The sequence below is a fragment of the Ranitomeya imitator genome, chromosome 1, assembly GCF_032444005.1.
Source record: "Ranitomeya imitator isolate aRanImi1 chromosome 1, aRanImi1.pri, whole genome shotgun sequence".
Classification (NCBI taxonomy): Eukaryota; Metazoa; Chordata; class Amphibia; order Anura; family Dendrobatidae; genus Ranitomeya; species Ranitomeya imitator.
This window is the reverse complement of record NC_091282.1, coordinates 270,082,612-270,154,700: the sequence shown is the minus strand read 5'-3', so window position 1 is coordinate 270,154,700 and position 72,089 is coordinate 270,082,612. Positions and strand designations below refer to the sequence as shown.

Here is a 72,089-nt window from a genome sequence, read left to right as displayed (position 1 = left end):
GATTGCAGAGCCCCTGATGTACCTAAACTGTAGTAACCCCCCACAAGTGACCCCATTTTGGAAACTAGACCCCCGAAGGAACTTATCTAGATGTGTGGTGAGAACTTTGAATGCCCAAGTGCTTCACAGAAGTTTAGAATGCAGAGTCGTGAAAATAAAAAATATTTTTTTTTCCACAAAAAAGATATTGTAGCCCCCAAGTTTTTATTTTCACAAGGGTAACAGGAGAAATTGGACTGTAATAGTTGTTGTCCAATTTATCCCGAGTACGCTGATGCACCATATGTGGGGGTAAACCACTGTTTAGGCGCATGGCAGAGCTCGGAAGGGAAGGAGCGCCTTTTTGGAATGCAGACTTTGATAGAATGGTCTGTGGGCATTATGTTGCGATTGCAGAGCCCCTGATGTACCTAAACTGTAGTAACCCCCCACAAGTGACCCCATTTTGGAAACTAGACCCCCGAAGGAACTTATCTAGATGTGTGGTGAGAACTTTGAATGCCCAAGTGCTTCACAGAAGTTTAGAATGCAGAGTCGTGAAAATAAAAAATATTTTTTTTTCCACAAAAAAGATATTGTAGCCCCCAAGTTTTTATTTTCACAAGGGTAACAGGAGAAATTGGACTGCAATAGTTGTTGTCCAATTTATCCCGAGTACGCTGATGCACCATATGTGGGGGTAAACCACTGTTTGGGCGCACGGCAGAGCTCGGAAGGGAAGGAGTGCCTTTTTGGAATGCAGACTTTGATAGAATGGTCTGTGGGCATTATGTTGCGATTGCAGAGCCCCTGATGTACCTAAACTGTAGTAACCCCCGACAAGTGACCCCATTTTGGAAACTAGACCCCCCAAGGAACTTATCTAGATGTGTGGTGAGAACTTTGAATGCCCAAGTGCTTCACAGAAGTTTAGAATGCAGAGTCGTGAAAATAAAAAATATTTTTTTTTCCACAAAAAAGATATTGTAGCCCCCAAGTTTTAATTTTCACAAGGGTAACAGGAGAAATTGGACTGCAATAGTTGTTGTCCAATTTATCCCGAGTACGCTGATGTGCCATATGTGGGGGTAAACCACTGTTTGGGCGCACGGCAGAGCTCGGAAGGGAAGGAGCGCCTTTTTGGAATGCAGACTTTGATAGAATGGTCTGTGGGCATTATGTTGCGATTGCAGAGCCCCTGATGTACCTAAACTGTAGTAACCCCCCACAAGTGACCCCATTTTGGAAACTAGACCCCCCAAGGAACTTATCTAGATGTGTGGTGAGAACTTTGAATGCCAAAGTGCTTCACAGAAGTTTAGAATGCAGAGTCGTGAAAATAAAAAATGTTTTTTTTTCACAAAAAAGATATTGTAGCCCCCAAGTTTTTATTTTCACAAGGGTAACAAGAGAAATTGGACTGCAATAGTTGTTGTCCAATTTATCCCGAGTACGCTGATGCCCCATATGTGGGGGTAACCCACTGTTTGGGCGCACGGCAGAGCTCAGAAGGGAGGGAGCACCATTTGACTTTTTGAGCGCAAAATTGGCTGTCGTGTTTGGAGACCCCCTGATGTACCTAAACAGTGGAAACCCCCCAATTCTAGCTCCAACCCTAACCCCAACACACCCCTAACCCTAATCCCAACCTGATCCATAATCCTAATGACTAACCCTAACGATAATCCCAACCCTTACCCCTAAATAACCCTAATGTCAACCCTAACCATAACCCTAATCAAAACCCTAAATCCAACACACCCCTAATCCTAATCTCAACACTAACCTCAAACCTAACCCTAATCCAAATACACCCCTAATCACAACCCTAACCTTAACCCTAATCCCAAACCTAACCCTAATCCCAAGCGTAACCCTAATGCCAACCCTAACCCTAATACCAACCCTAATCCAAATCCTAACCCTAATCCCAGCTCTAACCCTAACTTTAGCTCCAACCCTAGCCCTAACTTTAGCCCCAACCCTAACCCTAGCCCTAAGGCTACTTTCACACTTGCGTCGTTTGGCATCCGTCGCAATCCGTCATTTTGGACAAGAAACGGATCCTGCAAATGTGCCCGCAGGATGCGTTTTTTGCCCATAGACTTGTATTGCCGACGGATCGTGACGGATGGCCACACGTCGCGTCCGTCGTGCACTGGATCAGTTGTGTTTTGGCGGACCGTCGACACAAAAAAACGTTCAATGAAACTTTTTTTGTACGCCGCATCCGCCATTTTTGACCGCGCATGCGTGGCCGTAACTCCGCCCCCTCCTCCCCAGGACATAGATTGGGCAGCAGATGCGTTGAAAAACTACAGCTGCTGCCCACGTTGTGCACAATTTTCACAACGTGCGTCGGTATGTCGGGCCGACGCATTGCGACGGCCCCGTACCGACGTAAGTGTGAAAGAAGCCTAACCCTAAATTTAGCCCCAACCCTAACCCTAAATTTAGCCCCAACCCTAGCCCTAACTCTAGCCCTAACCCTACCCCTAACCCTACCCTTACCCCTACCCCTAACCCTACCCCTAACCCTACCCCTAACCCTAACCCTACCCCTAACCCTACCCCTACCCCTAATCCTAACCCTACCCCTACCCCTAACCCTACCCCTAACCCTACCCCTAACCCTAACCCTACCCCTAACCCTAACCCTACCCCTAACCCTACCCCTAACCCTAACCCTAATTTTAGCCCCAACTGCTGTTCTCCTGCCGGCCGGCAGATGGAGACAGATGGCGGGCGCACTGCGCATGCGCCCACCATTTTCTTCTGCCGGCGGCCAGGAGGAGCAGCAAGAGGATCCAGGGACACAGGTGAGTATTGTAGGGTCCCCGAATCCCCCTATTTCTCTGTCCTCTGATGTGCGATCACATCAGAGGACAGAGAATTACACTTTACTTTTTTTTTTGCGGTCGCCGGTAAACAGTTAATTACCGGCGATCGCAAAACAGGGGTCGGTAAAACCGACCCCGATCATGCTCTTTGGGGTCTCGGCTACCCCCGGCAGCCGAGACCCCAAAGATTCTCGCGGGGCCGGCCGGCGGGCGCACTGCGCATGCGCCCGCCATTTTTAAGATGGCGGCGCCCACCGGGAGCCACGAGGAGCATCGGGGGAGCTAGGTGAGTATTGGGGGGCCACCTGGGACCCCTTTTCTCTGTCCTCCGATGTGCGATCACATCGGAGGACAGAGAAATTAAAAAGAGATCGCGTTTTTTTGTTTTTTTTTTGCGATCACCGGTAAACGGTTAATTACCGGCGATCGCAAATGCGGGGTGGGTTAAAAACCCCCCGAATCATGTTCTCTGGGGTCTCGGCTACCCCCGGCAGCCGAGACCCCGGAGAAAATCGGCCTCAGGGGGGCGCTATTCACTTTTTCCACAGCGCCGTTAATTAACGGCGCTGTGGTTTAAGTACCCTTAGCGGCCGCCGTTAAAAGGCGTATCGGCGGTCGCTAAGGGGTTAATAGTCTTTATGCGAACACTTACACATATAATTATTAATTATTAATATATTTTTTTATTTAGTTGATACTGTATGAGTGTTGCATGCTATCTATGTTAGCATTTTCTGGATAGTTTTGTTTGTCACATGTAGCAAATAGTATAAATATATATAATCCTTTTTATATCACAATGCATACGTGTATATATTGTTATAGAGGTATTTATTTCTGTATAGAATTTATATTTAACCTTCCTCTAATGTTAGCTTTCTGTTACTCTTTCTTATGTTAACGGGTCGGTTTTGACCCGTGTCTTAAATCACCCCTAGGATACCCTAAAAACAGTCATTTATGATCCAATTTGTTTCTTACCTATTAGTTACCTTGTTAGGGTTTCTCATCCATGGAAGGACTGATTTTAATATTTTTGTTGTGGCCCCCTGGGCCTTTCATTTGAGAGCATACCCTTCATTTTCAATATAAAAATATTGTCAAATAAACCTCAAGAGAATAATATAAACTATACTCTGCAAAGTACCAACTCTAAGCTGATTTGGCCATACATGCCTGGACACGTCCCTAATAGGGTTGAGCGAAATGGGTCGTTCATTTTCAAAAGTCGCCGACTTTTGGCAAAGTCGGGTTTCATGAAACCCGACCCGACCCCTGTGCGGGGTCGGCCATGCGGTACGCGACTTTCGCGCCAAAGTCGCGTTTCAATGACGCGAAAAGCGCCATTTCTCAGCCAATGAAGGTAAACGCAGAGTGTGGGCAGCGTGATGACATAGGTCCTGGTCCCCACCATCTTAGAGAAGGGCATTGCAGTGATTGGCTTGCTGTCTGCGGCGTCACAGGGGCTATAAAGGGGCGTTCCCGCCGACCGCCATCTTACTGCTGCTGATCTGAGCTTAGGGAGAGGTTGCTGCCGCTTCGTCAGAAGCAGGGATAGCGTTAGGCAGGGTCCATTAACCCCCAAACCGCTTGTGCTGTAGCGATTTCCACTGTCCAACACCACCTTCGGTGTGCAGGGATAGTGGAAGCTACATTTTTTTTTTCTCAGCGCTGTAGCTCATTGGGCTGCCCTAGAAGGCTCCCTGATAGGTGCATTGCTGTGTGTACGCCGCTGTGCAAACCAACTGCATTTTTCAAAGCACAAATCCTCTTGTTCCTTCCTTTCTGCACAGCTATCTTTTTTGTTTGTCCACACTTTTTATTTAATTTGTGCATCAGTCCACTCCATATTGCTGCCTGCCATATCTGGCTGAGATTACTGCAGGGAGATAGTAATTGTAGGACAGTCCCTGTTTTTTTTTTTTTTTTTTTTGTGGGAGAGTAAGATTGGCATTTCTGCTAGAGTGCCATCCCTGTGTGTGCCATCTCTCACTCAGTGGGCCATAGAAAGCCTATTTATTTTTTTGGTTGATTTGGGTTCTCAATTCTACCTGAAAAAATCAATAAATCAATCAGTGGGAGATAAATATTGGCCTCTGGGCTTGTGTGCCACTCCTGACTCCTGTGTGTGCCATCTCTCACTCAGTGGGCCATAGAAAGCCTATTTATTTTTTTGGTTGATTTGGGTTCTAAATTCTACCTGAAAAAATCACTAAATCAATCAGTGAGAGATAAATATTGGCCTCTGGGCTTGTGTGCCACTCCTGACTCCTGTGTGTGCCATCTCTCACTCAGTGGGCCATAGAAAGCCTATTTATTTTTTTGGTTGATTTGGGTTCTAAATTCTACCTGAAAAAATCACTAAATCAATCAGTGGGAGATAAATATTGGCCTCTGGGCTTGTGTGCCACTCCTGACTCCTGTGTGTGCCATCTCTCACTCAGTGGGCCATAGAAAGCCTATTTATTTTTTTTGGTTGATTTGGGTTCTAAATTCTACCTGAAAAAATCACTAAATCAATCAGTGGGAGATAAATATTGGCCTCTGGGCTTGTGTGCCACTCCTGACTCCTGTGTGTGCCATCTCTCACTCAGTGGGCCATAGAAAGCCTATTTATTTTTTTGGTTGATTTGGGTTCTAAATTCTACCTGAAAAAATCACTAAATCAATCAGTGGGAGATAAATATTGGCCTCTGGGCTTGTGTGCCACTCCTGACTCCTGTGTGTGCCATCTCTCACTCAGTGGGCCATAGAAAGCCTATTTATTTTTTTGGTTGATTTGCGTTCTAAATTCTACCTGAAAAAATCAATAAATCAATCAGTGGGAGATAAATATTGGCCTCTGGGCTTGTGTGCCACTCCTGACTCCTGTGTGTGCCATCTCTCACTCAGTGGGCCATAGAAAGCCTATTTTTTTTTTATTTGGTTTCTAAATTCTCCCTGGAAAAATCATTTTATTTTATTTGGTTTCTAAATTCTTCCTGAAAAAATCATTTTATTTCATTTTGTTTCTAAAGTCTCCCTGAAAAAAAAAAAAATCAGTGGGAGATTAATATTGCCCTTTCTGCATGTGTGCCAGTCTTGACTCCTGGGTGTGCCATCTCTCTCTCTCAGATAGTGGGCCATAGAAAGCCTATTTATTTTTTTGGTTGATTTGGGTTCTAAATTCTACCTGAAAAAATCAATAAATCAATCAGTGGGAGATAAATATTGGCCTCTGGGCTTGTGTGCCACTCCTGACTCCTGTGTGCGCCATCTCTCACTCAGTGGGCCATAGAAAGCCTATTTTTTTTTTTTAATTTGGTTTCTAAATTCTCCCTGAAAAAATCATTTTATTTTATTTGGTTTCTAAATTCTTCCTGAAAAAATCATTTTATTTTATTTTGTTTCTAAAGTCTCCCTGAAAAAAAAAAAAAAAATCAGTGGGAGATTAATATTGCCCTTTCTGCTTGTGTGCCAGTCTTGACTCCTGGGTGTGCCATCTCTCTCTCTCTCAGATAGTGGGCCATAGAAAGCCTATTTATTTTTTTGGTTGATTTGGGTTCTAAATTCTACCTAAAAAAATCAATAAATCAATCAGTGGGAGATAAATATTGGCCTCTTGGCTTGTGTGCCACTCCTGACTCCTGTGTGCGCCATCTCTCACTCAGTGGGCCATAGAAAGCCTATTTTTTTTTTTTTATTTGGTTTCTAAATTCTCCCTGAAAAAATCATTTTATTTTATTTGGTTTCTAAATTCTTCCTGAAAAAATCATTTTATTTTATTTTGTTTCTAAAGTCTCCCTGAAAAAAAAAAATAAAAATCAGTGGGAGATTAATATTGCCCTTTCTGCTTGTGTGCCAGTCTTGACTCCTGGGTGTGCCATCTCTCTCTCTCTCAGATAGTGGGCCATAGAAAGCCTATTTATTTTTTTGGTTGATTTGCGTTCTAAATTCTACCTGAAAAAATCAATAAATCAATCAGTGGGAGATAAATATTGGCCTCTTGGCTTGTGTGCCACTCCTGACTCCTGTGTGCGCCATCTCTCACTCAGTGGGCAATAGAAAGCCTATTTTTTTTTTATTTGGTTTCTAAATTCTCCCTGAAAAAATCATTTTATTTTATTTGGTTTCTAAATTCTTCCTGAAAAAATCATTTTATTTTATTTTGTTTCTAAAGTCTCCCTGAAAAAAAAAAAAAAAAAAAAAAATCAGTGGGACATTAATATTGCCCTTTCTGCTTGTGTGCCAGTCTTGACTCCTGGGTGTGCCATCTCTCTCTCTCAGATAGTGGGCCATAGAAAGCCTATTTATTTTTTTGGTTGATTTGGGTTCTAAATTCTACCTGAAAAAATCAATAAATCAATCAGTGGGAGATAAATATTGGCCTCTGGGCTTGTGTGCCACTCCTGACTCCTGTGTGCGCCATCTCTCACTCAGTGGGCCATAGAAAGCCTATTTATTTTTTTGGTTGATTTGGGTTCTAAATTCTACCTGAAAAAATCACTAAATCAATCAGTGGGAGATAAATATTGGCCTCTTGGCTTGTGTGCCACTCCTGACTCCTGTGTGTGCCATCTCTCACTCAGTGGGCCATAGAAAGCCTATTTATTTTTTGGTTGATTTGGGTTCTAAATTCTACCTGAAAAAATCACTAAATCAATCAGTGGGAGATAAATATTTGCCTCTGGACTTGTGTGCCACTCCTGACTCCTGTGTGTGCCATCTCTCACTCAGTGGGCCATAGAAAGCCTATTTATTTTTTTGGTTGATTTGGGCTCTAAATTCTACCTGAAAAAATCAATAAATCAATCAGTGGGAGATAAATATTGGCCTCTGGGCTTGTGTGCCACTCCTGACTCCTGTGTGTGCCATCTCTCACTCAGTGGGCCATAGAAAGCCTATTTATTTTTTTGGTTGATTTGGGTTCTAAATTCTACCTGAAAAAATCACTAAATCAATCAGTGGGAGATAAATATTGGCCTCTGGGCTTGTGTGCCACTCCTGACTCCTGTGTGTGCCATCTCTCACTCAGTGGGCCATAGAAAGCCTATTTATTTTTTTGGTTGATTTGGGTTCTAAATTCTACCTGAAAAAATCAATAAATCAATCAGTGGGAGATAAATATTGGCCTCTGGGCTTGTGTGCCACTCCTGACTCCTGTGTGTGCCATCTCACACTCAGTGGGCCATAGAAAGCCTATTTTTTTTTATTTGGTTTCTAAATTCTCCCTGGAAAAATCATTTTATTTTATTTGGTTTCTAAATTCTTCCTGAAAAAATCATTTTATTTCATTTTGTTTCTAAAGTCTCCCTGAAAAAAAAAAAAAATCAGTGGGAGATTAATATTGCCCTTTCTGCTTGTGTGCCAGTCTTGACTCCTGGGTGTGCCATCTCTCTCTCTCAGATAGTGGGCCATAGAAAGCCTATTTATTTTTTTGGTTGATTTGGGTTCTAAATTCTACCTGAAAAAATCAATAAATCAATCAGTGGGAGATAAATATTGGCCTCTGGGCTTGTGTGCCACTCCTGACTCCTGTGTGCGCCATCTCTCACTCAGTGGGCCATAGAAAGCCTATTTTTTTTTTTTTAATTTGGTTTCTAAATTCTCCCTGAAAAAATCATTTTATTTTATTTGGTTTCTAAATTCTTCCTGAAAAAATCATTTTATTTTATTTTGTTTCTAAAGTCTCCCTGAAAAAAAAAAAAAAAAAAAATGGGAGATTAATATTGACATTTGTGCTTGAGTGACAGTCCTGCGTGTGTGGCATCTCTGTGATTTGGTGCCACAGAAAACAGAGTGTGTAACATTGTGCCTGATTTTCCTTGCGGTCTCACCAACCTGTAAAGGGATATCGAAATCATACTGAAGTTATAGCTCACCGTGTAAGTTGTTTGACAGCAACAAATAAAGTTACTTTGGTTAAGTTTTTAAAACAATGAGGAAGTCTGGTGCAAGAGGTCGTGGCCGTGGGCGTTCATTGTCAGCTGGTAATGATGGTAGTGGTAGTGGAGCATCAGGTGGTCGTGGGAAAAAAAATATTCCACCTAAGTCTGGAGCTGTGGAGCCAGGTTCGTCGTCTGGCTACACAAGGCCTCGAACGCTCTCTTTTCTGGGAGTAGGAAAACCGCTTTTAAAGCCGGAGCAGCAACAGCAAGTTTTGGCTTACCTTGCTGACTCAGCCTCTAGCTCTTTTGCCTCCTCTTCTGAAACTGGTAAATGTAAAAGCAGCGCGTCGTTTGTGGATGTTCACGGTCAGGGACAAGCCGCTTCCTTGTCCTCTTCAGCAAAAACAACAACAAGAGAGAAGGATGCAGCAGGCGACACAACGGGTTACTCCATGGAGCTCTTTACACATACCGTCCCTGGCTTAGAAAGTGAAACAGTTAACAGGCCATGCCCATTACAAGTAGATTCTGACATGGAGTGCACTGATGCACAGCCACAGCCAGACTACTATGCTGGTCCTTTGACTCAGACCACAACATTGCCCTCTCAGGGTACTGATCCACAATCAGACCCTGATGAGACTATGTTGCCCCGTCACGAACGCTATACCACCGACCGACACGGTGACACAGACGAAGTTGCACACGAGCTAGAAGAGGAGGTTATAGATGACCCAGTTGTTGACCCCGATTGGCAGCCATTGGGGGAACAGGGTGCAGGCGGCAGTAGTTCTGAAGCGGAGGTGGAGGAGGGGCCGCAGCAGGCATCAACATCGCAACAGGTTCCATCTGCCGGGCCCGTATCTGGCCCAAAACGCGTGGCAAAGCCAAAACCTGTTGGAGGACAGCGTGGCCATCCGGTTACAGCTCAGTCTGCAATTCCTGAAAAGGGATCCGATGCTAGGAAGAGTGCAGTCTGGCATTTTTTTAAACAACATCCAATTGATCAGCGCAAAGTCATCTGTCAAAAATGTTCAACTAGCTTAAGCAGAGGTCAGAATCTGAAAAGTCTCAATACAAGTTGCATGCATAGACATTTAACCACCATGCATTTGCAAGCCTGGACTAACTACCAAACGTCCCTTAAGGTTGTAGCACCCTCGGCCAATGAAGCTAGTCAGCAACGCAACATCCCTTCCGTCACTGTAAGGCCACCATTTTCCGCACCACCGGCAGTATCTGTGCAGGTTTCTTTGCCAGCCCAAAGCAGTCAAGGTCAGGGAATCACCAGTTTTGTAGGAGGAAATACTGCATCTAGGGCACCGGCGGAAACAATACCGTCTCCAACCGTCTCTCAGTCTGCCATGTCCACCGGCACACCCGCTAGTTCCACGATCTCCAGCTCTCCAGTCCAGCTCACCCTACATGAGACTCTGGTTAGAAAAAGGAAGTACTTATCCTCGCATCCGCATACACAGGGTTTTAACGCCCACATAGCTAGACTAATCTCGTTAGAGATGATGCCCTACCGGTTAGTTGAAAGCGAAGCTTTCAAAGCCCTGATGGAGTACGCTGAACCACGCTACGAGCTACCCAGTTGACACTTCTTTTCCAAAAAAGCCATCCCAGCCCTGCACCAGCATGTTAAACAGCGCATGCACTCAGGCAATCTGTGAGTACAAAGGTGCACCTGACTACAGATGCATGGACCAGTAGGCATGGCCAGGGATGTTACGTGTCCATCACGGCACACTGGGTGAATGTGGTGGATGCAGGGTCCACAGGGGACATCAATTTCGGGACAGTTGTGCCTAGCCCACGGTCTAGGAAACAGTTGGCTGTAGGCGTTCGCACCCCCTCCTCCTCCTCGTCCTCCTGCAGAAGCGAGAGCTCTTCCACAGACCGCAGTCGCCCAACCACTCCATCGGCAGCTGACACTGTTGCACACCAGTTTTCCCATTATGGGCCAGCTACTGGCAAGCGTCAGCAGGCTGTATTGGCTATGAAGTGTTTGGGCGACAACAGACACACCGCGGAAGTTCTGTCCGAGTTCTTGCAGCAAGAAACGCAGTCGTGGCTGGGCACAGTAGATCTTGAGGCAGGCAAGGTAGTGAGTGATAACGGAAGGAATTTCATGGCTGCCATCTCCCTTTCCCAACTGAAACACATTCCTTGCCTGGCTCACACCTTAAACCTGGTGGTGCAGTGCTTCCTGAAAAGTTATCCGGGGTTATCCGACCTGCTCCTCAAAGTGCGTGGACTTTGCTCACATATCCGCCGTTCGCCTGTACACTCCAGCCGTATGCAGACCTATCAGCGGTCTTTGAACCTTCCCCAGCATCACCTAATCATAGACGTTGCAACAAGGTGGAACTCAACACTGCACATGCTTCAGAGACTGTGCGAACAGAGGCGGGCTGTTATGTTTTTGTGGGAGGATACACATACACGGGCAGGCAGTAGGATGGCAGACATGGAGTTGTCAGGTGTGCAGTGGTCGAAGATACAAGACATGTGTCAAGTCCTTCAGTGTTTTGAGGAATGCACACGGCTGGTTAGTGCAGACAACGCCATAATAAGCATGAGCATCCCCCTAATGTGTCTGCTGATGCAAAGTTTGACGCACATAAAGGACCAGGCGTCTGCACCAGAGGAAGAGGAAAGCCTTGATGACAGTCAGCCATTGTCTGGTCAGGGCAGTGTACAGGAGAGTTAGCGGGCGAAGAGGAGGTGGAGGACGAGGAGGATGATGGGGATGAGTATATTTTTAATGAGGAAGCTTTCCCGGGGGCACTGGAAATTGGTTGCGTGGCAAGGCCGGGTTCTGGTTTTTTGAGGGACAAGTGACGTAGATTTGCCTGAAACTGCCCCTCAACCAATCACAACCGCAGATTTGACAACTGGAACTTTGGCCCACATGGCGGATTATGCCTTACGTATCCTCAAAAGGGACACACGCATTACTAAAATGATGAACGATGACGATTACTGGTTGGCCTGCCTCCTTGATCCTCGCTATAATGGCAAATTGCAAAATATTATGCCACATGAGAACTTGGAACTAATATTAGCAACCAAACAATCAACTCTTGTTGACCGTTTGCTTCAGGCATTCCCAGCACACAGCGCCCGTGATCGTTCTCACACGAGCTCCAGGGGGCAGCAGACCAGGAGTGTTAGGGGTGCACACATCAGAAGTGGCGTTGGACAGAGGGGTTTTCTGACCAGGTTGTGGAGTGATTTTGCTATGACCGCAGACAGGACAGGTACTGCTGCATCAATTGAAAGTGACAGGAGACAACATTTGTCCAGTATGGTTACAAACTATTTTTCATCCCTTATCGATGTTCTCCCTCAACCGTCATTCCCATTTGATTACTGGGCATCAAAATTAGACACCTGGCCAGAATTGGCAGAATATGCATTGCAGGAGCTTGCTTGCCCGGCAGCTAGTGTCCTATCAGAAAGAGTATTCAGTGCTGCAGGTTCAATATTAACCGAAAAAAGGACTCGTCTGGCTACCCAAAATGTTGATGATCTAACATTCATTAAAATGAACCACAACTGGATTTCGAATTCTTTTGCCCCACCTTGCCCGGCCGACACCTAGCTTTCCTATGAAAAGCTCTTGCTTGTGGACTACTGTGAATTACTTTTCTAATGTCTAATTTACTGCAGCTGATTGTCCAACATACGACATGTTTACACCTCCCTAAATGGCCAAACTCCCCACATGGGGCCGTGGTATCGCGACTTGGCGCAAGCACCCGTGAGAGTGCTGTTTGTCTGAAGAGGTGGGTGTGCCCGCTTTTGGTCGACAGCACTGCCACTGGGTCCCTCATAGTACAATAAAGTGTCTCTGGCGGTGGTGGTGCGCACCCAACGTCAGACACACTGTTGTAACATGAGGGGCCCTGGGCCTGTACCGCAGGCCACAAGAGAGTTCACCCACCCCAGGTCAAACATTGCTCTACCATTTCCACAGTTATCTCTCACACTTCCACCAATGTTTAGTCTATGCGCTGACATCCTTCCATTCCTGCCACTGACAATACCATTGTGTTGACATGTGTGATGGTACTTAACATAGTCAGGGGCAGTGTCCTCTATTTACCACAGTAAATACTTTGCGCTAAATTAGTAGGTCTGAAACTACGCAGAGGATCCCACCCCTGTACCTAATGATTGCACGCTTTAGTGTTTTCATTTTGTTTTAATGCGAGACATTCACATTTATTTATTGTTTTGGACTACTAACTGGCAGACACTCATTACAATCGGCCTCCGCTGACCAGACCACTGCTGCCCGTGTACCCCTGGAACCAACTATAAAGTGCCTACAGCCTGTCCAATTTTATTATGTTAGGCCTTCGAAGCCTGTCTGCGGTCCCTCCTTCCACTAGGCCTCCACTGACCAGACCACTGCTGCCCGTGTACCCCTGGAACCAATTATAAAGTGCCTACAGCCTGTCCAATTTTATTATGTTAGGCCTTCGAAGCCTGTCTGCGGTCCCTCCTTCCACTAGGCCTCCACTGACCAGACCACTGCTGCCCGTGTACCCCTGGAATCAATTATAAAGTGCCTACAGCCTGTCCAATTTTATTATGTTAGGCCTTCGAAGCCTGTCTGCGGTCCCTCCTTCCACTAGGCCTCCACTGACCTGTCTACTGCTGCCCGTGTACCCCTGGAACCAATTATAAAGTGCCTACAGCCTGTCCAATTTTATTATGTTAGGCCTTTGAAGCCTGTCTGCGGTCCCTCCTTCCACTAGGCCTCCACTGACCAGACCACTGCTGCCCGTGTACCCCTGGAACCAATTATAAAGTGCCTACAGCCTGTCCAATTTTATTATGTTAGGCCTTCGAAGCTTGTCTGCGGTCCGTCCTTCCACTAGGCCTCCACTGACCAGACCACTGCTGCCCGTGTACCCCTGGAACCAATTTTAAATTGCCTACAGCCAGCCAAATTTATTATGTTAGGCCTTCGAAGCCTGTCTCCGGTCCCTCCTTCCACTAGGCCTCCACTGACCAGACCACTGCTGCCCGTGTACCCCTGGAACCAATTATAAAGTGCCTACAGCCTGTCCAATTTTATTATGTTAGGCCTTCGAAGCCTGTCTGCGGTCCCTCCTTCCACTAGGCCTCCACTGACCTGTCTACTGCTGCTCGTGTACCCCTGGAACCAATTATAAAGTGCCTACAGCCTGTCCAATTTTATTATGTTAGGCCTTCGAAGCCTGTCTGCGGTCCCTCCTTCCACTAGGCCTCCACTGACCAGACCACTGCTGCCCGTGTACCCCTGGAACCAATTATAAAGTGCCTACAGCCTGTCCAATTTTATTATGTTAGGCCTTCGAAGTTTGTCTGCGGTCCATCCTTCCACTAGGCCTCCACTGACCAGACCACTGCTGCCCGTGTACCCCTGGAACCAATTTTAAATTGCCTACAGCCAGCCAAATTTATTATGTTAGGCCTTCGAAGCCTGTCTCCGGTCCCTCCTTCCACTAGGCCTCCACTGACCTGTCTACTGCTGCCCGTGTACCCCTGGAATCAATTATAAAGTGCCTACAGCCTGTCCAATTTTATTATGTTAGGCCTTCGAAGCCTGTCTGCGGCCCGTTCTTTCTACTACTCCTACACTGACCAGATCACTGCTGCCTGTGTACCCCTGGAACCTATTTAAAAGTGCCTACAACCCAATTTTTTTTATGTTAGGCCTTTGAAGCCTGTCTGCGGCCCGTTCTTTCTACTACTACTACACTGACCAGTCTACTGCTGCCCGTGTACCCCTGGAACCAATGTTAAAGTGCCTACAGCCCAATATTTATTTATGTTAGGCCTTCGAAGCCTGTCTGCGGCCCGTTCTTTCTACTACTACTACACTGACCAGTCTACTGCTGCCCGTGTACCCCTGGAACCTATTTAAAAGTGCCTACAGCCCAATATTTTTTTATGTTAGGCCTTCGAAGCCTGTCTGCGGCCCGTTCTTTCTACTACTACTACACTGAACAGTCTACTGCTGCCCGTGTACCCCTGGAACCAATGTTAAAGTGCCTACAGCCCATTATATGTTTATATGTTAGGCCTTTGAAGCCTGTCTGCGGCCCGTTCTTTCTACTACTCCTACACTGACCAGACCACTGCTGCCCGTGTACCCCTGGAACCTATTTAAAAGTGCCTACAGCCCAATATTTTTTTATGTTAGGCCTTCGAAGCCTGTCTGCGGCCCGTTCTTTCTACTACTACTACACTGACCAGTCTACTGCTGCCCGTGTACCCCTGGAACCTATTTAAAAGTGCCTACAGCCCAATATTTTTTTATGTTAGGCCTTCGAAGCCTGTCTGCGGCCCGTTCTTTCTACTACTACTACACTGACAAGTCTACTGCTGCCCGTGTACCCCTGGAACCTATTTAAAAGTGCCTACAGCCCAATATTTTTTTATGTTAGGCCTTCGAAGCCTGTCTGCGGCCCGTTCTTTCTACTACTACTACACTGACCAGTCTACTGCTGCCCGTGTACCCCTGGAACCAATGTTAAAGTGCCTACAGCCCAATATTTTTTTATGTTAGGCCTTCGAAGCCTGTCTGCGGCCCGTTCTTTCTACTACTACTACACTGACCAGTCTACTGCTGCCCGTGTACCCCTGGAACCAATGTTAAAGTGCCTACAGCCCAATATTTTTTTATGTTAGGCCTTCGAAGCCTGTCTGCGGCCCATTCTTTCTACTACTCCTACACTGACCAGACCACTGCTGCCCGTGTACCCCTGGAAACTATTTAAAAGTGCCTACAGCCCAATATTTTTTTATGTTAGGCCTTCGAAGCCTGTCTGCGGCCCGTTCTTTCTACTACTACTACACTGACCAGTCTACTGCTGCCCATGTACCCCTGGAACCTATTTAAAAGTGCCTACAGCCCAATATTTTTTAATGTTAGGCCTTCGAAGCCTGTCTGCGGCCCGTTCTTTCTACTACTACTACACTGACCAGTCTACTGCTGCCCGTGTACCCCTGGAACCTACTTAAAAGTGCCTACAGCCCAATATTTTTTTATGTTAGGCCTTCGAAGCCTGTCTGCGGCCCGTTCTTTCTACTACTACTACACTGACCAGTCTACTGCTGCCCGTGTACCCCTGGAACCTATTTAAAAGTGCCTACAGCCCAAAATTTTTTTATGTTAGGCATTCGAAGCCTGTCTGCGGCCCGTTCTTTCTACTACTACTACACTGACCAGTCTACTGCTGCCCGTGTACTCCTGGAACCAATGTTAAAGTGCCTACAGCCCAATATTTTTTTATGTTAGGCCTTCGAAGCCTGTCTGCGGCCCGTTCTTTCTACTACTACACTGACCAGTCTACTGCTGCCCGTGTACCCCTGGAACCAATGTTAAAGTGCCTACAGCCCAATATTTTATTATGTTAGGCCTTCGAAGCCTGTCTGCGGCCCGTTCTTTCTACTACTCCTACACTGACCAGACCACTGCTGCCCGTGTATCCCTGTAACCTATTTAAAAGTGCCTACAGCCCAATATTTTTTTATGTTAGGCCTTCGAAGCCTGTCTGCGGCCCGTTCTTTCTACTACTCCTACACTGACCAGACCACTGCTGCCCGTGTACCCCTGGAACCTATTTAAAAGTGCCTACAGCCCAATATTTTTTTATGTTAGGCCTTAGAAGCCTGTCTGCGGCCCGTTCTTTCTACTACTCCTACACTGACCAGACCACTGCTGCCCGTGTACCCCTGGAAACTATTTAAAAGTGCCTACAGCCCAATATTTTTTTATGTTAGGCCTTCGAAGCCTGTCTGCGGCCCGTTCTTTCTACTACTACTACACTGACCAGTCTACTGCTGCCCGTGTACCCCTGGAACCTATTTAAAAGTGCCTACAGCCCAATATTTTTTTAAGTTAGGCCTTCGAAGCCTGTCTGCGGCCCGTTCTTTCTACTACTACTACACTGACCAGTCTACTGCTGCCCGTGTACCCCTGCAACCTATTTAAAAGTGCCTACAGCCCAATATTTTTTTATGTTAGGCCTTCGAAGCCTGTCTGCGGCCCGTTCTTTCTACTAATACTACACTGACCAGTCTACTGCTGCCCGTGTACCCCTGGAACCTATTTAAAAGTGCCTACAGCCCAATATTTTTTTATGTTAGGCCTTCGAAGCCTGTCTGCGGCCCGTTCTTTCTACTACTCCTACACTGACCAGACCACTGCTGCCCGTGTACCCCTGGAACCAATGTTAAAGTGCCTACAGCCCAATATCTTTTTATGTTAGGCCTTAGAAGCCTGTCTGCGGCCCGTTCTTTCTACTACTCCTCCACTGACCAGACCACTGCTGCCCGTGTACCCCTGGAACCTATTTTTAATTGCATAGAGCATCCTTTTTTTAATAGTAGGCGTACAAAGTCTGTCTGCGGTCCACTATTGAAATTGTCCTCCACTGCCCAGAGCAATGCTGCCTGTGTACCCCTGTAACCTTTTTTAAGCTGCAGTGAGCCACATTTTTGGTTTAAGGCCTACTAACTGTGTCTGTCTGCGCCACTCAATACAGCTGTGTTCCTTTGAAAAAAGCTGAGCGTCAATAGTCTTGTTTTCAGCCTCTAGGAATTTTAAAACTGCATTGGGGCTACAACTTTGGTAGGGCCTACTAACGGTGCCTGCCGCCCCAAGGTGTGCCCCAGGTTTCGTCCACATTGCTTCGATCTTCCTACTCTCGTTTAGTAGTTGTTGCAAACTACACTGCATTAGGCCTACAAATTGGGTATGGGGTGTAGAGACGGTGTGTTCCACTCCAAGGTGTTCCCCAGGTTTCCTCTCCATTGCTTCAATCTTAATGCTCTCGTTTAGTAGTTGTTGGAAACTACACTGCATTAGGCCTACAAATTGGGTATGGGGTGTAGAGAGACGGTGTGTTACACTCCAAGGTGTTCCCCAGGTTTCGTCCACATTGCTTCAATCTTAATGCTCTCGTTTAGTAGTTGTTGGAAACTACACTGCATTAGGCCTACAAATTGGGTATGGGGTGTAGAGACGGTGTGTTCCACTCCAAGGTGTTCCCCAGGTTTCCTCTCCATTGCTACAATCTTAATGCTCTCATTTAGTAGTTGTTGGAAACTACACTGCATTAGGCCTACAAATTGGGTATGGGGTGTAGAGAGACGGTGTGTTACACTCCAAGGTGTTCCCCAGGTTTCGTCCACATTGCTTCGATCTTCCTACTCTCGTTTAGTAGTTGGTGAAAACTACACTGCATTAGGCCTACAAATTGGGTATGGGGTGTAGAGAGACGGTGTGTTACACTCCAAGGTGTTCCCCAGGTTTCCTCTCCATTGCTTCAATCTTAATGCTCTCGTTTAGTAGTTGTTGGAAACTACACTGCATTAGGCCTACAAATTGGGTATGGGGTGTGGAGACGGTGTCTTCCACTCCAAGGTGTTCTCCAGGTTGCCTTTCCTGAGCTTCTATCTTCAGGCTCTTGTTAAATAGTGGTTAAATGGAACAACTGCATTTGGCGTACTAGTTGGTTTGGGGCCTACTAACAGTGTCTGCCGCTCCTTGCTGTTCTCCTGGTTTCCTGTCCTGAAATTCCATTTTCAGGCTCTCGTTAAGTAGTTGTTAATGTTAGACTGCATTTGGCCTACTAGTTGGGTTGGGGCCTACTATCGGTGTCTGCCACTCCTTGCTGTTCTCCTCCACTGAACAAAGCTGTGCCGCCTGTTTACTACGGTTGCCAATTTTGAACTGCATTTCAACTACTTACTGATTTGGGCCTACTCTCTGTGTCAGCCTCTCATTCCAGTTGTCCTCCACTGCAATGCCCCCTGGTTAGTCCTGTGTTACCAATTTTGAACTGCATTTAGCCAACTTTATTCTTTGGGACTATATCTGTGTTTCCTCCTCATCCTGCCCATTGCCCAGCCAGTGATAGATGAGTCTGCTGGTACATTGACCCATAACGCAACATTCCCCGTGCACGCTACACAACAAGATTGTGACCCTGCTGAAAGTCAGGTTCCTCTTCCCGCATACCATACCACCTTACACGGGGACAAAGAGGAAGGTGCAGATGAAAGTGCAGGTTCCTTCATCAGGTGGGGGAGGAATACTAGTTGGCGACGTCACTGGCACAGGGCCTCTCATAGTACGCAAAAGTGTTGCTGCCGGTGGGAGGCGCCCCCGCCGTGCAAACACACCGCTGTACTTTGAGGGGCCCTGTGCCAGTGCCAATGCCAACGAGTGGGCCCCCCCTGCTTGCTCAGGATCACAGCACTTGCAAAGTTGAAATACTTACCTCTCCCTGCTCCACAGCCGTGACGTGGTCCAGATTTCCTGGGCCCACTAATTACTTGAACCAGCCCTACCCCCCACAACTTTAGCCAAATGACCCCCAATTTCAAATGCCTTCCAATTATTATAAGGTAAATTACGATTGACAAGCTTCTGTAACAAGAATGGATGTTTTTGCCATTAAAATGGGCAGTGTAGGTGTTTTCCTGGCCTCCACTCACTGCCGACTATACTCTCCCATTGACTTGCATTGGGTTTCGTGTTTCGGTCTATACCCGACTTTTCGCGATAATCGGCCGATTCCACTCGACTCGACTTCTAAGATAGTCGGGTTTCGCGAAACACGGCTCGACTCTAAAAAGGTCAAGGTCGCTCAACCCTAGTCCCTAACTCAAGTTGTTGGAGGTAGAGCTGGGTGTGGGCTGTTGGTTTATATTGTGTTTATGAGTTCAGTTTTGGGACTTATTATTGTTTTTTTACTCTTATATTAGACCGGGGTCGAAATTGACCCCAACAACACAAATGTTATAATTTTAATAAGAGCATTTTACAATTTAGTAAAATATTTTTTTTTATTGTATTTTGTTTAACAATAAGTTCCTGAAAAAGTCAAAAAGTCTTGATGCAATAAACAAATGTATGTAGAATTTGTATGCATTTAAAACTTAAAACAGGTCGGTCACGACCCTAACACTAGAGGAAGGTTTTAATGCAATTTAGCTTATGCACATTTCACTTTAGTTTTAATTGTACTTACATTAGTATAGATTGTACACTAATTGTACCTTCAGGTATCTATGTGATCCAGATAATCTATTTGCACACATTACATTTGCACTTCTGATGCACTGTTCACTTTACGATTGCTTGAGATCCCCTATGTTAGGCGGTCTCTATTCCCCTAGGTCCCAGCCGTGTTTATCTTCTGCGGTGAGCGCTCGCAGATACTTCCGGCATCGGATTGCTGTGGTGACGCGTCTCTATTGTGGCTGACTCCGCCCCCTATCCTGACGCGTTGGGTAGGGGAGTGGACAGGCGCCATGTGATGCTGACCGGCAGTGATGTCCAAGCCGGCGTGTTGAAGCGAGCGCCATTACAAACCGCTGCAACCACTGTATACATCCGCTATATAAACCCTTACATGGCCACTGTTGTTGTGACTATCCCCCTGGACGAAGCATCATGCGTAACGCGCGTCGGGGTCCATCTACTAATCTGCATTCTTAGGTAAATACACCCTTGCCTCTCCATATGCCTTGCACTTTAGCACTACACGCACTTTCTAGCTACTGCACATTTGTGCTGACTGGTCCATTATAGGACCACAAGGACCTTAATACAGCACCTTAGGCAGTTTTTTGCCATATACTTTATTACCATATAGGCCACCTTGTATTTTTTGCTAGAGTTAAGGCGTACTATTGCTTTCTACATACCCTAGGTACCCACATATCCTAGATACTATGGCGTTTGTTATACAATATACATTCATCTATCTGTCCACTGTGACATTCTATAGGTTGATCTAAATTGTATGTATATCTTCATTATGCACTATGAATGTGCCTTAATCTATTAGCTGCTGTGTCTAATTGATATAGGTTGGCCTCTGTATACTACACTACGTCACCTTATGTTTATTCAGGCATGTCTTTGTTGAATTTGTGTAAGCAATCTCTAGGATCATTTGATTGTCTATAGGCTTGCTATGGTATATCTACCTTATGCAGACAGTATATTCTGTCACATGTACCTCCACTGACTGCTACTGGGCTTGATAAAAGATTTTATGTATTTATAATTAATAAAATATAAGTGTTTTTATTGGCAAAAAGCTTCCGCTTTCTCTTTTTTGATATATTGTGCCTCTTACTTAGGCCTTTATTGGGATATGTACAATCTAAGTAGTTTGGCACTTGAACATGTGGGAGTACAGTTTTCACACTAATGGATGACTAAACACATTTCTTAGGCCGACAAAAGGCTAACTGATGACACATTGGAGTCAAAGGAGGAAAGTATGGAAAGCAATAGATAATGATAGGGCTGATGCCAACGAAAAGGCACTACTTGCAGGTGCTTTTCAGAAAGATGATCAAGAGGAGAAGGACAGCTTGAGCTTTTATTCAAATGTTGACATTTTGTCTTGCTTTCCTCACATGAGCAGGTTATGCTGTTTTATATGATGATGCTGTAGTCTAGTTCCTGGTAAAAGTGTGTGCCAGGGTATACACAGCTTATTTTTCAATAGCAAAGCTTGTACACTAAAGATTGGTCCACCGGCAACACAGAAAGAATTCCCACTGATGAAATGCCCACAAATAGGAATCGTTGCCACCATAACCACAACCACCGCTTTCAGACATTGTTGGGTCTCCTACACTCATGTCACTCATCACATCACCTGCTCTAAAGCTTAGCACAGAAAGAGCAGATATTCCTCAGAAGATCTTTTGGCAAAATATCGACTCATCGCTTAGAAACTTACTTTATCCTCTCCTTCTTTGCTGACATTACCTCCACGTCACACCTATTTGGGTCTCAATCATCATCAGTATTATCCATGATTTGGATTACAGATTCTTCTTTGTGGAAAATTACCTGAATCCCACCTTGAGATTGCTATAATGCAAAGTGCTACTACCAATGACAGTGCCCCTACAATCATGGCTCGCAATGCCAGCAATACAGTTTGACATTAGATTCATGTCCTTCATCTCTTGCATCCCCAAGTTATTTGTGTAGAAAGGCTAACTGTTCATACAGTATCTTTTAATAAATCGGGAAGAAGTTATTCTGATTAAGTATCTTACTTAACCCATGGAAGAGGAGCTGGCACTTTGCAATTATTGTGCAATAGATGCCCATGCCCCCTATAAAAGACAAAAAATAATAAAACATCATATTCCTTACTTGTGTGATAAGAACAAAATCCATATCTGTCCCACAATGATCCGGATGATTTGGAGAGCAGTCATATCAGTGATTCAACAGCTCTCCAAGCCAGCTAGAACACACTGAGACAGGAGCATGAGAAGTGCAACCTGCCTGTGATCAGCAGTGGTGTCATTGAGGTTACCGATGATCACAGGCAGAGCTTCTCATGCTCTGCTCAGTGTGTTCTAGCTGGCGCAGAGAGCAGTCACATCACTGATGTGACTGCTCTCCAAATAATCCGGATTGTTGTGGGACAGATATGGATATCTTCTCATTTAATAAGTTCACAGGTTATTGATTATGGGAGGACTTAATGTAATTTTATTGAGAGGTCTCCCCTATAATGACCAGTAAAGGCTATTAATTATATTATTAGCCTGAGAATCATTAGGGCTATTGGCCCATTCACAGAATATTAGTCCCTGCTGTTGGCTTTCCCTCAGCTGGTTATTAAAAATAGGGGGGACCCTATGTATTTATTTCTATTAATTTATTTACATTAGTAATAAATAAATGGAAAAAATGATGTACAACATTTTAGTGGTAAATATGTAATTATTCTTTCTTCACCGCCAAATGGTATACATTTCTGTGAGGCACATGTGGTGTCAACATGATCACTGCACCCCTAGATGCATTCACTGAGAAGTGTAGTTTGTAAAATGATGTCACTTCCAGGGGTCCAGGTGCTGTTCTGGCACCTCAATGGCTCTGTCAATGTGACTTGGCATCCTCAACCATTCCAGGATAATTTGAACTCCAATATAGCGCTTCTTCCCTTTTGAGCTTTGAATAAAAGTAGTTTTTGACCAGTGTGCTCATGAGAAATTGCACAACAAATAGTAATGCGCAATTCCTCCTTTTACTCTTGTGAAAATAAAAAAAAATTTGGGTGAAAAGAACATTTGTGTAGAAAAAATGTATTTTTATTTTCACAGCTCAACGTTCAAGGTGCTTACCACATATCTAGATACATTCCTTGAGGGGTCAGGTTTCCAAAATGTAGTAACTTATGGGGGGTTTCCACTGTTTAGGCACATGAGGACTTCGCCAAATGTGACATGGCATCCGCTAATGATTTCACCAAATTTTGTGTTGAAAAAGTCAAATAGCGCTTCTTCCCTTTCAAGCCCTGCAATGCGCACAATCAGTAGATTTCCCTCACATACAGGGTACCGGCGTACTCAGGAGAAATTATGTTACAATCTCTATTGTTAACCTTTCAAAAATTAAAAAAATTGGGCTAAAAGAACATTTTTGTGGGAAAAATTTGATTTTTCATTTTCTCAGCTCAACGTTATACATTTCTGTGAATCACCTGGGAGTTTGACATGCTCACCGCACATCTAAATAAGGTCCTTGAGGGGTCTCGTTTAAAAAAATTGGTCATATGTGGTCAGTTTCAGTTCCAATCTGAGTTCTGCAGTGTGCACAAACCGTAGTTTTCCCCTACAAATTGTAACATAGTAACATAGTAACATAGTTAGTAAGGCCGAAAAAAGACATTTGTCCATCCAGTTCAGCCTATATTCCATCATAATAAATCCCCAGATCTACGTCCTTCTACAGAACCTAATTGTATGATACAATATTGTTCTGCTCCAGGAAGACATCCAGGCCTCTCTTGAACCCCTCGACTGAGTTCGCCATCACCACCTCCTCAGGCAAGCAATTCCAGATTCTCACTGCCCTAACAGTAAAGAATCCTCTTCTATGTTGGTGGAAAAACCTTCTCTCCTCCAGACGCAAAGAATGCCCCCTTGTGCCCGTCGCCTTCCTTGGTATAAACAGATCCTCAGCGAGATATTTGTATTGTCCCCTTATATACTTATACATGGTTATTAGATCGCCCCTCAGTCGTCTTTTTTCTAGACTAAATAATCCTAATTTCGCTAATCTATCTGGGTATTGTAGTTCTCCCATCCCCTTTATTAATTTTGTTGCCCTCCTTTGTACTCTCTCTAGTTCCATTATATCCTTCCTGAGCACCGGTGCCCAAAACTGGACACAGTACTCCATGTGCGGTCTAACTAGGGATTTGTACAGAGGCAGTATAATGCTCTCATCATGTGTATCCAGACCTCTTTTAATGCACCCCATGATCCTGTTTGCCTTGGCAGCTGCTGCCTGGCACTGGCTGCTCCAGGTAAGTTTATCATTAACTAGGATCCCCAAGTCCTTCTCCCTGTCAGATTTACCCAGTGGTTTCCCATTCAGTGTGTAATGGTGACATTGATTCCTTCTTCCCATGTGTATAACCTTACATTTATCATTGTTAAACCTCATCTGCCACCTTTCAGCCCAGGTTTCCAACTTATCCAGATCCATCTGTAGCAGAATACTATCTTCTCTTGTATTAACTGCTTTACATAGTTTTGTATCATCTGCAAATATTGATATTTTACTGTGTAAACCTTCTACTAGATCATTAATGAATATGTTGAAGAGAACAGGTCCCAATACCGACCCCTGCGGTACCCCACTGGTCACAGCGACCCAGTTAGAGACTATACCATTTATAACCACCCTCTGCTTTCTATCACTAAGCCAGTTACTAACCCATTTACACACAATTTCCCCCAGACCAAGCATTCTCATTTTGTGTACCAACCTCTTGTGCGGCACGGTATCAAACGCTTTGGAAAAATCGAGATATACCACGTCCAATGACTCACCGTGGTCCAGCCTATAGCTTACCTCTTCATAAAAACTGATTAGATTGGTTTGACAGGAGCGATTTCTCATAAACCCATGCTGATATGGAGTTAAACAGTTATTCTCATTGAGATAATCCAGAATAACATCCCTCAGAAACCCTTCAAATATTTTACCAACAATAGAGGTTAGACTTACTGGCCTATAATTTCCAGGTTCACTTTTAGAGCCCTTTTTGAATATTGGCACCACATTTGCTATGCGCCAATCCTGCGGAACAGACCCTGTCGCTATAGAGTCCCTAAAAATAAGAAATAATGGTTTATCTATTACATTACTTAGTTCTCTTAGTACTCGTGGGTGTATGCCATCCGGACCCGGAGATTTATCTATTTTAATCTTATTTAGCCGGTTTCGCACCTCTTCTTGGGTTAGATTGGTGACCCTTAATATAGGGTTTTCATTGTTTCTTGGGATTTCACCTAGCATTTCATTTTCCACCGTGAATACCGTGGAGAAGAAGGTGTTTAATATGTTAGCTTTTTCCTCGTCATCTACAACCATTCTTTCCTCACTATTTTTTAAGGGGCCTACATTTTCAGTTTTTATTCTTTTACTATTGATATAGTTGAAGAACAGTTTGGGATTAGTTTTACTCTCCTTAGCAATGTGCTTCTCTGTTTCCTTTTTGGCAGCTTTAATTAGTTTTTTAGATAAAGTATTTTTCTCCCTATAGTTTTTTAGAGCTTCAATGGTGCCATCCTGCTTTAGTAGTGCAAATGCTTTCTTTTTACTGTTAATTGCCTGTCTTACTTCTTTGTTTAGCCACATTGGGTTTTTCCTATTTCTAGTCCTTTTATTCCCACAAGGTATAAACTGCTTACAGTGCCTATTTAGGATGTTCTTAAACATTTCCCATTTATTATCTGTATTCTTATTTCTGAGGATATTGTCCCAGTCTACCAGATTAAGGGCATCTCTAAGCTGGTCAAACTTTGCCTTCCTAAAGTTCAGTGTTTTTGTGACTCCCTGACAAGTCCCCCTAGTGAAAGACATGTGAAACTGTACAATATTGTGGTCGCTATTTCCTAGATGCCCGACCACCTGCAGATTTGTTATTCTGTCAGGTCTATTAGATAGTATTAGGTCTAAAAGTGCTGCTCCTCTGGTTGGATTCTGCACCAATTGTGAAAGATAATTTTTCTTGGTTATTAGCAGAAACCTGTTGCCTTTATGGGTTTCACAGGTTTCTGTTTCCCAGTTAATATCCGGGTAGTTAAAGTCCCCCATAACCAGGACCTCATTATGGGTTGCAGCTTCATCTATCTGCTTTAGAAGTAGACTTTCCATGGTTTCTGTTATATTTGGGGGTTTGTAACAGACCCCAATGAGAATTTTGTTGCCATTTTTCCCTCCATGAATTTCGACCCATATGGACTCGACATCCTCATTTCCTTCGCTAATATCCTCCCTTAAAGTGGACTTTAGACAAGACTTTACATAGAGACAAACCCCTCCTCCTCTCCGATTTTTACGATCCTTTCTAAACAGACTGTAACCCTGTAAGTTAACTGCCCAGTCATAGCTTTCATCTAACCATGTCTCGGTTATTCCCACTATGTCAAAGTTACCTGTAGATATTTCTGCTTCTAGTTCTTCCATCTTGTTTGTCAGGCTTCTGGCGTTTGCGAGCATGCAGTTTAGAGGATTTTGTTTTGTTCCAATCTCCTCGCTGTGGATTGTTTTAGAAATGTTCTTACCTCCCTTCTGAGTATGTTTTCCTGGATTTCCTTTGTTCAAGTCTAATGTTTTTCTTCCCGTCCCCTCTTCTTCTAGTTTAACGCCCTCCTGATGAGTGTAGCGAGTCTTCTGGCGAATGTGTGTTTCCCAGGTTTGTTGAGGTGTAGTCCGTCTCTGGCGAGGAGTCCATCGTACAAGTAATTCACACCGTGGTCCAGGAATCCGAATCCTTGTTGTCTGCACCACCGTCTTAGCCAGTTGTTTGCATCAAGGATCCTGTTCCATCTCCTGGTGCCATGCCCGTCTACTGGAAGGATAGAAGAAAAAACTACCTGTGCATCCAGTTCCTTTACTTTCTTCCCCAACTCTTCAAAGTCTTTGCAGATTGTCGGTAGGTCCTTCCTTGCCGTGTCATTGGTGCCAACATGTATCAGAAGAAATGGGTGGACGTCCTTGGAGTTGAAGAGCTTTGGTATCCTATCGGTCACATCCTTGATCATCGCACCTGGAAGGCAGCATACTTCTCTTGCAGTTATGTCCGGTCTGCAGATGGCTGCTTCTGTGCCTCTCAGTAGCGAGTCTCCCACCACCACCACTCTTCGTTGCTTCTTGGCTGTACTTTTTGCTGTCACTTGTTGCTGTGTGCCCTTTTCTTTTTTGCTTGCTGGTATTGCTTCATCCTTAGGTGTGCCATCTTCATCCTCTACAAAGATTTGATATCGGTTCTTCAGTTGTGTGGTTAGTGATTTCTCCATGGTCTTCTTGCTTCTTTTGGTCACATGCTTCCACTCATCTGCTTTTGGAGGTTCTCTGACACTTTTTTCACCTTCTGTGACCAGTAGAGATGCTTCTGTTCTGTCTAGAAAGTCTTCATTCTCTTTGATGAGTTTCAAAGTTGCTATTCTTTCTTCCAGACCCCGCACCTTTTCTTCTAAAAGGACCACTAGTCTACACTTCTGACAGGTGAAATTTGATTCTTCTTCTGGTCGATCTGTGAACATGTAGCACATGCTGCAGCTCACCATGTAGGTTGTCACATCTGCCATGTTGCTCCTAGATCCTGCTGACTTGCTGTGTGTTTTCCTTCTTGTGTAATCTACTCAGCCAAGCTCTCTTGCAATAATGTCCTACAGGCAAAAATTCGCCGTAAGGCGCGCGGTTTGGTGATTCTTTCCAAGCAGCTGGTCCCGGCTTTGTGTATTGTGTATCTGCGTACTCAGGGGAAATTTCACAACAAATTTTAATGTCCATTTTTCTCCTGTTATCCCTGTGAAAATACAATTTGGATCTAAATTAACATTTTTTGTAAAAAAAAAGTTAAATGTTCATTGTTTCCTTCCATATTCCATTAATTGTTGTGACGCACCTGAAGGGTTACTAAAACTTATTAAATGTGGTTTTGAGGAGTTTGAAGGGTTCAGTTTTTATAATGGAGTCACTGTTTGGTATTTTCTGTCATATAGGCCCTTTAAAGTCATTTCAAATGTTATGTGGTCCCTAAATAAATGGATTTGTAAATATTGTTGGAAAAATGAGAAATAGCTGGTCACCTTTTAACCCTTCCAATTTCCTAACAAAAAACATTATCTTTCACAAATTGTGCTGATATAAAATAGTCATGTGGGAAATGTCATTTATTAATTATTCTGTGCGACATACCGCTCTGGTTTAAGAGCATAAAAATTAAAAGTTTGAAAATTGCAAAATTTTCTAAATTTTTGACAATTTTCTGATATTTTCACAAATAAAGACAAGTAATATAGAACAAATTTGACCAATATCATTAAATAGCATTTGAGTAGCGTTGAAGCATTCCATAGTTGTTACCACATAAATTGACAGCAGTCGGATTTGTAATATATGGACTGGTCATGAAGGTGAAAATAGGCTTGGGGCTGAAGGGGTTAAAGTCCCATCCACAGAAATATCATCCTGAAAATGTTCTTCTACCTGTTGAAAACTTTTTAAATTACTTCGTCTGTCCTGTCATGCAGAATGATGTAGCAACAGCTTTTCCTCAGTTAAAAATATAATCACAGCAAAAGATTATTTTCGCTTGCATTTTCTTCGCATTGATAATTCAAATGCACACCAATGCAAATTTAGACAGATATTCAGCAAGGGATATGAAATTTGTCAGATGTGTGATGTTTGTTAATTGTATTAGCTGGCTTCCCTATTGCTTGCACATTCTAAGCACCTAGTCAATCCATAGAAATACACATTAAAATGTTAAGTGCTCCACCTTCAAATCATGAAATTTGTGTACTCTTTGCCTTTTGAAATATAAAATAACATGTTATGTCTTGAGCTGTCAATAAGAACCATGTGAGACTTACAGAGTTACAGGATATGGGATGCATGGAGGTGGCTCAAGCCATTAAGCCAACGCTGATTTATATGGTCAAGTATGCTGATGGAAAATTTAGTTTTTTTTTTAAATAAGATACTTTTAAATATAGCTTTCTGAAAGTTTATACTAAGCTATGAGGCACTCCAAAAAACAGATATTAGATGCCTAATATAGGCAATAATGAACACTTATATTTATATACTTTAATAGTTTTGCTATGGCTCTTGGAAGTAGGGTGAAAGAAATAAAAAGTAAAATTGGGCTGCGGCAGGAAAAGTTTAATATGACTTGAAGAAAGCATAAGATTTAAACATTGTAGTTTATCTGCATTGCACATTTCTCCTGCAATAGCCCCCAAATTTGAAAGCTGTCAATTACTACAGTGGAATATAAGTGATTTGGTCTCGGATGATGGTTTAGTTCCCTCACCCAACATTTCCCTAGAAATACAGTCATGAGGTGCTGATGGTCTTGCTATGGCAAGTGGAGGCTTAACCCTTTAATCCCATATGACGTACTATCCCGTCGAGGTGACCTGGGACTTAATTCTGTTAATTGAGCCTGTCTTGTACACAAAGGATTTCTAGTGCCATCCATACAGAAAAAGGGAACACTGTGATGGAGAATGCTGACGAAGATTTTTTTTGCGGTTTTATGTCATGACCATTTATCCCCAACCTTACATCATATGAAATCGGCCACACTCACGAGGGAAATGGGGCCGATCGTGGCCATGTGTCAGCTGACTATCGCAGCTGACATCTGGCACTATGTGCCAGGAGCAGTCATGGACCGCTCCTGGAACATTAACCCCCGGCACACTGCGATCAAACATGATCGCAGAATTCCGGGGGCATAGAGAAGCATCGCGCAAGGAGGGGGCTCCCTGAGGGCTTCCCTGAGACCCTTGGTACAAGGTGATGTGCTCACCTTGTACCAAGCATCTACTTGCTGCAGGCCCCAGATCCAAAATGGCCGTGGGGCTACTTCCGGGTCCTGCAGGGAGGTGGCTTACAAATGCCTGCTCAGAGCAGGATCCTGTAAGCCTGGAGCAGTGCACGTCAAATCGCTGATCTGACACAGTGCTCTGCAAAGTGTCAGATCAGCGATCTATCACTATATAGTGATGTCCCCCCTGGGACAATGTGATAATGTTAAAAAAAAATATTTAGATGTGTAAAAAAAATAAATAATAATTCCTAAATAAAATAAAAAAATATTGTTCCCATAAATAATTTCTTTACCTAAATAAAAAAAACAATAAGTACACATATTTAGTATCGCCGCGTCCGTAACGACCCGACCTATAAAAGTGTCCCAGTAGTTAACCCCTTCAGTGAACACCGTAAAAAAGGCAAAAAATTACGCTTTATTATCAAACCGCCGAACAAAAAGTGAAATAACACGCGATCAAAAAGATGGATATAAATATCAATGGTACCGCTGAAAACATCATCTTGTCCCGCAAAAAATGAGCAGCCATAGAGCATCATTAGCAAAAAAATAAAAAAGTTATAGTCCTCAGAATAAAGAGATGCAAAAATAATTATTTTTTCTAAAAAATTGTTTTTATCGAATAAAAGCGCTAAAACATTGAAAATGATACAAATTAGGTATTGCTGTAATCGTACTGACCCGAAGAATATAACTGCTTTATCAATTTTACCAAACATGGAACAGTATAAACGCCCCCCCACAAAAGAAATTCATGAATAGCTGGTTTTTGGTCATTCTGCCTCACAAAAATTTGAATAAAAAGTGATCAAAAAATGTCACGAGCCCGAAATTGTTACCAATACAAATGTCAACTTGTCCCGCAAAAAACAAGACCTCACGTGACTCTGTGGACCAAAATATGGAAAAATTATAGCTCTCAAAATATGGAGACGCAAAAACTATTTTTTGCAATAAAAAGCGTCTTTTAGTGTGTGACAGCTGCCAATCATAGAAATCCGCTTAAAAACCCGCTATAAAAGTAAATCAAACCCCCCTTCATCACCCCCTTAGTTAGAGAAAAATAATAAAATTAAAAAAATGTATTTATTTCCATTTTCCCAGTAGGGTTAGTGCTAGGGTTAGGGCTAGGGTAAGGGTTAGGGTTAGGGCTAGGGTTAGGGCTAGGATTAGGGCTAGGGTTAGGGCTAGGGTTAGGGCTAGGGTTGGAGCTACAATTAGGGCTGGGGCTAAAGTTAGGATTAGGGCTGGGGCTAAAGTTAGAGTTAGGGTTGGGGGTGTGCTGGCGATAGGGGTGTGGTTAGGGTTGGGATTAGGGTTAGGGGTGTGTTGGGGTTAGGGATGTGGTTGGGGTTAGGGGTGTGGTTGGGATTAGGGTTAGGGGTGTGTTTGGGTTAGGGTTTCAGTTACAATTGGGGGTTTCCACTACTTAGGCACATCAGGGCTCTCCAAACGCGACATGGCGTCTGATCACAATTCAAGCCAATTCTGCGTTCAAAAAGTAAAACAGTGCTCGTTCCCTTCCGAGCTCTCCCATGTGCCCAAGCAGGGGTTTTCCCCAAGATATTGGGTATCAGTGTACTCAGGACAAATTGGACAACAACTTTTGTGGTCCAGTTTCTCTTGTTACTCTTGGGAAAATAAAAATTTGGGGGGTTAAAAACCCATTTTTGTGGGAAAAAAATTATTTTTTATTTTCACGGCTCTGCGTTATAAACTGTAGTGAAACACTTGGGGGTTCAAAGTTCTCACAACACATCTAGATAAGTTCCTTGGGAGTCTAGTTTCCAAAATGGGGTCAATTGTGGGAGGTTTCTACTGTTTAGGTACATCAGGGGCTCTTCAAATGCAACATGATGCCTGCAGACCAATTCATCTAAGTCTGCATTTCAAATGGCGCTCCTTCCCTTTCAAGCTCTGCCATGTGCCCAAACGGTGGTTCTCCCCCACATATCAGGTATCTGCATACTCAGGACAAATTGGACAACAATTTTTGGGGTCCAATTTCTCCTGCTACCCTTGTAAAAATACAAGACTTTGGGCTAAAAAATAATTTTTGTGGAAAAAAAAAGAATTTTTATTTTCACGGCTCTGCGTTATAAATTGTAGTGAAATACTTGGGGGATCAAAGCTCTCACATCACATCTAGATAAGTTCCTTAGGGGGTCTACTTTCCAAAATGGTGTCACTTGTGGGGGTTTCAATGTTTAGGCACATCAGGGGCTCTCCAAATGCAACATGGTGTCCTATCTCAATTCCAGTCAATTTTGCATTGTAAAGTCAAATTGCACTCCTTCCCTTCCGAGCTCTGCCATGCGCCCAAATAGTGGTTTACCCCCACATGTGGGGTATCAGCGTACTCAAGACAAACTGCACAACTTTTGGGGTACAATCTCTTTTGGTACCCTTGGGAAAATAAAAAATGGGGGGCGAAAAATTCATTTTTGTGAAAAAATATTTTATTTTACGGCCCTGCATTATAAACTTCTGTAAAGCACTTGGTGGGTCAAAGTGCTCACCACACATCTAGATAAGTTCCGTAGGGGTCTACTTTCCAAAATGGTGTCACTTGTGGGGGGTTTCAATGTTCAGGCACATCAGTGGCTCTCCAAACTCAACATGGTGTCCCATCTTAATTCCTGTCAATTTTGCATTGAGAAGTCAAACGGCGCTCCTTCCCTTCCGAGCTCAGCCATGTGCCCAAACAGTGGTTTACCCCCACATATGGGGTATCAGCGTACTCAGGACAAATTGCACAACAACTTTTGTGGTCTAATTTTTTCTCTTACCCTTGGAAAAATAAAAAATTGGGGGCAAAAAGATCATTTTTGTGAAAAAATATGATTTTTTATTTTTATGGCTCTGCATTATAAACTTCTGTGAAGCACTTCACATTTTCCACATGTCTACTTTACATCAGCACTATTTTGGAACCAACTTTTTTTTGTTAGGGAGTTATAAGGGTTAAAAGTTGACCAGCAATTTCTCATTTTTACAACACCATTTTTTTTTAGGGACCACATCCCATTTGAAATCATTTTGAGGGGTCTATATGATAGAAAATAACCAAGTGAGACACCATTCTAAAAACTGCACCCCTCAAGTTGCTCAAAACCACAATCAAGAAGTTTATTAACCCTTAATGTGCTTCACAGGAACTGAAACAATGTGGAAGGAAAAATTGAACATTTAACTTTTTTTTTGCAAACATTTTACTTCAGAACTATTTTTTTTCATTTTCACAAGTGTAAAAACACCGCAGAGCTTGGAAGAGAAGGAGCGCCGTTTGACTTTTTCAATGCAGAATTGGCTGGAATTGAGATTGGATTCCATGTCATGTTTAGAGAGCCCCTGATGTGCCTAAACAATGGAAACGCTCCACAAGTGACACCATTTTGGAAACTAGACCCCTTAAGGAACTTATCCAGATGTGTGGTGAGCACTTTGAACCCCCAAGTGCTTCACAGAAGTTTATAACCTAGAGCCGTGAAAATAAAAAATCGCATTTGTTTACACAAAAATGATATTTTCGCCAACAAATTCTTATTTTCACAAGGGTAACAGGACAAATTAGACCACAAAAGTTGTTGTGCAATTTCTCCTGAGTACGTTGATACCCCATATGTGGGGGTAAACCACTGTTTGGGCGCACCACAGAGCTTGGAAGAGATGGAGCGCCGCTTTACTTTTTCAATGTAAAATTGGCTGGAATTGAGATCGGACGCCATGTCGAGTTTGGAGAGCCCCTGATGTGCCTAAACAGTAGAAACCCCCCACAATTGACCCCATTTTGGAAACTAGACCCCTTAAGGAACTTATCCAGATGTGTGGTGAGCACTTTAAACCCCAAAACGCTTCACAGAAATGTATAAAGTACAGCCGTAAAAATAAAAAATCCTTTTTTTCCTCAAAAATGATTTTTTAGCCTGCAATTTTTTATTTTCTCAAGGGTAACAGGAGACATTGGACCACAAAATCTGTTGACCAGTTTGTCCTGAGTATGTTGATACCCCATATGTGGGGGGGGCACTGTTTGGGCACCCATCGGGGCTCGGGAGGGAAGGAGCGCCGCTTGGAATGCAGACTTTGATGTGATGGTCTGCGGGCGTCATGTTGCATTTGCAGAGCTCCTGATGTACCTAAACAGTAGAAATCCCCCACAAGTGACCCCATTTTGGAAACTAGCCCCCCAAAAGAGCATATCTAGATGTGTGGTGAGCACTATGAACCCCAACTGCTTCACAGAAGTTTATAATGTAGAGCCATGAAAATAAAAAAATCATATTTTTTCCACAAAAATTATATTTTCACCCCCAAATTTGTACTTTCACAAGGGTAACAGGAGACATTGGACCCCAAAATTTATTGTGCAATTTATGCTGAGTAGGCTGATACCCCATATGTGGGGGGGGGGCCCACTGTTTGGGCGCATGGCAGAGCTCGGAAGGGAGGGAGTCCCGTTTTGGAATGCAGACTTTGATAGAATGGTCTGTGGGCGTTATGTTGCATTTGCAGAGCCCCTGATGTACCTAAACAGTAGAAATCCCCCACAAGTGACCCTATTTTGGAAACTAGAACCCCCAAGGATCTTATCTAGATGTGTGGTGAGAACTTTGAATGCCCAAGTGCTTCACAGAGGTTTAAAATGCAGAGTCATGAAAATAAAAAATATTTTTTTTTCCACAAAAAAGATTTTTTAACCCCAAAGTTTTTATTTTCACAAGGGCAACAAGAGAAATTGGATCCCAACAGTTGTTCAATTTGTCCTGAGTAGGCTGATACCTCATATGTAGGGGGGACCACTGTTTGGGCGCATGGCAGAACTCGGAAGGGAAGGAGTGCCGTTTTGGAATGCAGACTTTGATAGAATGGTCTGCGGGCATTATGTTGCGTTTGCAGAGCCCCTGATGTACCTAAACAGTAGAAACCCCCACAAATGACCCCATTTTGGAAACTAGACCCGACAAGGAACTTATCTTAATGTGTGTTGAGAACTTTGATTGCCCAAGTGCTTTACAGAAGTTTATAATGCAGAGTCGTGAAAATTAAAAAAAAAAATTTCACAAAAAAGATTTTTTAGCCCCCAAGATTTTATTTTCACAAGGGTAACAGGAGAAATTGGACCCCAAAAGTTGTTGTCCAATTTATCCCGAGTACCCTGATGCTGCATATGTGGGGGTAAACCACTGTTTGGGTGCACGGCAGAGGTCAGTAGGGAGGGAGCACCATTTGACTTTTTGAGCGCAAAATTGGCTGTAGTGTTTGGAGACCCCCTGATGTACCTAAACAGTGGAAACCCCCTAATTCTAACTCCAACCCTAACCCCAACACACCCCTAACCCTAATCCCAACCCGATCCATAATCCTAATCACAACCCTAGCGATAATCACAACCCTAACCCCAAAACAACCCTAATCTCAACCCTAACCATAACCCTAATCAAAACCCTAAATCCAACACACCCCTAATCCTAATCTCAACCCTAACCTCAAACCTAACCCTAATCCCAATACACCCCTAACCCTAATCCCATCCCTAACCTTAACCCTAATCCCAAACCTAACCCTAATCCCAAGCGTAACCCTAATGCCAACCCTAACCCTAATACCAACCCTAATCCAAACCCTAACACTAATCCCAACTCTAACCCTAACTTTAGCCCCAACCCTAGCCCTAACTTTAGCCCCAACCCTAACCCTAGCCCTAACTTTAGCCCCAACCCTAACCCTAACCCTAGCCCTAACTTTAGCCCCAACCCTAACCCTAGCGCTAACCCTAGCCCTAAGGCTACTTTCACACTTGTGTGGTGTGGCATCCGTCATTTTGGACTAAAAACGGATCCTGCAAATGTGCCCGCAGGATGCGGTTTTTGCCCATAGACTTGAATTGCCGATGGATCGTGACGGATGGCTACACATCACGTCCATCGTGCACTGGATCCATTGTGTTTTGGCGGACCGTCATCACAAAAAAACGTTCAATGTAACTTTTTTTTGTACGTCGAGTCCGCCATTTCCGACCGCGCATGCGAGGCCGTAACTCCACCTCCTCCTCCCCAGGACATAGACTGGGCAGCGGATGCATTGAAAAACTGCATCCACTGCCCACGTTGTGCACAATTTTCACAACGTGCGTTGGTACGTCGGGCCAACGCATTGCGACGGCCCCGTACCGACCCAAGTGTGAAAGAAGCCTAACCCTAACCCTAGCCCTAACCATAAATTTCGCCCAACCCTAACCCTAAATTTAGCCCCAAACCTAACCCTAAATTTAGCCCCAACCCTAACCCTAACCCTAAGTTTAGCCCCAACCCTAACCCTAACCCTAAATTTAGCCCCAACTCCTCTAGCTGCCAGCCGGCAGATCAAGGCGGGCGCACTGTGCATGTGCCCGCCATTTTCTTACTGGATGAAGAAGCTGGCAGGCAGGAGGGGACGCAGGATGACCCAGGGACACCGGTAAGTATAACAGAGTCCCCCAATCCCCCTATTTCTCTGTCCTCTGATGTGCAATCACATCAGAGGACAGAGAATGACACATAGCTTTTTTTTGTGGCCGCTGGTAAACAGTTAATCACCAGCTATCGCAAAACAGGGGTCGGTAAAAACCGACCCCGATCATGTTCTTTGGGGTCTCGGCTACCCCTGGCAGCCGAGACCCCAGAGATCTTCCGGGTGCCGGCCAGCGGGCGCATGCGCCCACCATTTTTTGGCCGGAACAAGATGTCGGCGCCCATCGGGAGCCACGAGGAGCTCCGGGGCAGACAGGTGGGTATTGTGGGGCTGTTGGGGACCCCATTTCTCTGTCCTCTGATGTGCGATCACATTGGAGGACAGAGAAATTAAATGCGACAGCCGGTAAACAGTTAATTACTGGCAATCGCAAACCAGGGGTCAGTAAAAAAAACCCGAATCATGTTCTCTGGGGTCTCGGCTACCCCCGGCAACTGAGACCCCAGAAAAAAACCAACTCTGGGGGCGCTATTCACTTTTTCCACAGCGCCATTAATTAATGGCGCTGTGGTTTAAGTACCCTTAAAGGGACTCTGTCACCTGAATTTGGAGGGAACAATTTTCAGCCATAGGGCGGGGTTTTCGGGTGTTTGATTCACCCTTTCCTTACCCGCTGGCTGCATGCTGGCTGCAATATTGGATTGAAGTTCATTCTCTGTCCTCCATAGTACACGCCTGCGCAAGGCAAGGGTATTTGGTTGATACAATCATGCAGCTGTGGGAATACAAACATAAAACACGAGCATGCTCGGAAATCTTGAGCAATGAGCGCACTCCCTCATCACTACTAGCCAATCCAGATTTACTTAAAGTTCTGTTTCTTATTTACACTGAGACCTCCAGTATTGGTTTCTGAAGTTCTCTGGTCTGCGATATTCTTTTCCTGTAAATAATTACTCTAATAAATTGTCACTATCAATTATTTGCTGCATTTCAAGTGGTTATCCCATGGTACAGTAAAGAATTCTCCATGCTAATACTGTTCTGCTACACACCGAACATGTGTACTTTCACAAGAACTACACTACTTACCCACTCAATTCTGGATGGAGTCAGTCTCCTTCTCTGGAAACAGTCTCTCTAATTAAAAGAGGGATTACAGATAAACTGTCCTTTGTACTCATTTTGCATGAACTTTTCACATGAGTTTAATTTAGGTTGCCTTTTGCAAATTCTAACCCATTTAGCCATCATTTTGTTTGCCATCTGGAGTACTGAAAGAGGAGTAATTGGCGAATAACTCATCCGGACTGGACATTATTTTACTAAAAGCAAGTCATCTGGAACAACCTTATGTCAATATTTTAATTGTTGATAGTATATAGTAAAGCATCCAAGTACCGTAACCTTGTTGAGAAAAATAAAATAATAGGAAACTAGAACATATTTAATTTTTGTATGTCATCAGTTTTGAAAACATAGACTATGCGACAAAGTCAAAAACATAAGGAATAATGATAACTGTATTATAGCATTTCCACAGAAATACTGTAGTTAATTCTTTAGCCAAATGAACAGTATGCAACTTAAAAATTTAAGAGACTTGTGTGTGGTAATTGCTTTCCTGATGATTACATTGATAGATTTAATTACACGCAGTTATTTATCCAGGCTTGTGATTTAATTTCTAATAAACGTAAAATCCAGAAATGTAATTAACACAGAATTGAGAATTCCTTGCTGACACTATATACAAACAATTCTAATATCTCATCCTGTGATCTTTTTTTTTCATTTTGGCTCACATCACCCATTTGAATTGAATTCCATTCTCATTTCTCCTAGAAACCTATTATCTTTTGTGTGAATAAATCTAAAAATGAGTCATGAGACATTAAATAAACATGGAAAGTACAACAATACTCCAAAATACTCATTACTTTCTTCTGGTGCAATAATATATTATGTCTTACAGCTCACTAAAGGATGTCTATTCTTGCCAACATGGAATTATTTGACAAACTATTGGTATACTTAAAAGAGAAATGAAATTTCTTGCGCAAAAGGATAAGTTATAACATTTAATGAATTCATATGCCTATCTCTCAATCAACCAAAAAGTATTATTATATCAGGTATATATAATTTTATATCAGGTAACTTGTCTTCTATAATGCCCTTCAGCTTTTGTATATTCCACTTTGCCTGTCAAGCTGTTTCTTATACCAATGTGTTTACTAAAAAAATACACACGGCAAGCTAATTATCTCTAACTCTCTAAATAGTAGAGTTTGAACACTGACAGTGAATTACATGATGCTGCACAGACAAAGCTGCGGCCTTTCCTGTGCCTTATACTTACATGGACCATATATATAGTCACCAATCACCATAGCTTCTAGCTACAAAGGTTTCCACTGTTAAAGTAGAGGCTTCATAATGTTAATTTGTGACCTACAAGTGGTGGTGGGGTATGATTCTGCTGGAAAGAGAAAGACAAGTCACAGTTTGGGTTGCGCTAACGGAAATGAAGATCCTTCATCCAATAATATAAAGAAATGATTTTTAATCCACAATGCATTTCCATGCTAGACTGATGTTTTCTCAGGTTTAAAATTCAATTATACTACGATAATGCTGGAACTTCTTTGATCATCACTTTTATTTACTTGAGTTCCAAGAAATATGCACATTTTCTATACATTACTGAAATGGAGCATGTCATGACCCTTAACACTATCAATCTGTACATATAGGATTAATATAGAGCTGAATCCCATCCCAAAGATGACCGGCTGCTTACTGAAAGCAGAAATTAACTTTATTCTTGCAGGTAGCTGCTGAATTTCAGTCATAAGTCATAGAGACATGTCGGCACTTTAATTGGCAGTTCGCTTTGAAGGACATCTGTGCACAGTGAGCTGTCAATCAACACGTTGGAGAATGCTTATAGCAGCCCCTCACTGTGTACTGAGATTAGACTGAAACTGCTCCGATACACCTCTATGATTGAAAGCCAACTGCTCCTGGGAGGAATAAGGTTAATTCCCTCCTCATATCCACACTTTCAGTAATTTGATGGAATATCTTTGTAACGCTATCAGTCTGCAGATTAATTTACTAGCGTACCAAGTTCCTTTTATTATTTCGGAAAAAACAAATGTTACTTTGAACTGTAAATTTCCATACAAAATATAATTTTGGGGGGCAATATAAAATTTAAATGTCTAGGTCAAACAACTAGAAATTGTAGTACTATTATTGATAAATGTTATTCCACATATGCACTAAAGAATACAGCGAGAAGTGAATTTCCAAATAACTGTGTCATGAAATTATAAATGTTGTGTATCAATAGTGATAACAAACCATCACAATTAATCTTATAAAACAAGTAACTGACAGTTTCAAACTTACCAGGACAATGAACCTTTGACCAACAATTTGACACAAATAGAAGATGTGTGTCATGTTATAATTGCCTATGTTTAACTACAACTTTGATGAATTGGGTAGTGTTGAATTTGCAATATTATCATACCCATGCCAAGATATCATAATACAGTTTTCTAATTCTGTCTGAAAAGCGTATATCTCCTCAAAACATATCACTGTAATACATATTCTTTAAATCTATAAAACAGCTTAAATATTGTATAAATGTCAAATGAGGACACGTGATTTTCTGGGTTCTGCTAATGCACTTGGATCTTAAGAACTCTGACACTGAATGCAGCACATGCTGATTCACCTTTTGATCTAATGTAACATTTTCTAATCAATGTCTTCCACAAATACCACTTTCTGTAAAACTGGTGTTCCTTTTTGTACATTCTTTTCAATGTCGGGTATTTATTCACAGTCGGCATTTAAGTTTTTAGTTTAAAAGTAGTCTTTTCCTCTAGCAGAACCATTCTCAACTAGGTTTGAAAACTTTCTAAAGAAAATGTAATATAGTTGAATTGATCTGTGAGCACTTGCTGATGTTTTCTTGTTTGATCATGTGCGCACACAGGCTGTGCGAAATCGCCTCCGAATGTCAGCTGATTCTCACAGCTGACACCCGAAACTAAGTGCCAGGAATGGACATGCACCACTCCTGGCCCACTTTAACCCCTTCCCGACCCATGACGCCACGTAGGCGTCATGAAAGTCGGTGCCAATCCGACCCATGATGCCTATGTGACGTCATGGAAAGATCGCGTCCCTGCAGATCCAGTGAAAGGGTTAACTTTAATTTCACCTGATCTGCAGAGACAGGGGGAGTGGTACTTTAGCCCAGGGGGGTGGCTTCACCCCCCGTGGCTACGATCGCTCTGATTGGCAGTTGAAAGTGAAACTGCCAATCAGAGCGATTTGTAATATTTCACCTAAAAAACTGGTGAAATATTACAATCCAGCCATGGCCGATGCTGCAATATCATCGGCCATGGCTGGAAACACTGATGTGCCCCCCCACCCCACCGATCACCCCCTCAAGCCACCAATCTGTGGTCCGCTCCCCTCCGTCCTGTGCTCCGCTACCCCGTCCCCCTGTCCGCTCCCCCCGTGCTCCTATGCCACCCCCGTGCTCCGACGACCCCCCGTGCCCCGATCTCCCCCCCTAAGGCCGCCGTCACACATGCGAGTTTTACGTGCGTAAGAGCGCATAATCTACGTACGTAAAACTCGCTAAACATACGGCACCATGATTCTCAATGGGTCTAGTCCTTTTAGGCGTATATTACGGATCCGTATTATACGTTCCTCTACGGCCGTACAAAATCGCAGCATGCAGCGTTTGTCAGCGTATTGCGCAAAAAAAACGCCAATGCAAGTCTATGGGAGAGCGTATAATACGGAATGCATACGGACCATGCGTGTGCATTGCGAGAAATACGCACCTCACTGGCAGATGTCCTGAACTTTCGAAAGCCATCAATCAGGCAGGTGAGACATGCTAATTAGCTGAAAAAGCCAGACAGTGAACCCGGAAGTCTGCTGCACGCCTCCACGGAGTGAGAGATTCAGCATGGCCCGCATAATTAATGTTGACATGCTGATCATTTTGATCCAGGAGAGGCCAGAAATCTGGGACCAAAGAGACCCCAACTATGCCAACAGGGCAGTAAAACAAGCTGCATGGAGGAGCGTGTGTGGGTCCCTCTTCCCCCAGTATGACCAGCAGCCACGTGCGGCCCAGCGACAAATAAGTAAGTACACCCATGTTTGCAATGTAATGTTCTTGCTAAACAGCAGGCCCTTACTACTTTGAATTGCTAAACCTTAATTTATTAATTCATCCTTAAAGTTATATATATCCAAGCAGTATATACATGGTGCTGGATATGATAAATGGATTTGATTAAGGTTTAGAACAGGTGTTCCCTTAATAACATGGTTTTCCAGTAATTTGTTTTTCTGTGATAGAGGTTAGCTGACTCTGTCCTTGTGGCCTTTCTTCCTAATTTGTATTTTTTTGAGGAAATTCTGGCTTAATGTGAGCCACAAAAGCCTCTTTCTATGCTACATTGCAATCTGTGTACTCCATTACACCTTGTGTGAGCACTCTGCATAATGGTCTAAGCAATGTGTGTATTTTTTGTTGTTTCAGTGGATGATGTTACAACAAGGTGGCGGAGTATCCGGGACCAGTATAGGAGGGAGAGGCAGCAGCGGGAGAGAAGTGGAGCCGGGGCCCCTCCTAAAAAAAAAAATACATCTACTTTGACCGCCTAACCTTCCTTAACCCCAGCATGGACCTCAGGCCGTAAGTAAAAACATCTCAAAATGGGTTAATTTTTGAATGTTGAGAGATGATTCCAAAAAACATAGTAACTGGTCAAATTTATCTTTGCAGAACTCAGTCTAACCTCACTGACAGGGAGACAGGGTCGGACTCAGAACTGGTCATTGACCCAGTTGGAGAAGGTGAAGAGGTGGCTGGTCCATCTGCTGCTCCCTCCTGCGCAAGACCTACAGCATCTTCATCATCTGCCCACCCAGCTCCAGCTGCTTCTGAAGAAAACCCAGAGGGCCCACAGTTCTCTTCTGCAGCAGCAGCACCTAGCCAGGATGACCCTGGTAATAGCAGCAGCCCAACTGTTGCCCTGGACCGATCCCCACAGGCTGCAGTCAGACCCCAGCGTGCACGACGCAGGAGAGAGCTTCGCCAAAGCAGGCAAAACGTGGATGCTGGGGTCATGAACTATTTGGCCCGGGTTCGAGAGGATGATGGGGAGGAGGGATTCACACGGAGCCTTGCCCAGTATTTACGCTCCATAGAGCGGGAGTTGAGGCTGCGTTTGAGAGGGTGTTTTCAGATCCTTATTGACGCATGCACCCCCCCAAATAACCCATACAATCTGATGCAGATGATTGAACAGTGGCAGATGTCACCTGAAAATATTCTGCGGCCTCCGAGACTACAAGGCCAGCATGCGCACCAAGGATCTGAAGCACCCCCTCCACGTCAGCCAACACCTCCACCCCAACCACCAACTAACCAACAATGGCAACATCAGCACCATATTGCAGGATATCATCAACCATCCCAATATGGCCACTTGTCCGCACCCAGTGCTGGAGGCTGGTCCCAACCTGGGTTTGGACAATATGGTCATTTTGGGTTGGGGTATGATTCCCGCACATATGGGCTGCAACATCAGGGTTATCTCCCAAATCCAGGCCCCACTCATCAAAGTGGCCAGCATCAGAGCAGGCAGAATTTCCCGCAAGCCACTATAACAGCCGCACAGGCTGCTGGACAATTGGGCCTGCAAAGGCCATCTGATGGTGACCCAGACCAATCCACTTCTCCCCTTCCTACGTACCAGGACTTGTAATGTTGGGTACAACTTTTTTTTAATTTGTTTAAGACATTTGGTTTGGTTTGTGCTTAAAAAGCAAGCTGTAATGCTTTTATTTTACTTTGTTGTTTTTTTTTTGTTAAAAAAAAGCTGTTCTTTTTTGTGCACAAAGATTGGTTATGCCAAAACAAACAAAAAAACCAAAAACAAGTTTAAGAAGTAAAATTGCCTTTACTTAACAAAAAACTATGTATGCACTCTGTTCATTCTTCTTAACTCACACACAAATGATATGATCAGAACCATATGTCAACAAATTAAACACAGCAGACATATTTTCAAACTTGATAATGGCAAAATTTAGGTACATAAATAATTACACATGCAAAATTGCATAGTCTTGCCAGGGAGTGGCACCCTGAGGACTCAAAAAATAATTGGTGAACACATCCCGAACTTTTAGGCCAGAAAGGGGACGTCGCCGAGGAGGGACATATGGGGGAGGCCTACTATGATTGGTCATGACGTGATTTTGCAAATTAGTAGACAAACAATCATGTATTCTGGTGAAATTATGTAGAATTACACAGGCTTTGATCACTTCATTGATTGAAGCCTCACTCAGCTGAATTGCAGACTGAAGAACACGCCATTTGGCTACAAGAATCCCAAAGGCGCACTCAACCAGTCTCCGTGCCCTGGTAAGTCTCAAATTAAAAACCCTCCGCCGGTGGTCAAGGTTGCGCCTGGGGTAAGGCCTCATGACGTGCCTCGTCAGTTGGAAGGCCTCATCTCCAACCAAAACAAAAGGCACTGCTTCCGCATTGGAGCCTGGGAGTTGTTGTGGTGGTGGGAGGTTCAACTGGTTGTCACGTAGCCGGCGACCCATTATGGACGAATTGAAGACCCTAGAGTCTCCAGTTCGGCCATAGGCCCCAATGTCTACAATTATAAACCTGTAGTTGCTGTCAGCAACTGCTAACATAACTACAGAGAAAAACTGCTTATAATTGTAGAATTGGGAACCAGAGTTCGGCGGCTTACGCACCCTGATATGTTTCCCATCCACAGCTCCAATGCAGTTAGGGAAGTCACAAGTATTTTGGAATCCAGTGGCGATTTTGAGCCAATCATCCATTTTTGGCTCTGGCATCACAACTTCGTTAAGTTTCAGCCATATTTGGGAACAGGTTGTCCTAACAATGACTGAAATGGTAGAACGCCCAATGAGAAACTCCAGGTGTAGACCCGCATAGGACAAGCCTGTGGCCAGGAAGCTGAAAAACAAGGAAAACAAAATAAAGGAACATGAGGAATATGAAAACAGGACGAAACACAAGTGTCTAGTAAATTTTCTCTGTGATTATTGAGTAAGCAAAAAGGGACATTTCACAGTATTACTATAATCAAATATTAAACACATTTTTAGAAATGTGCTTGTGGCCTCATGTCTAAGTTAAGGAACTGAAACATAGTAGGACAAAACACATTGGCCAACACAACAAAATCTAAAAGGTCTAAATACATACCGTAAGGTTAGGAGCAGACGCTCCTCAGCAGAGATGGCTTTTCTCATCCAGGTGTCCTGATAGGTGAGTCCAGGACGTAAGATCTCCAGCAACATGTCAAAAGTCCTGATGGACATGCGAGTATACAGGAAAAATTTGTCTGGATGGGCCCTCAAAGATGAATAGAGTCTCTGGAAATGTCCTTTACTCGGGCGTTGGGTCAATAGAGGATGGACCCACAATCTTTGTCTCCTCCTTCGCGGATCTGCATTGACCGTATATGGCTGGCCAAAGCGACGAGACAACACCCAGTGAAGCAACACCCGCTGAGTTGTGCTTAAATACACATGGTCAGACATGTTTGGGAGCTCAAAGTACCACAGCCAAAATATGCTTGAGAACATATAGGGCATATGGGAGGGGTACACCTGTTGTCGAGGGCTTAAATAGTGTTGTTAATGATGGTTTAAATGATTTGCAGGCCAGAAAACCGTTAAATGTCCATTTTGGAATGGTGCGTGGTAAAAACGCCATACGGATCACATACGGATTACACACGGACCAGTACATGCGCAAAATACGCGACCACACCTAGGCGACGCAAGAACTACGGAGAGAGATTACGGAGACATTTTGGCGTATCACGCGCGTATTACGGACGTAGAAAACGTACCGTAATGTCTTACGCCAAGTGTGACGCCGGCCTTATACTTACCGAGGCTCCCGGGGTCCGTCCGTCTTCTTCATGAGCGCCGCCACCTTCCAAAATGGCGGGCGCATGTGCAGTGTGCCCGCCGAATCTGCCGGCTGGCAGATTCGCTCCATGTACATTTTGAAAACTGTGATAAAACATCGCAGTGATCAAAATAAAAAAAAAAGTAAATGACCCCCCCTTTATCACAATAAAGGGACAATAATAAAATAAATAAAAAAAAATTCCACTACAGCTAGAACTAGGGTTAGGGTTAGGGTTAGGGAATGTGCACACGTACTCTGGTCCTCTGCGGATTTTTCCGTAGCGGATTTTATAAATCCGCAGTGCAAAACCGCTGCGGATTTATCGTGGATTTACCGCAGTTTTTCTGCGGATTTCACTGCGGTTTTCTATTGGAGCAGTTGTAAAACCGCTGCGTAATCCGCAGAAAGAAGTGAAATGTGCAGAATGTAAACCGCTGCATTTCCGCACAGTTTTTTCCGCAGCATGTGCGCAGCGTTTTTTGTAAACTCATGGGAAACTGCTGTGGACCTGCAGGGGCGGAAATGCTGTGGATCCGCAGCGTTTTCCGCATTGTGTGCACATACCCTTAGAATTAGGCTATGTGCACACGGTGCGGATTTGGCTGCGGATCCACAGTGGATTTGGCTGCGGATCCGCAGCGGATTGGCTGCTGCGGATTTGTAGCAGTTTTCCATCAGCTTTACAGTTCCATGTAAACCTATGGAAAACCAAATCCGCTGTGCCCATGGTGCGGAAAATACCGCGCGGGAACGCTGTGTTGTATTTTCTGCAGCATGTCAATTCTTTGTGCGGATTCCGCAGCGTTTTACACCTGTTCCTCAATAGGAATCCGCAGGTGAAATCTGCACAAAAAACAATGGAAATCCACGGTAAATCCGCAGGTAAAACGCAGTGCCTTTTACCCGTGGATTTTTCAAAAATGGTGCAGAAAAATCTCACACGAATCCGCAACGTGGGCACATAGCCTTAGGGTTAGGGTTGGAATTAGAGTTAGGGTCAGAATTAGGGCTAGGGTTGGAAATAGGGTTAAGATTAGGCTTGTGGTTAGGGTTATGGTTAGGAGTGTGTTGGGGTTAGGGTTGTGGTTAGGGGTGTGTTGGGGTTAGGGTTTGGATTAGGGTTAGGAATATGTTTAGGGTTGGGATTAGGGTTAGGGGTGTGTTGGGTTAAGGCTGTGGTTAGAGGTGTGTTGGGGTTAGGGTTGTGATTAGGGTTATGGCTAGAGTTGAGATTAGGGTTAAGGGTGTGTTGGGGTTAGTGTTGGAGTTAGAATTGAGGGGTTTCCACTGTTTAGGCACATCAGGGGTCTCCAAACGCAACATGGCGCCACCATTGATTCCAGCCAATCTTACGTTCAAAAAGTCAAATGGTGCTCCTTCCCTTCCGAGCCCCGACATGCGCCAAAACAGTGGTTTACCCCCACATATGGGGTACCAGCATATTCGGGACAAACTGGGCAACAAATATTGGGGTCCAATTTCTCCAGCTACCCTTGTGAAAATAAAAAAAACTGCTTGCTAAAACATCATTTTTGAGGAAAGAAAAATTATTTTTTTATTTACACAGCTCTGCGTTATAAACTTCGGTGAAGCACTTGGGGGTTCAAAGTGCTCACCACATATCTAGATAAGTTCCTTTGGGGGTCTAGTTTCCAAAATAGGGTTACTTGTGGGGGGTTTTACTGTTTAGGCACATCAGGGGCTCTGAAAATGCAACGTGACGCCCGCAGACCATTCCATCCATGTCTGCATTTCAAACCGCCACTACTTCCCTTCCAAGCCCCGATGTGTGCCCAATCAGTAGTTTACCCCCACATATGGGGTATCAGCGTACTCAAGACAAACTGGGCAACAATTATTGGGGTCCAATTTCTCCTGTTACCCTTGTGAGAATAAAAAAATGCTTGCTAAAACATCATTTTTGAGGAAAGAAAAATGATTTTTTTATTTTCACGCTCTGCGTTGTAAACTTCTGTGAAGCACTTGGAGGTTCAAAGTGCTCAATACATATCTAGATAAGTTCCTTGGGGGGTCTAGTTTCCAAAATGGGGTCACTTGTGGGGGGTTCTACTGTTTAGGCACATCAGGGGCTCTGCAAATGCAACATGACATCTGCAGACCATTCCATCAAAGTCTGCATTTCAAAGCATCACTACTTCCCTTCCAAGCCACCACGTGTGCCCAAACAGTGGTTTACCCCCACATTTGGGGTACCAGCATACTCAGTGCAAACTGGGCAACAACTATTGGGGTCCAATTTCTCCTGTTACCCTTGTGAAAATAATAAATTGCTTGCTAAAACATCATTTTGAGGAAAGAAAATTTTTTTTTTATTTTCATGGCTCTGCGTTGTAAACTTCTGTGAAGCACTTGGGGGTTCAAAGTGCTCACCACATATCAAGATAAGTTCCTTGAGGGGTCTAGTTTTCAAAATGGGGTCACTTGTGGGGGTTTCTACTGTTTAGGCACATCAGTGGCTCTGCAAATGTAACATGATGCCCGCAGACCATCCCATCAAAGTCTGCATTCCAAAACGCCACTACTTCCCTTCTGAGCCCCGACGTGTGCCCAAACAGTGGTTCCCCCCACAAATGGGGTATCAGCGTACTCAGGACAAACTGGACAACAACTTTTGGGGTCCAATTTCTCCTGTTACTCTTGTGAAAATAAAAAATTGCGGGCTAAAAAATAATTTTTGAGGAAAGAAAAATTATTTTTTATTTTCACAGCTCTGCGTTATAAACTTCTGTGAAGCACTTGAGGGTTTAAAGTGGTCACTGCACATCTAGGTTAGTTCCATGGGAGGTCTAGTTTCCAAAATGGGGTTACATGTGGGGGAGCTCAAATGTTTAGGCACACAGGGGCCCTCCAAATGCGACATGGTGTCAGCTAACGATTGGAGCTAATTTTTCATTCAAAAAGTCAAATGGCGCTCCATCCCTTCCAAGCCCAGCCGTGTGCCCAAACAGTGGTTTACCCCCACATGTGAGGTATCTCTGTACTCAGGAGAAATTGCCCAATAAATTTTAGGATCCATTTTATCCTGTTGCCTATGTGGAAATGAACAAATTGAGGCCAAAATAAATTTTTTGTGAAAAAAGTACTTTTTCATTGTTAGGGATCAATTTGTGAAGCATCTGGGGGTTCAATGTGCTCACTATGCATCTAGATAAGTTCCTTGGGGGGTCTAGTTTCCAAAATTGGGTCACATGTGGGAGAGCTCCAATGTTTAGGCACACAGGGGCTCTCCAAATGCGACATGGTGACCGCTAACGATTGGAGCTAATTTTTCATTCAAAAAGTCAAATGGCGCTCCTTTCCTTCCGAGCCCTGCCGTGTGCCCAAACAGTGGTTTACCCCCACATGTGAGGTATCATTGTACTCAGGAGAAATTGCGCAATAAATTTTAGGATCCATCTTATCCTGTTGCTCATGTGGAAATGAACAAATTGAGGCTAAAATAAATTTTTTGTGAAAAAAAAGTACTTTTTCATTTTTACGGATCAATTTGTGAAGCACCTGGGGGTTCAAAGTGCTCACTATGCATCTAGATAAGTTCATTGGGGGGTCTAGTTTCCAAAATGGGGTCACTTGTGGGGGAGCTCCAATGTTTAGGCACACAGGGGCTCTCCAAACGCGACATGGTGTCCGCTAAAGATTGGAGCCAATTTTTCATTGAAAAAGTCAAATGGCGCTCCTTCCCTTCCGAGCCCTGTCGTGCGCCCAAACAGTAGTTCCCCCCCACATATGGGGTATCAGCTTACTCAGGACAAATTGTACTATAACGTTTGGGGTCCAGTTTCTCTCTTTAACCTCTTTAATAAAAAAAATTGTTAAGAGATTATTTTTGTGACTAAAAAGTTAAATGTTCATTTTTTCCTTCCATGTTGCTTCTGCTGCTGTGAAGCACCTAAAGGGTTAATAAACTTCTTGAATGTGGTTTTGAGCACCTTGAGGGGTGCAGTTTTTAGAATGGTGTCACTTTTGGGTATTTTCAGCCATATAGACCCCTCAAAGTGACTTCACATGTGAGGTGGTCCCAAAAAAAATGGTTTAGTAAATTTCGTTGTAAAAATGAGAAATCGCTGGTCAAATTTTAACCCTTATAACTTCCTAGCAAAAAAAAGTTGTTTCCAAAATTGTGCTGATGTAAAGTAGACATGTGGGAAATGTTATTTATTAACTATTTTGTGTCACATAACTCTCTGGTTTAACAGAATAAAAATTCAAAATTTTAAAATTGCAAAATTTTCAAAATTTTCGCCAAATTTCCATTTTTTTCACAAATAAACGCAAAAATTATTGACCTAAATTTACCACTAACATGAAGCCCAATATGTCTCGAAAAAACAATCTCAGAACCGTTAGGATCAGTTGAAGCGTTCCCGAGTTATTACCTCATAAAGGGACACTGGTCAGAATTGCAAAAAACGGCCAGGTCATTAAGGTCAAAATAGGCTGGGTTATGAAGGGGTTAACCCCTTAAATACTGCTATCAAACTCAATCACAGCATTCTGGAAGACAGTGCCTCTGTCCTTGGATTGGATTGGAGACCCTTGGTGTCATCATGCGATCCCGATCGTTGCCATGGTGAACCAATGCTGTCATGATGACATCCGGGGGACCAGAGCTAGTAAAGCTCAGAGCATGATCAGCAACTTTATCTGTCAGTTCAGAGCTAACAGTTTGCATAGCACAGGAATGCGGATGCATCCTCATGCTATACAAGCGATCAGCATGCAAAAAGTGATAGTCCCATAGTGAGACAAAGTAAAAAGGTAAAAAAAAAGCTATTTTTTTAAATAATTGTAAAAATATTTAAAAAATAAATACACAAATAATGAAACATCAAAAGACATTATACCCATAAATAATTATTTGTATAAAAAAATATAAAAACAATAAAAGTACATATATTTGGTATCGCCACATTGGAACAGCCCGACCTTTTCAACCGTCCCACTAATTAACCTTTTTAGGGAACACCATACAAAAATAAAAATCAAGGCAAAAAACAATGCTTTGTCATCATATCACCGAACAAAAAGTGGTACTGTGGAAAACGTCATCTTGTCCCACAAAGAACAAGCCACCATACAGCTCCAGTAGTGGAAAAATAAAAAAGTTATAGCTCCTAGAATAAAGCAATGCAAAAAAAATATTTTTTCTACATAATAGTTTTTCCTATGTAAAAGTGCTAAAACATATAAACATTTATAAATAAGGTATCACTGTAATAGTAATGACCCAAAGAATAAAACAGCCAATTTTACCATACGCAGAATGACATAAATTCCCCAACCCAAAAAATTCCTGAATTGCTAGTATTTGTTCATTCTGCCTTCCAAAAATTTGAATATCAAGCAATCAAAAAAGTCATGTGTCTGAAAATGGCACCAATTAGAACATCAGCTCGTCCCATAAAAGACAAGCCCTCACATGGCTCTGTGGGCCAAAATAAGGAAAAATGATAGCTCTCATAATATGGTGTTGCAAAAAAGTGTCTTTTAGTGTGTGACAGCAGCCAAACATAAAAATCCAATATAAATCTGCTATCGCTGTAATTGCACTGACCTGAAGAATAAAGTCGCCTCGCCACTTATACCGCACAAGGAATGGTGTAAAAACTAAATAAAATAATACTTCACTTGCTGTTGATTTTTAATTCTGCTTCCCAAAGATCGCAGTAAGGCTTAGAGCACATTTATCCTGCGCTCTGCACTCAGGGCTTACACTAGGGTTTCCATGTGAATCTTTGAAATGCGTGATTCAGATGGGACCCTTGACGGAAGATTCCCTATAATGAGGCAGATGTGGACACTGTGGACACTGTCTGACCTGTGATCCAGCAGTGTTCGTCTTTTTAGGATTGCATAAAAATGCCGTCGACCACAGTTTTGTGGAATTCTGAACAGAGGCCAGACGGAGTCCCGAGTAACTCTGCTGCCTCATTACAGTGAATGGCCACCTTGGGGTTTCATCTGAATCATGTCACTCAGGGATTTAGATGGAAACCCCAAAGTACGGTAAGTTCTCAGCATAGAGCGACGGATAAATGTGATCCCTAACATTATTTAAAATGGTCACAATAAAAGCTTCAATTCAGTCCACAAAAAAAACCAAGTCCTCACTTGGGTCTGCCATCTGTTAATGAAAATATAGGGGGTCTTCCATGTTACTGGTAATAAAATGCTCTGGAAAAGCAAAATGGCTCCTCACCCTCCAAAAGGAATTCAGCAAATTCACTGCTCCCAAATCCAAATGCCCTCTCCCTTGTGAGTCCCACAGTGTACCTAAACAACATTTAGCATCCACATGTTTGGCATTTATGAAGCAATGAGAGCCCATCTAGCTTATGGGTGCATGTTTCCAGAAACACGGGCTGGGCGTACTGGTGACTGCAACATACTGGTTACTATGACAGTTTGCAATTTTCACTCAGCAACATTCATTGCAGCTTGCCTCTGGAAAATACCCATGGAGTCAAAATCATCACTACAACTGTAGATACATTTCGAAAGGGGTAGAATTTCCAAAATGGAGTCAATTGATGGGGAATTCTGCTCTTCTAGTAATTAGGGGCTCTTTAAATTGAGTCTGCAAACTGTTCTAGGAAAATCTGTGCTCCTGGAGACAAAAAACGCACCAATTCTCCCCATATGGCTAAGTAGTACTGTATTGTGGGGTATTGCCACGTACAGTAGAAATTGTGGAACAAATTATGGTGCTATTTTTACCCCTTCTTGTGTGAAAATGTAAAATCTGGGGCTAAAACAAAATTTTTGGTGGTAAAAATGTAGTATTTTTTATTCACTTCCCATTGATATAAAATTCTGTGACACGTGGTGGTATCAATATGATCACTGTACCCATAGTTGAAGGTGTAGTTTGTAACATGGAGTCACTTATTGAAGGTTCTGCTGTTCTGGATCTCTCAGTGGGTCATGACACCTGCAAACCCTAACAGTACATTCTGGCACTCCTTGCTTTCTGAGGTTTGCACTATGCCAGAAAAATATTTCCTGACAACATGTAGGGTACTGGCGCTGCAGCGCCCCAGAGATCTGGTCATTGCAGTATGACAGTCTGCCACTAAGGGAAGTGATGGTACGTCTGATGGCACTGAAGGAATTCTACTGACCAGGTATCACCAGCACACATTACACTTCACACTCCGGCCACTAGGGGGAGCAAAAGGCTTTATTTATTGGGCCCCTCCTCACACTGGTAAAACTAGGGGTTGGATAGAAAGTTAGTCAGAAGCTGACTGGGTTGGATTCAGGCAACATCCCGTGGCAGGGGGTGTTGCAGGGAGAAGACACAGGGGGGTCCCTGTCAGGCGTGGGAACCTGGCAGGTGCCTAGCGAAGAGCAGAACGTAACGGAGCCGCGCCTGCACCTCCTTGCGTCGGTATCCTAAGAAAGAGACAAGAAAGGAAGGATATTGTGGAACAGTGTAAGCGAGATCAAGCAAAAAGGAGTACCAGTAGGAGTCGTGTCGTGAGACCGAAGCAACATCCTACTGAGGCGCGTAGCCGGTGACTCTAGGCCTTACTTCAAACTCCGCAGGACAGTTAATTATAGGTTGGCTGTCTACCTTAAATTTCCTACAAAGACATAGGGGGCAACATTGGGAGAGGGGCGTCTCTAGGGTCCCGGAAGACCTCCAAGCCTTCCCGTCATACGGGTGCGTCCTAGCCAAAACATACTGGGGGATGAGAAACTAGCAACATCTGGAACTAAAGAGAGAGAGAGAGAGAGAGCTGTAAAGAACGAACGAAACGAGAACAGCAGTTGTGAGGACTATTCCGAATGCTCAGCAGGATAGCACTACAACACACAGGCGCTAGTGGTAGGCAACGATTTCCACCTGCAAAGGGAATTCTGGAAGTGCCCATCGGACCGGCCGGTCTCTGATAGCCCTGTTAAACGTGCTCTGGATTGAGGATCCTGAAGTCTACAGTAAAGAGGTAAAGAGACTGCAACCTTGTGTCCTCGTTATTGCTTGCACCTCACACCATCACCATCCATCTTAATGGGAAGCCCTGGGGACATACTTCACCTGTGGGAAGGTATACCATCAAGCTGCCATTCCATCACCCCAGCGGACTCCACAGCAGCGTCGGTTACCCTGACCGAACACCACAGGTGGCGTCACGAACCCCTGACAGACTGCACCACCTTTATTGAACGCCCCTTAGCAGGGTCGCGGACCGGGTTTAGCCACCGTGACAGCCTCAGAACCGAACCAGAGAGGCCCGGTACCGAGAACGCGTGGCCCTGCGTCTGGGGGCGATCCAGCGCAAGCAGGAAAAAATGGACCTCAGTTTGTTGTAAAAAAAAAAAATTACTATTAGCCCTTAGAAAAATTAAAAATTTGGGGCTAAAACAACATTTTAGTGGTACAAGTGTAATTTAATCTTTCTTCACAGCTCAATGGTATAAAATTCTATGAGGCACATATGGTGTCAATATGATCACTGCACCCCTAGAAGAATTCATTGGGGAGTTTAGATTGTAACATGAGTTCACGTATAGGGAGTTTCTGTTGTTCTGGCACATCAGGGGCTCTGCCAATGTGACATGGCACCCTCAAACCATTCCTGCAAAATCTGAACTCCAATATGGCACCTCTTCCCTTATTGACTTACTCAGGAGAAATTGCACAACGAATTGCATGGTGCTATTTCTCCTGTTACCCTTATGAAAATGCAAATGTGTCCAAAATAAACATTTTTGTGGAAAATGTGATTTTTTTTATTTTTACGGCTTATAAACATATGTGAAGCATCTGGGGATTCAAGGTGCTCACCACACATCTAAATACATTTCTTGAGGGGGGTCAAGTTTCCAACATACTCTAGTAGGGGGTTTCCATTGTTTAGACACATCAGGGGCTCTCCAAATGGCACCTGATATCCACTTATTATTCCAGGAAATTTTACATTCAAAAAGTTAAATGATGCGCCTTCCCTTCAGAGCCCTGCCATGCACCCAAACATTAGTTTTTTCCCTCATATTGTGTATTGGCTTACTCAGGAGAAATTGCACAACAAATTTTATAGTGCAATTTCTCATGTTACCCTAAAAATGCAACATTTGTGGCTGTGATTATTTTTTATATTCAGTGCTCAACGTTATAAACGTCTGCAAAGCGCCTGAGGGTTCAATATTCTCTCCACACATCTAGATCAGTTTCCTGAGGTGTCTAGTTTCCAAAATGGCATCAATGGTTGTGGGGAACTTTCACTGTTTAGGCACATCAGAGGCTTTCCAAATGCGACACGGCGTCTGCCAATTGTGCCAGTAAATTTTGCATTCAAAAAGTCAAATGGTGTTCCTTTCCTTCCTAATTCTGTCATACACCCAAACAGTGGTTTTTTTCCTCATATTGGGTATTGGCCTTAGGAGAAATTACACAACAAATTTAGGGAACACTTTTTCCTGTTACCCTTCTCAATATAAAAAAAATTGGATCTGAAGTAATTTGTTTGCGAAAAAAAAGTTAATTGTTCTTTTTTTCCACATTCCAAATATTCCCCCCTCAAAGTGACTTAAAATGTGTGGTGGTCCCTAAATAAAATGGTTTTGTAAATTTCCTTGGCTTATCTTTATGAGGCATCACACCTTCCACCCCCTGAACAAATGTCCTACTGTAGTATTCTTTCAATGTTGTGCTTTTTTCTTATTAATCTATTCGTTATCTGCCTGAAGAAGGAGCCTCTGTGCTTTGAAAGCTTGCAGACATATTATTTTCTGGTTAGACAATAAAGGTATCACTCCTAGAGTACTTTTGACATCATTGGGCAGAAAGGTATTCACATCAATATGTAACTAAAAAACTATTTCAGAATCACCGGGATCCGTTGAAGCATTCCAGAGTTATTACCCCAGTAATTGACATTGGTCAGAATTGTAAAAATTGGCCTGGTCATTAATGTGCAAACCACATTCGGGGTCAAAAGGGTTAATATATGCTTGACATCTAAGCTTCTTTTATGTGATAGATAGTGATAAGCCAATGTGCTCGATGTTGGATATGACTCAAGTACCTTGGTGCTCGGATGTGCTCGACACTCGACGAGTATTGTCTGATGCTTGGATGTAATGCTCGAATCTTCGTCCTACATGTTTGGTGACCGTTACACAGCCAATAAACATGCAGGGATTGCCTGCCAGTCGCTGTAATGCAGCAGCCATCTTCGTAGCGGCATTACTGTGATTGGCTAGCTGCTTTACTTCATCAGATGTTATAAAAGGATTGGCGCAGACACACTCAGCAGACTGACACCCTTAAACATCTTAGGAACATTTTTGATTGAAGGGAGAAAGTAGTTGTTCAGGCCTGTGTGCACAGTTTCAGGAATCAGAAACCCTACTGGTGATACCATTGCTGAACCACCATAGAAAAGTCCTTTTAAGGGCTATCTTTGTGCTTTGCTGTTTCTATGCGATACGTTCTACATTTAGCCTAGGTACAGCTGCTGGAGCAGGGACAGTGGCTGAATACAGCCTCTAGGCAGGGCTTAGGGCTTTTCAGTCTGTTTTCAAATATATAGCTGTTGCAGGTGACCACATTTTTGGGATATATAATTTACTGTATTGTAATCCATACAGTTTAATCTAATTTGTGTTAAATTATGGTGGTTTTAAACTAGAAAAAAAAAAAAAACATTTTGTGTGAAAACATTAACTGTATTGCTATCAATTCAGTTTAACCCCTTCCCGACCCATGACGCCACGTAGGCGTCATGAAAGTCGGTGCCAATCCGACCCATGACGCCTATGTGGCGTCATGGAAAGATCGCGTCCCTGCAGATCCGGTGAAAGGGTTAACTCCCATTTCACCCGATCTGCAGGGACAGGGGGAGTGGTAGTTTAGCCCAGGGGGGGTGGCTTCACCCCCTCGTGGCTACGATCGCTCTGATTGGCTGTTGAAAGTGAAACTGCCAATCAGAGCGATTTGTAATATTTCACCTATTATAACTGGTGAAATATTACAATCCAGCCATGGCCGATGCTGAAATATCATCGGCCATGGCTGGAAATACTAATGTGCCCCCACCTCACCCCACCGATCGCCCCCCCAGCCCCCCGATCTGGCCGGTACACTGCTCCGGCTCCCCTCCGTCCAGTGCTCCTCTCCCCCCGTGCTCTTGTCCGCTCCCCCCGTGCTCCAATCACCCCCCCGTGCTCCAATCACCCCCCCTGCACTCCGATCCACCCCCCCGGTGCTCCGTTCCACCCCCCGTGCTCCATTCCAGCCCCCCCGTGCTCCGTTCCACGCCCCCCGTGCTCCGTTCCACCCCTCCCGCGCTCCGATTCCCCCCCGTGCTCCGATCCCCCCCCCCCCGTGGTCCCCCCCACCCCATCATACTTACCGATCCAGCCGGGGTCCCGTCCGTCTTCTCCCTGGGCGCCGCCATCTTCCAAAATGGCGGGCGCATGCGCAGTGCGCCCGCCGAATCTGCCGGCCGGCAGATTCGTTCCAAAGTGCATTTTGATCACTGAGATAGATTATATCTCAGTGATCAAAATAAAAAAAATAATAAATGACCCCCCCCTTTGTCACCCCCATAGGTAGGGACAATAAAAACATAAAGAATTTTTTTTTTCCACTAATGTTAGAATAGGGTTAGGGTTAGGGTTAGGGGTAGGGTTAGGGGTAGGCTTAGGGTTAGGGTTAGGGTTAGGGTTAGGGGTAGGGTTAGGGGTAGGGGTAGGGTTAGGGTTAGGGGTAGGGTAGGGTTAGGGGTAGGGTTAGGGGTAGGGTTAGGGCTAGGGTTAGGGTTAGGGCTAGGGTTAGGGTTTCGGTATGTGCACACGTATTCTGGTCCTCTGCGGATTTTTCCGCTGCGGATTTGATAAATCCGCAGTGCTAAACCGCTGCGGATTTATGGCGGATTTACCGCGTTTTTTTCTGCGCATTTCACTGCGGTTTTACAACTGTGATTTTCTATTGGAGCAGTTGTAAAAACGCTGCGGAATCCGCACAAAGAAGTGACATGCTGCGGAATGTAAACCGCTGCGTTTCCGTGCAGTTTTTCCGCAGCATGTGTACAGCGATTTTTGTTTCCCGTAGGTTTACATTGAACTGTAAACTCATGGGAAACTGCTGCGGATCCACAGCGTTTTCCGCAGCGTGTGCACATACCTTTAGAATTAGGCTATGTGCACACGGTGCGGATTTTGCTGCGGATTCGCAGCAGTGTTCCATCAGGTTTACAGTACCATGTAAACATATGAAAAACCAAATCCGCTGTGCTCATGGTGCGGAAAATACCGCACGGAAACGCTGCGTTGTATTTTCCGCAGCATGTCAATTCTTTGTGCAGATTCCGCAGCGTTTTACACCTGTTCCTCAATAGGAATCCGCAGGTGAAATCCGCACAAAAAACACTTTTACCTGCGGATTTTTCAAAAATGGTGCGGAAATATCTCACACGAATCCGCAACGTGGGCACATAGCCTTAGGGTTAGGGTTGGAATTAGGGTTGTGGTTAGGGTTGTGATTAGGGTTATGGCTACAGTTGGGATTAGGGTTAGGGGTGTGGGGGGGTTAGTGTTGGGGTTAGTGTTGGAGTTAGAATTGAGGGGTTACCACTGTTTAGGCACATCAGGGGTCTCCAAACGCAACATGGCGCCACCATTGATTCCAGCCAATCTCGTATTCAAAAAGTCAAATGGTGCTCCCTCACTTCCGAGCCCTGACGTGTGCCCAAACAGTGGTTTACCCCCACATATGGGGTACCAGCATACTCAGGACAAACTGCGCAACAATTACTGGGGTCCAATTTCTCCTGTTACCCTTGTGAATCTAAAAAAATGCTTGCTAAAACATAATTTTTGAGGAAAGAAAAATGATTTTTTATTTTCACGGCTCTGCGTTGTAAACGTCTGTGAAGCACTTGGGGGTTCAAAGTGCTCACCACATATCTAGATAAGTTCCTTGGGGGGTCTAGTTTCTAAAATGGGGTCATTTGTGGGGGTTTCTACTGTTTAGGCACACCAGGGGCTCTGCAAACGCAACGTGACACCCGCAGACCATTCCATCAAAGTCTGCATTTCAAAACGTCACTACTTCCCTTCTGAGCCCCGACGTGTGCCCAACAAGTGGTTTACCCCCACACATGGGGTATCAGTGTACTCAGGAGAAACTGGACAACAACTTTTGGGGTCCAATTTCTCCTGTAACTCTTGGGAAAATAAAAAATTCTGGGCTAAATAATTATTTTTGAGGAAAGAAAACGTATTTATTATTTTCACGGCTCTGCATTATAAACTTCTATGAAGCACTTGGGGGTTCAAAGTGCTCACCACACATCTAGAGAAGTTCCTTTCGGGGTCTATTTTCCAAAATGGGGTCACTTGTGGGGGGTTTCTACTGTTTAGGCACATCAGGAGCTCTGCAAACGCAACGTGACGCCCGCAGAGCATTCCATCAAAGTCTGCATTTCAAAACGTCACTACTTCAATTCCAAGCCCCGGCATGTGCCCAAACAGTAGTTTACCCCCACATATGGGGTATCACCGTACTCAGGAGAAACTGGACAACAAATATTGGGGTCAAATTTCTCCTGTTACCCTTGGGAAAATTAAAAAATTCTGGGCTAAATAATTATTTTTGAGGAAAGAAAACGTATTTATTATTTTCACGGCTCTGCATTATAAACTTCTATGAAGCGCTTGGGGGTTCAAAGTGCTCACCACACATCTAGATAAGTTCCTTTCGGGGTCTAGTTTCCAAAATGGGGTCACTTGTGGGGGGTTTCTACTGTTTAGGCACATCAGGGGCTCTGCAAACGCAACGTGACGCCCGCAGAGCATTCCATCAAAGTCTGCATTTCAAAACGTCACTACTTCAATTCCAAGCCCCGGCATGTGCCCAAACAGTAGTTTACCCCCACATATGGGGTATCACCGTACTCAGGAGAAACTGGACAACAAATATTGGGGTCAAATTTCTCCTGTTACCCTTGGGAAAATTAAAAAATTCTGGGCTAAATAATTATTTTTGAGGAAAGAAAACGTATTTATTATTTTCACGGCTCTGCATTATAAACTTCTATGAAGCGCTTGGGGGTTCAAAGTGCTCACCACACATCTAGATAAGTTCCTTTCGGGGTCTAGTTTCCAAAAAGGGGTCACTTGTGGGGGGTTTCTACTGTTAAGCCACATCAGGGGCTTTGCAAACGCAACGTGACGCCCACAGAGCATTCCATCAAAGTCTGCATTTCAAAACGTCACTACTTCACTTCCGAGCCTCGGCATGTGCCCAAACAGTGGTTTACCCCCACATATGGGGTATCAGCGTACTCAGGAGAAACTGGACAACAACTTTTGGGGTCCAATTTCTTCTGTAACCCTTGGGAAAATAAAAAATTCTGGGCTAAATTATTATTTTTGAGGAAAGAAAACATATTTATTATTTTCACGGCTCTGCATTATAAACTTCTATCAAGCACTTGTGGGTTCAAAGTGCTCACCACACATCTAGATAAGTTCCTTTGGGGGTCTAGTTTCCAAAATCGGGTCACTTGTGGGGGGTTTCTACTGTTAAGCCAATTCAGGGGCTCTGCAAACGCAATGTGACGCCCACAGAGCATTCCATCAAAGTCTGCATTTCAAAACGTCACTACTTCACTTCCGAGCCCCGGCATGTGCCCAAACAGTGATTTACCCCCACATATGGGGTATCAGCGTACTCAGGAGAAACTGGACAACAACTTTTGGGGTCAAATTTCTCCTGTTACCCTTGGGAAAATAAAAAATTGCAGGCTAAAAGATCATTTTTGAGAAAATATTTTTTTTTTTTAAATTTTCATGGCTCTGCGTTATAAACTTCTGTGAAGCACTTGGGGGTTCAAAGTCCTCACCACACATCTAGATTAGTTCCTTTGGGGGTCTAGTTTCCAAAATGGTGTCATTTCTGGGGTATCTCCAATGTTTAGGCACACAGGGGCTCTCCAAACGTGACATGGTGTCCGCTAATGATTGGAGCTAATTTTCCATTTAAAAAGCCAAATGGCGTGCCATCCCTTCCGAGCCCTGCCGTGCGCCCAAACAGTGGTTTACCCCCACATATGGGGTATCAGCGTACTCAGGACAAACTGGACAACAATATTTGGGGTCCAATTTCTCCTATTATCTTTGGCAAAATAGGAAATTCCAGGCTAAAAAATCATTTTTGAGGAAAGAAAAATTATTTTTTATTTTCATGGCTCTGCGTTATAAACTTCTGTGAAGCACCTGGGGGTTTAAAGTGCTCAATATGCATCTAGATAAGTTCCTTGGGGGGTCTAGTTTCCAAAATGGGGTCACTTGTGGGGGAGCTCCAATGTTTAGGCACACAGGGGCTCTCCAAACGCGACATGGTGTCCGCTAACAATTGGAGCTAATTTTCCATTCAAAAAGTCAAATGGCGCGCCTTCCCTTCTGAGCCCTGCCGAGTGCCCAAACAGTGGTTTACCCCCACATATGAGGTATCGACGTACTCGAGAGAAATTGCCCAACAAATTTTATGATCCATTTTATCCTACTGCCCATGTGAAAATGAAAAAATTGAGGCGAAAAGAATTTTTTTGTGAAAAAAAAGTACTTTTTCATTTTTACAGATCAATTTGTGAAGCACCTGAGGGTTTAAAGTGCTCACTAGGCATCTAAATAAGTTCCTTGGGGGGTCTAGTTTCCAAAATGGGGTCACTTGTGGGGGAGCGCCAATGTTTAGGCACACAGGAGCTATCCAAACGCGACATGGTGTCCGCTAACGATGGAAATAATTTTTCATTCAAAAAGTCAAATGGCGCTCCTTCCCTTCCGAGCCTTACCATGTGCCCAAACAGTGGTTTACCCCCACATGTGAGGTATTGGTGTACTCAGGAGAAATTTCCCAACACATTTTAGGATCCATTTTGTCCTGTTGCCCATGTGAAAATGAAAAAATTGAGGCTAAAAGAATTTTTTTGTGAAAAAAAAGTACTTTTTCATTTTTACGGATCAATTTGTGAAGCACCTGGGGGTTCAAAGTGCTCACTATGCATCTAGATAAGTTCCTTGGGGCGTCTAGTTTCCAAAATGGGGTCACTTGTGGGGGAGCTCCAATTTTTAGGCACACGGGGGCTCTCCAAACGTGACATGGTGTCCGCTAAAGAGTGGAGCCAATTTTTGATTCAAAAAGTCAAATGGCGCTCCTTCCCTTCCAAGCCCTGCCGTGCGCCCAAACAGTGGTTTACCCCCATATATGAGGTATCAGCGTACTCAGGACAAATTGGACAACTTTCGTGGTTCAGTTTCTCCTTTTACCATTGGGAAAATAAAAAAATTGTTGCTAAAAGATAATTTTTGTGACTAAAAAGTTAAATGTTCATTTTTTCCTTCCATGTTGCTTCTGCTGCTGTGAAGCACCTGAAGGGTTAATAAACTTCTTAAATGTGGTTTTGAGTACCTTGAGGGATGCAGTTTTTAGAATGGTGTCACTTTTGGGTATTTTCAGCCATATAGACCCCTCAAACTGACTTCAAATGTGAGGTGGTCCCTAAAAAAAATGGTTTTGTAAATTTCGTTGTAAAAATGACAAATCGCTGGTCAAATTTTAACCCTTATAACTTCCTAACAAAAAAAAATTTTGTTTCCAAAATTGTGCTGATGTAAAGTAAACATGTGGGAAATGTTATTTATTAACTATATTGTGTCACATATCTCTCTGGTTTAACAGAATAAAAATTCAAAATGTGAAAATTGCGAAATTTTCAAAATTTTCGCCAAATTTCCGTGTTTATCACAAATAAATGCAGAATTTATTGACCTAAATTTACCACTAACATGAAGCCCAATATGTCACGAAAAAACAATCTCAGAACCGCTAGGATCCGTTGAAGCGTTCCTGAGTTATTACCTCATAAAGGGACACTGGTCAGAATTGCAAAAAACGGCAAGGTCTTTAAGGTCAAAATAGGCTGGATCATGAAGGGGTTAACCTGCTCTGTGCTAAATTATGGTTGATGTAAACTAAAAAAAATATTTGCCTACTGTAGTGACCCCATTTTTTACTGTATTGTCTTCCATACAGTTGAACCTGCTTTGTGTTGAGTTACGGTGATTTAAAAAAATTTAAAAAAAAAAACGCATTCCTTGCTAAAGTTGACTAAGTATTTTTGTGAAAAAAATTGACTGTATTGCCATCCAGACAGTTCAACCTGCTTTGTGTTAAATTGCAGTGGTTTTATTCTAAAAAAAAAAATAACGCTTTGCCTGCTGTAGGTGACAAAATTGTTTTTGTGAAAAAATTAACTGTATTGTTGTCCACATAGGTGAACCAGCTTTGTGTTAAATAAAGGTAATTTTAAACTTTTTTTTAATTTGTAAAAACAATTGAATGTATTGTCATCCATACAGTGCAATCTGCTTTGTGTTAAATTATGGTGATTTTGAATAAAATAAAATACTTTGCCTGCTGCAGGTGATCCAAATTCTTTTGCAAAAAAATGTCTGTATTGTCATCCATACAGTTTAATCTGCTTTGTGTTAAATTACCATGGTTTTAAACTAAAAAAAAAACACTTTGCTTACTGCAGGTGACCACATTTTTTTGTGAAAAAATGACTGTATTGTAATTCATACAGTTTAATCTGCTTTGTGTTAAATTATGGTGGTTTTAAGCTAAAATAAAACACTTTGCCTGCTGCAGGTGACCACATTTTTTATGAAAAAATTGACTATTGTAATCCATGCAGTTTAATCTGCTTTGTGCTAAATTATGTTGGTTTTAAGCAAAAAAATACTTTACCTGCTGTATCACAAAATGGCTATATAATACATTATAATTGATGTATTGCATTTAAATTCAGCCTAGAGGATACTCTTAGAGATTATATTCTATTTATAACATTAAATAAAACTTCAGCAAAGCAGCAATAATTCCAATCAAAACCTAGCAACTAATGTCAGGATATTACTAATCACAAAAAAGGTTTCTATATCCAAAAGTAAGGGTGTTGCTTAAATAGATTCCTGACTAGAGATGCTAGGACTAGATTAACAATAAATTGTCCTAGTGCAATTAAAGTGGAAAAAAAGGAAATGAAACATGTGGATCTCACCCAAATCATATGCAGGTTGTCCTCTCGTTCACATCCATACGGATAGAAGCAATTGCTCCAGCCATAACAAGGGAAGTATCAAGGTAGGGCTAGTTTTCTCCCAAAAAATCCCTCCCTACAAGTTTCTTTCTCATGGGAGTATACAGTTATATGAAAAAGTTTGGGCACCCATATTAATCTTAAGCTTAATGTTTTATAAAAATTGTTTTTTTTTTGCAACAGCTCTTTCAGTTTCATATATCTAATAACTGTCAGACACAGTAATGTTTCTGCCTTGAAATGAGGTTTATTGTACTAACAGAAAATGTGCAATCTGCATTCAAACAAAATTTGACAGGTGCATAAGTATGGGCACCCTTATCATTTTCTTGTTTTAAATACTCCTACCTACTTTTTACTGACTTACTAAAGCACTTTTTTTGGTTTTCTAACCTCATTGAGCTTTGAACTTCATAGCCAGGTGTATGCAATCATGAGAAAAGCTACTTAAAGTGGCCACTTGCAAGTTGTTCTCCTGTTTGAATCTCCTCTGAAGAGTGGCATCATGGGCTCCTCAAAACAACTGTCTAATGATCTGAAAACAAAGATTGTTCAACATAGTTGTTCAGGGGAAGGATACAAAAGCTGTCTCAGAGATTTCACCTGTCAATTTCCACTGTGAGGAACATAGTAAGGAAATCGAAGAACACAGGTACAGTTCTTGTTAAGGCCAGAAGTGGCAGGCCAAGAAAAACATCAGAAAGGCAGAGAAGAAGAATGGTGAGATCAGTCAAGGACAATCCTCAGACCACCTCCAGAGAGCTGCAGCATCAACTTGCTGCAGATGGTGTCACTGTGCATCGGTCAACAAGGAGAAGCTGTATGGGAGAGTGATGCGAAAGAAGCCATTTCTGCAAGCACGCCACAAACAGAGTCGGCTGAGGTATGCAAAAGCACATTTGTAGAAGCCAATTTCTTTTTGGAAGAAGGTCCTGTGGACTGATGAAACCAAGATTGAGTTTTTTGGTCATACAAAAAGGCATTATGCATGGCGGCCAAAAAACACAGCATTCCAAGAAAAACACTTGCTACTCACAGTAAAATTTGGTGGCGGTTCCATCATGCTTTGGGGCTGTGTGGCCAATGCCGGCAATGGGAATCTTGTTAAAGTTGAGGGATGCATGGATTCCTCTCAGTATCAGCAGATTCTTGACAATAATGTTCATGAATCAGTGACAATGTTGAAGTTACGCAGGGGATGGATCTTTCAGCAAGACAATAATCCAAAACACTGCTCCAAATCTACTCAGGCATTCATGCAGAGGAACAATTACACTGTTCTGGAATGGCCATCCCAGTCCCCAGACCTGAATATCATTGAACATCTGTGGAATCATTTGAAGAGGGCTGTCCATGCTCCATGCTCGGCGACCATCAAACTTAACTGAACTGGAATTGTTTTGTAAAGAGGAATGGTCAAAAATACCTTCATCCAGGATCCAGGAACTCATTAAAAGCTACAGGAAGCGACTAGAGGCTGTTATTTTTGCAAAAGGAGGATCTACTAAATGTTAATGTCACTTTTCTGGTGGGGTGCCCATACTTATGCACCTGTCAAATTTTGTTTGCATGCAGATTGCACATTTTCTGATAATACAATAAAACTCATTTCAAGGCAGAAACATTACTGTGTCCAACAGTTATTAGATATATGAAACTGAAATAGCTGTTGCAAAAAAAAAACAATTTTTATAAAACATTAAGCTTAACCCCTTTCTGACATCGGACGTACTATCCCGTCGAGGTGGGGTGGGCCCCTATGACCACGGACGGGATAGTACGAACAGCGCGATCGACGGCGCTCTCGGGGGGAGCGCGGCCGATCGCGGCCGGGTGTCAGTTGCCTATCACAGCTGACATCTGGCACTATGTGCCAGGAGCGGACACGGACCGCCCTTGGCACATTAACCCCTGGCACACCGCGATCAAAGATGATTGTGATGTGCTGGCGGTGCATGGAAGCATCGCGCAGGGAGGGGGCTCCCTGCGGGCTTCCCTGAGCCCCCCGCAGCAACGCGATGTGATCGCATTGCTGCGAGGGTCTTACCTCCCTCCCTGCCTGCTCCAGACCCAGATCCAAGATGGCCGCGGATCCGGGTCCTGCAGGGAGGGAGGTGGCTTCACAGAGCCTGCTCAGAGCAGGCACTGTGAAGCAGCCTGCACTGCTATCAGATCGGTGATCTGACAGAGTGCTGTGCACTGTGATGTCCCCCCCTGGGACAATGTAAAAAAGTTAAAAAAAAAATTTCCAAATGTGTAAAAAAAAATAAAATAAAATATTCCTAAATAATGAAAAAAAAAAAATATTATTCCCATAAATACATTTCTTTATCTAAATAAATAAAAAAAAACAATAAAAGTACACATATGTAGTATCGCCGCGTCCGTAACGGCCCGACCTATAAAACTGGCCCACTAGTTAACCCCTTCAGTAAACACCGTAAGAAAAAAAAAAAAACGAGGCAAAAAACAACGCTTTAATATCATACCGCCGAACAAAAAGTGGAATAACACGCGATCAAAAAAACATATAAATAACCATGGTACCGCTGAAAACGTCATCTTGTCCCGCAAAAAACGAGCCGCTATACAGCATCATCAGCAAAAAAATAAAAAAGTTATAGTCCTGAGAATAAAATGATGCAAAAATAATTATTTTTTCTATAAAATAGTTTTTATCGCATAAAAGCGCAAAAACATAAAAAAATGATATAAATGAGGTGTCGCTGTAATCGTACTGACCCGAAGAATAAAACTGCTTTATCAATTTTATCAAACGCGGAACGGTATAAACGCCTCCCCCAAAAGAAATTCATGAATAGCTGGTTGTTGGTCATTCTGCCTCACAAAAATCGGAATAAAAAGCGATGAAAAAATGTCACGTGCCCGAAAATGTTAACAATAAAAACGTCAACTCGTCCCGCAAAAAACAAGACCTCACATGACTCTGTGGACCAAAATATGGAAAAATTATAGCTCTCAAAATGTGGTAATGCAAAAAATATTTTTTGCAATAAAAAGCGTCTTTCAGTGTGTGACGGCTGCCAATCATGAAAATCCGCTAAAAAACCCACTATAAAAGTAAATCAAACCCCCCTTCATCACCCCCTTAGTTAGGGAAAAATTAAAAAAATGTATTTATTTCCATTTTCCCATTAGGGCTAGGGCTAGGGTTAGGGCTAGGGTTAGGGTTAGGGCTAGGGCTAAGGTTAGGGCTAAGGCTAGGGTTCGGGCTAGGGTTCGGGCTAGGGTTAGGGCTAGGGTTAGGGCTAGGGTTAGGGCTAGGGTTAGAGTTAGGGCTAGGGTTAGGGTTAGGGCTAGGGCTAGGGTTAGGGCTAGGGTTAGGGCTAGGGTTAGGGCTAGGGTTAGGGTTAGGGCTAGGGTTAGGGTTAGGGTTAGGGTTAGGGCTAGGGTTAGGGTTAGGGCTAGGGTTAGGGCTAGGGTTAGGGCTAGGGCTACAGTTTGGGTTGGGGCTAAAGTTACAGTTAGGGTTTAGATTACATTTACAGTTTGGAATAGGGTTGGGATTAGGGTTAGGGGTGTGTCAGGGTTAGAGGTGTGGTTAGGGTTACAGTTGGAATTAGGGTTAGGGGAGTGTTTGGATTAGGGTTTCAGTTATAATTGAGGGGTTTCCACTGTTTAGGCACATCAGGGGCTCTCCAAACACGACATGGCGTCCGATCTCAATTCCAGCCAATTCTGCATTGAAAAAGTAAAACAGTGCTTCTTCCCTTCCGAGCTCTCCCGTGTGCCCAAACAGGGGTTTACCCCAACATATGGGGTATCAGCGCACTTAGGACAAATCGGACAACAACTGTTGGGGTCCAATTTCTCCTGTTACCCTTGGGAAAATACAAAACTGGGGGCTAAAAAATAATTTTTGTGGGAAAAAAAAAGATTTTTTATTTTTACGGCTCTGCGTTATAAACTGTAGTGAAACACTTGGGGGTTTAAAGTACTCACAACACATCTAGATAAGTTCCCTGGGGGGTCTAGTTTCCAATATGGGGTCACTTGTGGGAGGTTTCTACTGTTTAGGTACATTAGGGGTTCTGCAAACGCAATGTGACGCCTGCAGACCATTCCCTCTAAGTCTGCATTCCAAATGGCACTCCTTCCCTTCCGAGCCCTCCCATGCGCCCAAACGGTGGTTCCCCCCAATATATGGGGTATCAGCGTACTCAGGACAAATTGGACAACAACTTTTGGGGTCGAATTTCTCCTCTTACCCTCGGGAAAATACAAAACTGGGGGCTAAAAAATAATTTTTGGGGGAAAGATTTTTTTTTTTAATTTTCACGGCTCAGCGTTACAAACTGTAGTGAAACACTTGGGGGTTCAAAGCTCTCACAACACATCTAGATGAGTTCCTTAGGGGGTCTAGTTTCCAAAATGGTGTTACTTGTGGGGGGTTTCTACTGTTTAGGTACATTAGGGGCTCTGCAAATGCAATGTGACACCTGCAGACCATTCCATCTAAGTCTGCATTCCAAATGGAGCTCCTTCCCTTCCGAGCCCTCCCATGCGCCCAAACAGTGGTTCCCCCCCACATATGGGGTATCAGCGCACTCAGGACAAATTGGACAACAAATTTTGGGGTTCAATTTCTCCTGTTACCCTCGGGAAAATACAAAACTGGGGGCTAAAATATAATTTTTGTGGGAAAAAATTTTTGTTTTATTTTTACGGCTCTCCATTATAAACTTCTGTGAAGCCCTTGGTGGGTCAAAGCGCTCACCACACATCTAGATAAGTTCCTTAGGGGGTCTACTTTCCTAAATGGTGTCACTTGTGAGGGGTTTCTACTATTTAGGTACATTAGGGGCTCTGCAAACGCAACATGGCGTCTCATCTCAATTCCTGTCAATTGAATTGAAAAGTCAAACGGCGCTCCTTCCTTTCCGAGCTCTCCCATCCGCCCAAACAGTGGTTTACCCCCCCATATGGGGTATCAGCATACTCAGGACAAATTGTACAACAACTTTTGGGGTCCAATTCCTTCTCTTACCCTTGGGAAAATAAAAAATTGGGGGCGAAAATATAATTTTTGTGAAAAAATATGATTTTTTATTTTTACGGTTCTGCATTATAAACTTCTGTGAAGCACTTGGTGGGTCAAAGTGCTCACCACACGTCTAGATAAGTTCCTTAGGGGGTCTACTTTCCAAAATGGTGTCACTTGTGGGGGGTTTCAATGTTTAGGCACATCAGTGGCTCTCCAAACGCAACATGGCGTCCCATCTCAATTCCTGTCAATTTTGCATTGAAAAGTCAAATGGCGCTCCTTCCCTTCCGAGCTCTCCCATCCGTCCAAACAGTGGTTTACCCCCACATATGGGGTATCAGCGTACTCAGGACAAATTGTACAACAACTTTTGGGGTCCAATTTCTTCTCTTACCCTTGGAAAAATAAAAAATTGGGGGCGAAAAGATAATTTATGTGAAAAAATATGATTTCTTATTTTTACGGTTCTGCATTATAAACTTCTGTGAAGCACTTGGTGGGTCAAAGTGCTCACCACACATCTAGATAAGTTCCTTAGGGGGTCTACTTTCCAAAATGATGTCACTTGTGGGGGGTTTCAATGTTTAGGCACATCAGGGGCTCTCCAAACGAAACATGGCGTCCCATCTCAATTCCAGTCAATTTTGCATTGAAAAGTCAAATGGCGCTCCTTCGCTTCCGAGCTCTGCCATGCGCCCAAACAGTGGTTTACTCAGGACAAATTGTGCAACAATGTTTGGGGTCCATTTTCTCCTGTTGCCTTTGGTAAAATAAAACAAATTGGAGCTGAATTAAATTTTTTGTGAAAAAAAGTTAAATGTTCATTTTTATTTAAACAATCAAAAAATTCCTGTGAAGCACCAGAAGGGTTAATAAACTTCTTGAATGTGGTTTTGAGCACCTTGAGGGGTGTAGTTTTTAGAATGGTGTCACACTTGGGTATTTTCTATCATATAGACCCCTCAAAATGACTTCAAATGAGATGTGGTCCCTAAAAAAAATGGTGTTGTAAAAATGAGAAATTGCTGGTCAACTTTTCACCCTTATAACTCCCTAACAAAAAAAAATTTTGGTTCCAAAATTGTGCTGATGTAAAGTAGACATGTGGGAAATGTTACTTATTAAGTATTTTGTGTGACATATCTCTGTGATTTAATTGCATAAAAATTCAAATTTGGAAAATTGCGAAATTTTCATAATTTTTGCCAAATTTCCGTTTTTTTCACAAATAAACGCAGGTACTATCAAAGAATTTTTACCATTGTCATGAAGTACAATATGTCACGAGAAAACAGTGTCAGATTCACTGGGATCCGTTGAAGCGTTCCAGAGTTATAACCTCATAAAGGGACAGTGGTCAGAATTGTAAAAATTGGCCCGGTCATTAACGTGCAAACCACCCTTGGGGGTAAAGGGGTTAAAGGGAAGGTGCCATAAAAAAAATTTTTTTTACAGAAATTGTAAAAATGCAAAGAATTAATGATTACATTTTCTTAAAAAATATTATCATTTGTTTATAATTTAGTAAAATATGAAAAATAATTTGAAAAGTTTTGGAATTTCCACTTTTAAGCACTAGGGGGAGCAGCTGCTGAAATTTCAGAAAAACCTGATGTACAAATAGCTCACATTACTGCACTGCAGTAATTATGGGCAGAGTCTGCTGATGTGTGTGATGTCTCCTCTCCTCTCCTCCCCTTCTGGGTGTTTGCTAAGGGATTAGAGAGGATAATATTCAGGAACCCAGTGAGCAGCCATTTTGTTGGTGACTGCAGAGTATGGCTGCCATCACACTAGGAGTATTTGGTCAGTATTTTACCTCAGTATTTGTAAGCCAAAACAAGGAGTGGAACAATTAGAGAAAAAGTATCATAGAAACATATGCACCACTTCTGCATTTATCACCCACTCCTGGTTTTGGCTTACAAATACTGAGGTAAAATACTGACCAAATACTGATAGTGGACTTAGGCAGCCTTAGGCTACTTTCACACTAGCGTTGTTGGCTGTACGTTGCAATGCGTCGTTCAGGAGAAAAAAACACATCCTACAAAGTTGTCTGCAGGATGCGTTTTTTTCCCATAGACTATGAATTCAGCAGGAAAAAAGAAAGAAACCAGAACGTATCGTTCCTAATCACGTCTGACCACTTTTAACTAACAACCCAGCATAGCCAGCCACTAGACTCTAAAACTTAACATTTAATATGTATACCTCTAAAATTATGTGTACTTTAAAAACAATTAGGTGCTCATGTTTAAACGTGCACTAGACAAGAAAAATGGCATGATCTCACCCAATTGCTGTCTCTCTTCTTGTTGTAGATTCTTGTGCTTATTGAGAGCACGGCATGGGATGGAGACCAATAAACCTTTTCCAATGGGGGGGAGAAGAAAAGAAAAAAAAAAAAAAAAAAAGATATAGGTAGGTGGGGGGGAAGGGTTTGAAGCTATCTTCCCTGTCGTGCCCCGTGTATAAGACTCCCGCCCTAACAAGGGCAGTCCCCAAGTTTGAGCCTACTTAATGAAGCCCTTTGGTTAGTATAACCACCCTGGATGATATGTCCTGGAGGACGCCGCTGAATGAGGTTATGTCTGCCACTGCAGAATACCTCCATTAACCTGGACATTTAACCTGGACATTTTATTCCCCTGATGAACCCCCGTAATGGGGAGGGAAACGCGTTGGGAAGAGAAAGAGGACATATCATCCAGGGTGGTTATACTAACCAAAGGGCTTCATTAAGTAGGCTCAAACTTGGGGACTGCCCTTGTTAGGGCGGGAGTCTTATACACGGGGCACGACAGGGAAGATAGCTTCAAACCCTTCCCCCCCACCTACCTATATCTTTTTTTTTTTTTTCTTTTCTTCTCCCCCCCATTGGAAAAGGTTTATTGGTCTCCATCCCATGCCGTGCTCTCAATAAGCACAAGAATCTACAACAAGAAGAGAGACAGCAATTGGGTGAGATCATGCCATTTTTCTTGTCTAGTGCACGTTTAAACATGAGCACCTAATTGTTTTTAAAGTACACATAATTTTAGAGGTATACATATTAAATGTTAAGTTTTAGAGTCTAGTGGCTGGCTATGCTGGGTTTCCCATAGACTAACATTACCGACGCATTGCGACGTATTGCCACACGTCGTAACTGTCGTGCGACTGTTGCGCCATGTTTTGGGGGACCGCCGCCACAAAAAAAGTTACATGTAACTTTTTTTGTGCGTCGAGTCCGCCATTTTCGACCGCGCATGCACGGCCGAAACTCTGCCCCCTCCTCCCCAGACCTTATAATGGGGCAGCGGAAGCGTCGTAAGACTGCTTCCGCTGCCCACGTCGGACATTTCTTTCACAGCATGCGTCGGTACGACGCACTGCAACGGGCCCGTACCGACGCTAGTGTGAAAGCAGCCTTATACTGACAAGTAGACAGTCACCGAGGATGGCAGGCAGCAAGGATTCTGAGAGATATGTGGTGGAGGGAGCAGGGTGACAGCAGCACAGAGTATTTCAGGAGAGCAGTGTGCTGGTCTATGTGGGCCCCCTGTTTGGTGCGCAGAGCAGCCAGGGATTGTACATAGAGTGCTGTCTTTTATACACGTGGATGGAACATCTGCTCCACAGAAATCCAGGAAACATTTCTGCGGATTGATGGCCTGTTCTGATCCAGACTTTGCATGCAGACCCCATTCCCCTCCTCAGATCCTGTCTTCCCCATGCTGTCTTGGTGATGTGTGAAAGCAGGGCGACAGGCGAAGTACGGGGTGACGCTGGGAAGGAAATGTAGCCATATAGTAACGATAAAAATGAGACGCCTCTCTTCAGCTGCCTCACCAGCCTTCCCCTG

General features: G+C 43.3%; 2 protein-coding genes across 2 annotated transcripts; one reads left to right on the top strand and one right to left on the bottom strand.

Annotated features, from left to right (window-relative positions):
- Positions 1 to 40,723: 40,723 nt before the first annotated feature.
- LOC138668746 (uncharacterized) lies at positions 40,724 to 42,954 on the top strand. Its single transcript, XM_069756047.1, has 3 exons — positions 40,724 to 41,258; positions 41,660 to 41,815; positions 41,906 to 42,954. The coding sequence occupies exons 2-3, from the start codon at positions 41,802 to 41,804 to the stop codon at positions 42,888 to 42,890; spliced, it is 999 nt and encodes a 332-aa protein (XP_069612148.1). The 5' UTR covers positions 40,724 to 41,258; positions 41,660 to 41,801; the 3' UTR covers positions 42,891 to 42,954.
- A 230-nt stretch (positions 42,955 to 43,184) lies between these two features.
- Positions 43,185 to 44,722, bottom strand: LOC138657724 (uncharacterized). Its single transcript, XM_069745409.1, has 2 exons — positions 44,384 to 44,722; positions 43,185 to 44,131 (listed from the first exon to the last, which is right to left on the bottom strand). Exons 1-2 carry the CDS (start codon positions 44,719 to 44,721, stop codon positions 43,231 to 43,233), a joined length of 1,239 nt encoding a protein of 412 aa, XP_069601510.1. The 5' UTR covers position 44,722; the 3' UTR covers positions 43,185 to 43,230.
- Between the last annotated feature and the right edge of the window lie 27,367 nt (positions 44,723 to 72,089).

Bases quoted from the DNA above. Each gene is read 5' to 3' on its own strand.
- LOC138657724 (XM_069745409.1), bottom strand. From the start codon at position 44,721: ATGTCTGACCATGTGTATTTAAGCACAACTCAGCGGGTGTTGCTTCAC. The intron at 44,132-44,383 runs GTATGTATTTAG...CTTGTTTTTCAG, and splicing joins CGTCTGCTCCTAACCTTACG to CTTCCTGGCCACAGGCTTGT.